General features: G+C 43.7%; 1 protein-coding gene across 1 annotated transcript; it reads right to left on the reverse strand.

Annotated features, from left to right (window-relative positions):
* Positions 1-13,971: 13,971 nt before the first annotated feature.
* On the reverse strand, positions 13,972-34,722 carry PHLDA1 (pleckstrin homology like domain family A member 1). Its single transcript, XM_073559999.1, has 3 exons — positions 34,562-34,722; positions 32,358-32,908; positions 13,972-18,130 (listed from the first exon to the last, which is right to left on the reverse strand). Exon 2 carries the CDS (start codon positions 32,836-32,838, stop codon positions 32,386-32,388), a length of 453 nt encoding a protein of 150 aa, XP_073416100.1. The 5' UTR covers positions 32,839-32,908; positions 34,562-34,722; the 3' UTR covers positions 13,972-18,130; positions 32,358-32,385.
* Positions 34,723-72,089: the final 37,367 nt, after the last annotated feature.

Below are 72,089 nucleotides of genomic sequence, written 5' to 3' on the forward strand. Positions count from 1 at the left end.
GTATACTATCACAAACGCCACGGTCCCAGCTGCCACACTTCCGGTCCGCACGCCACACCCAAGACCAAAATGGCCGCGGTGACTTCCGGTCATGCGCAGTTCCATGATCACCACACTCAGCCGCCACACTTCCGGTCCGCCCATTATGCCCGGAACTAAGATGGCCGCTGGACTTCCGGTCAAGCGCAATTACATGGACATGAGACCGCTTTACAAATATCAGAGACAGTAACACTCCAGGCGTCAGTAAAAACCCACGCCTGCATATATAGCGCGGTGAGACATAATCCGTTCCTGCTATTATGCATATGTATCCATCATAATTACATACGGTAATGAATATGAGTAGGATCGTAACTCCATATTCATCCATTATGCGCAAACCTGCTGAACCAATAACAGTACGGCGGAATGGAGGGTGAAAAGTAGAGCAAATTGAAGTGGGAGGATTAAACCCTCGAACATAGAATATTTCGGTAGCCAAGCAAAAAGATTGAATGGGTATTTCACAGTATATACAAAGAAGATAAAATCACACAATTCACACATATATGTACATCCTAGATATAGCAACTATAGTTAAGTTGATCATTAAGCCCCCTAGGGGTCATAGTGTCTAAGCAAAAAATCCATTTTGTCTCCTTTTGTAGAACAATACGATCCCAATTACCGCCTCTAAGTGGTTTTTTAACTCTTTCAATGCCCAAAAACCGAATGGAGTTAATATTTCCACCCTGGCATTGATGAATATGACGCGAAATGGGGGTATCTCTATTATGGGTGATGTCCCCAATGTGTTCCCCCACCCTACGTTTGAACTCCCTGATAGTTTTACCCACATATTCCTTACCACACAAACAGGTGGCTTTATATATGACTCCTTTGCTGCTACAGTTAATAAACTCTCTGATTTCAAATTGCTGTCCTGTGACATTACTAACAAAGTCACTTCCAGAAACAATGTGGGGACAAACAACACAATGAACACATCTATAACAGCCTTTAACATTCGTAGACAGCCAGGTAGTATTAGTGGGTCTGGAAAAATGACTATTGACCAGACGGTCTTTCAATGAACGGCCTTTTCTATATGTAATTAAGGGTCGTGTAGACAATTCTCTTCCAATATCTTTATCCATCAGCAGGATAGGCCAATGCTTAGCGAGGATGGCCCGTACCTCCTCGGACCCGTTGTCAAAAGTAGTGATTAATCTCATTTCGCTTTTATTCTCAGTCAATGATCTAGATTTAAGAAGTTCTAGTCTATTTTTACCCTTCGCATTTTTATATGCTCGTTTCAAAACATCAAGTGGGTAACCTCTATTCAAAAATCTATCTCTCAGTTCCTTCGCCTGCCTCTCAAAAGATTCTTCTGTGGAACAGTTTCTACGAATTCTTAGATATTGACCCTTAGGTACACCACGTTTAAGATGCACCGGGTGACTACTGTCCCACTTCAAGAGAGCATTTGTAGCAGTAGGTTTCCTGTAAGTACATGTAGAGATAATGCCATCACTACCCCTCTCAATCAAAATGTCAAGAAAAGATAAAGAACACGAATCAATCACTGAAGTAAAGAAAAGATCGCAATCATTGTGGTTCAATAGACTAACGAATTCCAAAAATCTATCAGTGGAGCCCCTCCATAATATAAGGATGTCGTCTATATATCGAACCCATAGTTCAATGTAACCCGTGGCCTCAAGGCCACTCCTAAAGATCATAGTCTCCTCCCACCAGCCCAGGAACAAGTTTGCATATGCCGGGGCACACGGGCTCCCCATGGCGGTGCCCCTGAGCTGGTGGTAGATCTTCCGGTCAAATATAAAAAAATTCCTGGTAAGGCAAAATCGAAGTAATTTAATAACAAATTCAATATGGGTCCTATATTGACAACCTCTAGTATTTAAAAAATACATGACGGCTTCCAACCCCTTGTCATTAGGTATGGAGGTGTACAAGGCCTCGACATCAATACTAGCCAAATTAACCTCAGAGTCAATACACAGTCCCTCGATTCTCCGAAGAAGATCGGGGGTATCCTGTACAAAAGACTGCAAGGAAGCAACAAAAGGTTTTAGGACACGATCTAGATAAATGCCAATATTATGGCTTACACTGCCAATACCCGATACTATGGGCCTGCCTTTTAAAGGCGATAGGCCCTTGTGTAATTTTGGTAAGCAGTAAAAAGTAGCCATCGTTGTATCCTTTGGCATTAAGAAATCAAATTCAGATTTATCAATGACCTTCAGAGATAAACCTTGGTCCAGAATATCTCTGAGCTCCATCAGATATTCAGAGGTGGGATTATGAGCCAGAATTTCATAGCTCACTCTATCTTCAAGCAATGTTTCACACATTTTGGAAAACTGCACAGCATCAAGAATGACCACATTGCCACCCTTATCTGACTGTTTAATGACAATGTGGTCATCCTGTTCAAGCCTATTTATAACTCTCATCTCTGCCTTGGTACAATTGTACCTGGAAAACATCTTTTTTCCATTTAAGGATTTCAAGTCTTGCGTGACTAAGTTCTCAAAGATATCAATTGCAGAGATGTCTCCAGTAGGAGGAGGCATTTTAGTGCTTTTATTTTTTAGGTCTGTAAAAGGACCCCTTCCAATATCATTGGGATTAATATCCCCAATACTATTTAATAGGCGTACATCCAACAGTAACTCCAACGGAATCCCCATATCAACACAAGTACGATTATCCTGCTGAAGAAAAAACTTCCTCCAGCGTAACTTGCGTAAAAACAAGTTTAAATCTTTCACAGATCGAAACAGATCAAAATCTGTACTGGGGACAAAGCTGAGACCTTTTTTCAAGACATATAATTCCTCCCGACTAAAAGCCTTGGAGGACAGATTTACCACCTGTATATCATTAGGAGCCACAGTTTTAGAAACTTGGTTAGAAACACGATTAAGAGATATGATACTAGTAGAGCAGTTATCCTCGGGAATAATCGCTATTTCCGAACCTGATTTTGGCGATTCCTCAGAGGATAACTTTGATCTAAAAAATGTGCTCCTGTATTAGTATCAGTTCTATCAGAGGGACCACGATTACCACGACTCCTTCCTCTACCTCTAAATCTCCCCCTATAACTTCTCCCCCTCCCTTCAGTATCAGAAAAATCGGTATCAGTAGAGGATAATTCTGTCTCAACATCAATATTACTCGTGCGAGTGCCTATAACTAAATAGGCCTTATTATCCTTAAAATCTTGTGCATCCCTCAAATATTGACGGTGTTTGCGTTCCTTTAAATGATACTGAAAGCGCTCGAGGTAGGTTTCAAGTTTACTTTCTTTTAGAGAAAAGTCAGTCTCCGTGGAGAACTTTTTAGTTACCTCAATTTGATCTTTTAATCGATCATTCAAAAGGCTCAAGGTCTTTTTTTCTTCCTCTAGGAGAAGCTGCATGAGGTGGAGAGAGCTGCTTGTGGCCTCTTTTTCCCATTTAGTAATAAAACTAGGGTTCTTATGTCGTGTTCCTGCAGAGATATTAATCCTCAATCCTCGTGGCACAATACCGGCCTTCAGATAATTTTCTAGACTCTGTACTTCCCACCAGGATATGATCTGATCACGATAAATTTTTGTGAGTTCTTTAAAAGCTACACTATATGTTGGAAGATACTTTTTCTGCGTGAATGTGTGTTCAGAAAATACCTCCTTTGCTTCAGCTAGCCATTGGTCTGTATTCAGACCAGTTGACAGGAAACCTGCCATACCCTGAGTGTGGTGTTCATGGAACTGCGCATGACCGGAAGTCACCGTGGCCATTTTGGTCTTGGGTGTGGCATGCGGACCGGAAGTGTGGCAGCTGGGACCGTGGCGTTTGTGATAGTATACACGCCATGAGTGGAGTAGTTGCTCATGTAACCGCGCATGACCGGAAGTCCCCGCGGCCATTTTGGTTGCGGGTGTAGCGTGCAAACCGGAAGTATGGCAGCAGGGACCGCGGCGTCTGTGATAGTATACACGCCATGAGTGGAGCAGGTGTAGCACTCATGGCGTTTAATGTCAGTTATCACAGGTGGTATTTTAAGGTTCAGTGATTTCCTGTGGCGGATGTTTGAGTGAATTTTAGGTGGGTGTGTTCTATCCTGATTAACAGGCTATATTTAGCCCATTGTTACAAGCTGTCTCACTCCATTGTCACCTAGGAGGGAGCCTGGTTACTATGTGTTAAGTCCAGCACTTGCAGTTAGATCCCCTGAAGAGTCAGTAAATGACGAAACGCGGCGGGATGTATAGGGACATTGCAGGGATATTTTTGTGAGGGTCAGATGTGGACTGCCCTTGTTAGGGTGGGAGTTATGGGTGTCAGGTTTGTTAGCCCCTATAGGGTTTGATTAGGGTAATTCCCTGCTTCCTGACTCGTCTTAACTCCGATGGACATCTGATTATTGGCATCTTCCAGACATATGGGTGAGATCCTTCCTTTATTGAGCACATTTATGGACCACTGTTCTGGTTTTTGATGTCCCCTCTCTAGACATGAATGAGTTATTTTTCTGTTCTAGTTAAGTATGATAGGGGCTATACATGCCTCTGGTCAAGTAACCATTCATGATAAGACTGTGGTTCTTATTCACATTGTCTCTTATCTAGTTGTATTAGTCTGTCCAGGTTATGTTACTTTTGGACATGGAATTAGCCACATGTATGTACTTTGGGTGATCTGGGGTGCTAATACAAACAGACACTCCACTGTATAGTCTGTGGCAACTGATTTAGTGGTTCATTTTTAATTGCACTTTATCCTTTGGTAGCTTTTATACAATATTAAAAGTTATGTTTTATAATTTGTTCTCTTTTTGCTGATTTGCCATTTAGGTTATGAGAAATTGTGGATTTGTATTCCACTAGGTGCTGTATTTTCTATTTATAACAATTTGGGTATGGCAGGTTTTCTGTCAACTGGTCTGAATACAGACCAATGGCTAGCTGAAGCAAAGGAGGTATTTTCTGAATACACATTCACACAGAAAAAGTATCTTCCAACATATAGTGTAGCTTTTAAAGAACTCACAAAAATTTATCGTGATCAGATCATATCCTGGTGGGAAGTACAGAGTCTAGAAAATTATCTGAAGGCCGGTATTGTGCCACGAGGATTGAGGATTAATATCTCTGCAGGAACACGACATAAGAACCCTAGTTTTATTACTAAATGGGAAAAAGAGGCCACAAGCAGCTCTCTCCACCTCATGCAGCTTCTCCTAGAGGAAGAAAAAAAGACCTTGAGCCTTTTGAATGATCGATTAAAAGATCAAATTGAGGTAACTAAAAAGTTCTCCACGGAGACTGACTTTTCTCTAAAAGAAAGTAAACTTGAAACCTACCTCGAGCGCTTTCAGTATCATTTAAAGGAACGCAAACACCGTCAATATTTGAGGGATGCACAAGATTTTAAGGATAATAAGGCCTATTTAGTTATAGGCACTCGCACGAGTAATATTGATGTTGAGACAGAATTATCCTCTACTGATACCGATTTTTCTGATACTGAAGGGAGGGGGAGAAGTTATAGGGGGAGATTTAGAGGTAGAGGAAGGAGTCGTGGTAATCGTGGTCCCTCTGATAGAACTGATACTAATACAGGAGCACATTTTTTAGATCAAAGTTATCCTCAGAGGAATCGCCGAAATCAGGTTCGGAAATAGCGATTATTCCCGAGGATAACTGCTCTACTAGTATCATATCTCTTAATCGTGTTTCTAACCAAGTTTCTAAAACTGTGGCTCCTAATGATATACAGGTGGTAAATCTGTCCTCCAAGGCTTTTAGTCGGGAGGAATTATATGTCTTGAAAAAAGGTCTCAGCTTTGTCCCCAGTACAGATTTTGATCTGTTTCGATCTGTGAAAGATTTAAACTTGTTTTTACGCAAGTTATGCTGGAGGAAGTTTTTTCTTCAGCAGGATAATCGTACTTGTGTTGATATGGGGATTCCGTTGGAGTTACTGTCGCATGTACGCCTATTAAATAGTATTGGGGATATTAATCCCAATGATATTGGAAGGGGTCCTTTTACAGACCTAAAAAATAAAAGCACTTAAATGCCTCCTCCTACTGGAGACATCTCTGCAATTGATATCTTTGAGAACTTAGTCACGCAAGACTTGAAATCCTTAAATGGAAAAAAGATGTTTTCCAGGTACAATTGTACCAAGGCAGAGATGAGAGTTATAAATAGGCTTGAACAGGATGACCACATTGTCATTAAACAGTCAGATAAGGGTGGCAATGTGGTCATTCTTGATGCTGTGCAGTATTCCAAAATGTGTGAAACATTGCTTGAAGATAGAGTGAGCTATGAAATTCTGGCTCATAATCCCACCTCTTAATATCTGATGGAGCTCAGAGATATTCTGGACCAAGATATTCTCTGAAGGTCATTGATAAATCTGAATTTGATTTCTTAATGCCAAAGGATACAACGATGGCTACTTTTTACTGCTTACCAAAATTACACAAGGGCCTATCGCCTTTAAAAGGCAGGCCCATAGTATCGGGTATTGGCAGTGTAAGCCATAATATTGGCATTTATCTAGATCGCGTCCTAAAACCTTTTGTTGCTTCCTTGCAGTCTTTTGTACAGGATACCCCCGATCTTCTTCGGAGAATCGAGGGACTGTGTATTGACTCTGAGGTTAATTTGGCTAGTATTGATGTCGAGGCCTTGTACACCTCCATACCTCATGACAAGGGGTTGGAAGCCGTCATGTATTTTTTAAATACTAGAGGTTGTCAATATCGGACCCATAGTGAATTTGTTATTAAATTACTTCGATTTTGCCTTACCAGGAATTTTTTCATATTTGACCGGAAGATCTACCACCAGCTCAGGGGCACCGCCATGGGGAGCCCGTGTGCCCCGGCATATGCAAACTTGTTCCTGGGCTGGTGGGAGGAGACTATGATCTTTAGGAGTGGCCTTGAGGCCACGGGTTACATTGAACTATGGGATCGATATATAGACGACATCCTTATATTATGGAGGGGCTCCACTGATAGTTTTTTGGAATTCGTTAGTCTATTGAACCACAATGATTGCGATCTTTTCTTTACTTCAGTGATTGATTCGTGTTCTTTATCTTTTCTTGACATTTTGATTGAGAGGGGTAGTGATGGCATTATCTCTACATGTACTTACAGGAAACCTACTGCTACAAATGCTCTCTTGAAGTGGGACAGTAGTCACCCGGTGCATCTTAAACATGGTGTACCTAAGGGTCAATATCTAAGAATTCGTAGAAACTGTTCCACAGAAGAATCTTTTGAGAGGCAGGCGAAGGAACTGAGAGATAGATTTTTGAATAGAGGTTACCCACTTGATGTTTTGAAACGAGCATACAAAAATGCGAAGGGTAAAAATAGACTAGAACTTCTTAAATCTAGATCATTGACTGAGAATAAAGGCGAAATGAGATTAATCACTACTTTTGACAACGGGTCCGGGGAGGTACGGGCCATCCTCGCTAAGCATTGGCCTATCCTGCTGATGGATAAAGATATTGGAAGAGAATTGTCTACACGACCCTTAATTACATATAGAAAAGGCCGTTCATTGAAAGACCGTCTGGTCAATAGTCATTTTTCCAGACCCACTAATACTACCTGGCTGTCTACGAATGTTAAAGGCTGTTATAGATGTGTTCATTGTGTTGTTTGTCCCCACATTGTTTCTGGCAGTGACTTTGTTAGTAATGTCACAGGACAGCAATTTGAAATCAGAGAGTTTATTAACTGTAGCAGCAAAGGAGTCATATATAAAGCCACCTGTTTGTGTGGTAAGGAATATGTGGGTAAAACTATCAGGGAGTTCAAACGTAGGGTGGGGGAACACATTGGGGACATCACCCATAATAGAGATACCCCCATTTCGCGTCATATTCATCAATGCCAGGGTGGAAATATTAACTCCATTCGGTTTTTGGGCATTGAAAGAGTTAAAAAACCACTTAGAGGCGGTAATTGGGATCGTATTGTTCTACAAAAGGAGACAAAATGGATTTTTTGCTTAGACACTATGACCCCTAGGGGGCTTAATGATCAACTTAACTATAGTTGCTATATCTAGGATGTACATATATGTGTGAATTGTGTGATTTTATCTTCTTTGTATATACTGTGAAATACCCATTCAATCTTTTTGCTTGGCTACCGAAATATTCTATGTTCGAGGGTTTAATCCTCCCACTTCAATTTGCTCTACTTTTCACCCTCCATTCCGCCGTACTGTTATTGGTTCAGCAGGTTTGCGCATAACGGATGAATATGGAGTTACGATCCTACTCATATTCATTACCGTATGTAATTATGATGGATGCATAATAGCAGGAACGGATTATGTCTGACCGCGCTATATATGCAGGCGTGGGTTTTTACTGATGCCTGGAGTGTTAGGGTGTGTGCACACGCTGCGGATTTTGCTGCGGTTCCGCAGCGGTTTTGGCCGCTGCGGACCCGCAGCAGTTTCTGCTGCGGTGTACAGTACCATGATTCCCTATGGGAATCAAAAACCGCAGTGCAGACGGTGCGGAATTTTCCGCGCGGATTATCTGCGGTTTTCAATCCGCAGAAAGAATTGACATGTCAATTCTTTCTGCGGATTCTCCTGCGGTTTGCCATCTCCTCTATTGAGGAGATGAAAAACCGCAGGACAAAACCGCAGAGCAATCCGCAGGTAAAACCGCAGGTCTTTTGACCTGCGGTTTCACCTGCGGATTTTACAAAATCCGCGCGGATGAATCCGCACCTAATCCGCAGCGTGTGCACACAGCCTTACTGTCTCTGATATTTGTAAAGCGGTCTCATGTCCATGTAATTGCGCATGACCGGAAGTCCAGCGGCCATCTTAGTTCCGGGCATAATGGGCAGACCAGAAGTGTGGCGGCTGAGTGTGGTGATCATGGAACTGCGCATGACCGGAAGTCACCGCGGCCATTTTGGTCTTGGGTGTGGCGTGCGGACCAGAAGTGTGGCAGCTGGGACCGTGGCATTTGTGATAGTATACACGCCATGAGTTGAGTAGTTGCTCATGTAACCGCGCATGACCGGAAGTCCCCGCGGCCATTTTGGTTGCGGGTGTAGCGTGCAAACCGGAAGTATGGCAGCGGGGACCGCGGCGTCTGTGATAGTATACACGCCATGAGTGAGCAGGTGTAGCACTCATGGCGTTTAATGTCAGTTATCACAGGTGGTATTTTAAGGTTCAGTGATTTCCTGTGGCGGATGTTTGAGTGAATTTTAGGTGGGTGTGTTCTATCCTGATTAACAGGCTATATTTAGCCCATTGTTACAAGCTGTCTCACTCCATTGTCACCTAGGAGGGAGCCTGGTTACTATGTGTTAAGTCCAGCACTTGCAGTTAGATCCCCTGAAGAGTCAGTAAATGCCGAAACGCGGCGGGATGTATAGGGACATTGCAGGGCTATTTTAGTGAGGGTCAGATGTGGACTGCCCTTGTTAGGGCGGGAGTTATGGGTGTCAGGTTTGTTAGCCCCTATAGGGTTTGATTAGGGTAATTCCCTGCTTCCTGACTCGTCTTAACTCCGATGGACATCTGATTATTGGCATCTTACAGACATATGGGTGAGATCCTTCCTTTATTGAGCACATTTATGGTCCACTGTTCTGGTTTTTGATGTCTCCTCTCTAGACATGAATGAGTTATTTTTCTGTTCTAGTTAAGTATGATAGGGGCTATACATGCCTCTGGTCAAGTAACCATTCATGATAAGACTGTGGTTGTTATTCACATTGTCTCTTATCTAGTTGTATTAGTCTGTCCAGGTTATGTTACTTTTGGACATGGAATTAGCCACATGTATGTACTTTGGGTGATCTGGGGTGCTAATACAAACAGACACTCCACTGTATAGTCTGTGGCAACTGATTTAGTGGTTCATTTTTAATTGCACTTTATCCTTTGGTAGCTTTTATACAATATTAAAAGCTATATTTTTATAATTTTTTCTCTTTTTGCTGATTTGCCTGTACTGAATGCAGGGAAGCAGCGCCAATTTGGCAGTTGAGTATTGATTTTTTTCATCTCTCTGGACCCATTTTAAGGGGTTGCCCAGTAGTGGAAAAACCTCTTTACATATTACTTTAGGACTCTAATCCTGATCCAGCTGTATACATGCCACATACAATGCGTTGCAAAAGTATTCCTCCTTCTTGACCTGTCCTCTGCCTTTGACACAGTTGACCACTGCCTACTGCTACAGATTCTTTCTTCCGTTGGCATCAAAGACCTTGCCCTGTCCTGGATTTCCTCATACCTTTCTGACCGCACATTCAGCGTTTCCCACTCCCACACTACCTCCTCATCCCGCCCCCTTTCTGTTGGAGTCCCCCAAGGCTCTGTCCTGGGGCCTCTACTTTTTTCCATCTATACTCTTGGCCTAGGACAACTCATAAAGTCCCATGGCTTCCAGTACCACCTGTATGCAGATGACACTCAGATCTACCTCTCTAGCCCAGATGTCACCTCTCTGCTGTCCAGAATCCCAGAGTGTCTATCAGCCATATCCTCCTTTTTCATCTCTCGCTTCCTAAAACTCAACGTAGACAAAACTGAACTCATTATCTTTCCTCCATCTTACGTATCTTCCCTATCCGATCTATCTATTATGGTAAACTGGATCACGCTCTCTCCAGCATGTGAAATCCGCTGCCTTGGAGTAACTCTCGACTCTGCCCTGTCCTTCAAACCACACGTCCAATCTCTTGCCACCTCCTGTCGCCTCAAACTCAAAAATATTTCCAGAATCCGTCCCTTCCTCAGTCTTCAATCTACTAAAACTCTTGTACATGACCTCATCATCTCCCGCCTTGACTACTGCAACACTCTCCACTGTGGCCTCCCTGCAAACTCTCTTGCACCACTCCAGTCTGTCCTCAATTCTGCTGCCCGACTAATCCACCTCTCTCCTCACTACTCCCCTGCCTCCCCCCTCTGTAAATCCCTCCATTTGCTCCCAATTCCCCAACGAATCCAGTTCAAACTACTAACACTGACCTACAAAGCCATCCACAACCTTTCCCCTACCTATATCTGTGAACTAATCTCCCAATATCTTCCCTCAAGTAATCTTCGATCCTCCCAAGACCTCCTACTCTCCTCCACACTTATTCGTTCCTCACAGAACCGCCTCCAAGATTTCTCCCGAATATCCCCTATCCTCTGGAATGCCATGCCTCAACACGTCCGATTATCCACCACCCTTGGATCCTTCAAACGAAACCTGAAAACCCATCTTTTCAGGAAAGCTTACAGCCTGCAATGACCATTCTGCTGCCTCACCACCAGAGCTGCTGTACCCCCGACCTTCTGTCTCTTCCAAACTATCCCGTAGAATGTAAGTCCGCAAGGACAGGGTCCCCTCCCCTCTGTACCAGTCTGTCAATGTAAATTTGTTTACTGTAAATTATATCTATAAATTTGTATGTAACCCCCCTTCTCATGTTCAGCACTATGGAATTAATGGCGCTATATAAATAAATAATAATAATATTCGGCTCCCTGGAACTTTTCAACCTTTTCCCACTTATCATGCTTCAAACATAAAGATACCAAATGTAAATTTTTAGTGAAGAATCAACAACAAGTGGGACACTATTGTGAAGTTGAACGAAATTTGTTGGTTATTTTAAATTTTTGAGGAAATTCAAAAACTGAAAAGTGGGGCGTGCAATATTATTCTGCCCCTTTACTTTCAGTGCAGCAAACTCACTCCAGAAGTTCATTGTGGATCTCTGAATGATCCAGTGTTGGCCTAAATGACTAATGATGATAAATATAATCCACCTGTGTGTAATCAAATCTACGTATAAATGCACCTGCTCTGTGATAGTCTCAGGGTTCTGTTTGATGCACACAGAGCATCAAGAAGACCAAGGAACACAACAGGCAGGTCTGTGATACTGTTGTGGAAAATTTTAAAGCCGGGATTGGATACAAAATGATTTCCCAAACTTTAAACATTCCAAGGAGCACTGTGCAAGCGATCATATTGAAATGGAAGGAGTATCATACCACTGCAAATCTACCAAGACCCGGCCTTCCCTGTAAACTTTCATCTCAAACAAGGAGAAGACTGATCAGAGATGCAGCCAAGAGGCTCATGATCACTCTGGATGAACTGCAGAGATGTACAGCTGAGGTGGGACAGTCTGTCCATAGGACAACAATCAGTCATACACTGCACAAATCTCTCTTTATGGAAGAGTGGCAAGATGAAAGCCATTTCTCAAAGATATCCATAAAAAGTGTTGTTTAAAGTTTGCAACAAGCCACCTGGGAGACACATCAAACATGTGGAAGAAGGTGCTGTGGTCAGATGAAACTAAATTCAAATTTTTTGGCAGCAATGCCAAACGATATGTTTGGCGTAAAGGCAACACAGCTCATCACCCTGAACACACCATCCCCACTGTCAAACATGGTGGTGGCAGCATCATGGTTTGGGCCTGCTTTTCTTCAGCAGGGACAGGGAAGATGGTTAAAATTGATGGGAAGATGGATGGAGCCAAATACAGGACCATTCTTGAAGAAAACCTGTTGGAGTCTGCAAAAGACCTAAGACTGGGACGAAGATTTGTCTTCCAACAAGACAATGATCCCAAACATAAAGCTAAATCTACAATGGAATGGTTCACAAATAAACATATCCAGATGATAGAATGGCCAAATCAAAGTCCAGACCTGAATCCAATCGAGAATCTGTGGAAAGAGCCAAAGACTGCTGTTCACAAACGATCTCCATCAAACCTCACTGAGCTCTGAGCTGTTTGCCAAGGAAGAATGGGCAAGAATTTCAGTCTCTCGATGTACAAAACTGATAGAGACATACCCCAAGCAACTTGCAGCTGTAATCGCAGCAAAAGGTGGCGCAACAAAGTATTAAGTTAAAGGGGCCAAATAATATTGCACGCCCCACTTTTCAGTTTTTGAATTTCCAATAAATTTCGTTCAACTTCCCAATTGTGTCCCACTTGTTGTTGATTCTTCACCAAAAATTCACATTTGGTACATTTATGTTTGAAGCATGATATGTGATAAAAGGTTGAAAAGTTCCAGGGAGTCGAATACTTTCGCAAAGCACTGTACTAGACCCCACTGTATGTAGACCCCCAAACCAGACACTCCATTTATACATATGACACACCAGGCCATTCTGGATACAGACCTAAGTCCACGCATCTTTAGCCATTTTTGTTATCCTTTTCACTCCTGATTGCGACCACAGACAACGTCCGGATGCCTTTCAATGTCAGGATATTACTAAAGCAGTTCTGTGTAGAGGAGAGGCTTATGAACAATGCGAGATGTATTAATTAAAGATGCTGGCGCACCCAGGAGATTTGCCTACTCCCAGACATTCTACATAGTAGATTTATTTTTGCACTATGCTGATGTATACCAGATGCTCCTTTGGCTTATATAACCCTATGCATAGATTGAGCATGAAGGTTTGTGATGTACACTAAACATGCAATGCAACTATGATGTGAACACACACATTATTAGTGTGTGGACATCATGTACTCCTATAGTCCTACTTTTTAACAGGATGATAATATATAAAAAAGTATAAGACATAAAAAGGGGCAGAAATGAGTCTATGCTTCTAGGAATCAAGAACATAGGATATGCGGGTGAATAGGAAACTGAACATGCAGCTTCTATGGGGTCATGAAACTATCTGGGGACCACCCCGATCTCTTTTGCTCCCGATTGCGTGACCTAAAGAAAGTTTCTGCTCTGGACAAATACAGAAATGTTACCAACAAGGAGGAGACCGCCAAAGGTTTTTATGCCACCATTTTTACCGGAGTGTCCGCCAGCACATCATTTTATACAGCCAGTAATCCAGATTTCTCTGTATATTCTCTGCAGTTCCATTTTGAAATAATCAGCCATTAGTCGAAATAAAAAGATAATTTCCATTGGTAGTTTATTGAAATGGAATGTCATTTAAAAAATAAATCACATCTCTCAGATATTTACACATACGCGCACAGCGGCAACGATCATGGCGACATGATGAAACATTTGGCAGATGATTGCAGCTTTATGTGTCTCTCATTTGCATATCCCCTAATTTGCATAATATAAAAAGAACGGCACAGGGTCTCACACAGTCAGAATACCTAATCGTACCAGGCCGTCAGCCGACATGCATTTATTGGAGATCACTGTTCGCAATCAGTAATTGTGCTTCTGTCCGAGTTCTTCCTGCACTTAGAATATGTCATGTTGTGTATGATTTCATATATTATGTCTTCCACTGTGTGATCATTTTCCTTATGATTCCCATATATTTGGTAGATGCGGATACATGGTATATTGCACAGGCCTGGGAAAGACCTACGAGTGAGTCAGTCATCTACCTCCCTACATATCTACTGGCCTTCAGTCAGTGAGCTAGGACGTCCAAGACACACGACGGAGCCCAAATACACAGACGAGAGGAAGTCGGAGTCATACTTGGTGCCATTGATGTGCTGATCTGGTGACATCAGGATGGAACAAGTGTATGACCCCATTCTTCACAACACAGCACCGAGCCAGCACAGGACGCGGCACCGGAAAATGTGTGCTGTCCAGATTTCTGCCCTTTGCCCACCGAGAGACTGTAAATGGCTCAGTGTTCCACGGTTACTGGCACTTCTCATAATCCTTCTGGTAATATTAGTTGCTGTAGCTGATAAAATAATCCCTATATTGAGGACCTACATGCTTCCGTAAGCCCCACCATGTACAAGTCGTAACTGGATTCCTAGTTTTGTATGGTGGATTGTATCTCCCAATGTCTGCCGTCCTAAGAACTTATTCATTGCAGCCAGGTTATGAATTTAGCGTGTTTTTCCCAAAATTGTAGCAAAAGTGTAGCTTTTTGGCTACATATTTGGAAAATTCTGACAAAAAAAAAACAGAACAAGTCTGATTATACCACAGGGAAAACAAAATATATGACCAGGCATCCACATTCCTACAAAAAGACAACTCAGAAAAAAACCCTATATACAAGGACATTATTCAGATCCCAACGCCTTAATGCAGCAAATACAAAGGCAACAAATGGACATTTACACTTCATTTTAAACGGAGAAATATTATTTAGGTGATTTACAAAATTTGCACCCAAAAGGTTTCTCCAAATAGGATCTCTCACGGGACAATCCAATGTCAGGTCGTCTCTTGGGAGAGGGACATACAAGAAATGATCAGAAGGCAGTACAAGTATAATACAAGCCGAGACTGTACAAAGATAGCCAATGAGGGTGAACACAACCCCGACACCGAACCAGGACTGGCTAAAAGGTGTCCCCATAGGGAAACCTTGCAGCTTAACAACACAACCCCGACAACGAACCAGGACTGGCTAAAAGGTGTCCCCACAGGGAAACCTTGCAGCTTAACAATTGAAAGAGGTTGCCCAGGACTTTAATGACTTCTCCTTAGGATAGATCATCAGTGGGGGTCCAATAGTCAGCGCCCGCACCGATCAGCCGCTGCCAGGTCCTACAGGCGCCAGATGTAAAGCATGGATGGAGTTGGTACACCATAGCGTCATACATGGTGTAATGGCCATTCTCAGGTACTGCAGCTCGCTTACCACTGAAGCACAACACAGTCTACAAAGGCGTGCTGTCCCGGCTCCATATGCCATTTCTTCTGGCCGCTGTGAGATCTACAAACAGCTGATGTGCTAAAATAGCGTACACTATGAAATCACAAGTTTGAACAGCTCCTTAAAGAACTTATGAAATATAGAAACAGGGAACTGGATCAGATCTAAAACAACTAGAAGAAGCCCTTAGCCCCTCCCCACAAAGAAAAAAGGGGAGATTGTCAGCAGTACTCCCCCAGTTGTAAAAATCATACGTTATTGGTTTTTTCCCCACGTAACTCTGGAAATCTTAAGCAGCTTTTTCTGTGCGTGTCATCAAATCTAGACTTGAACAGCTTAAAGGGAGCCTGTCACGCCAATCTTACTACTGTAATTACTGATAATAGATGGATTTTGCCATCTAATATGAGAGCAGCATAATGTAGAGACAGAGACCCCGATTACAGCAATGTCTCACTTACTGGACTGCTTGCTGTAGATTTACTAAAACCACTGTTTTATCAGCAGGAGATTATCATTAGAGGACTAGTATACCTGTTGCCATGAAGTCCTCCATATTCATGAGCGCTGTGTAACCCCGCCCCCACCACTGATTGGCAGCTTCCTGTTTACACAGGAAAAAGCTGCCAATCAGTGATGTGGGCGGAGTTACACAGAGTTCAGCATTAAAAGAACTGGCAGATCTGTATCCGATGAAATCACTTATGAAAACTGAAGCAAGCAGCCCTGTAAATGATACATCACTGGAATCAGGCTCTCTGCCTCTACATCACGCTGCTCTCAGATAGGGTAGCAAAAACCTAGTGACAGATTCCCTGTAAAGCCATATGAAAATGAATCAGAAATGGCAATGGGGTGTGTCACTGACATCGGATTACTACAAAACACTGGAAAACCATGCACTGGTTCCAGTTGTAAAATAGTCTTGACAGATTCCCTTTAACACTATTTGTTGCATTTTCCTATAGTAGATCTCTTCAACAACCAGGCTCATTATTCTAATTCAATGCGCTCTAACTTATAAAAGGGTATGTATGAAGAGGTTCATTATGAGTTTTTCCTGAAACTCTAGATTTTACTTTATGAGGATTTTATTCTAGAGAGGGGTTGTCTAGTTTCATTAAAAAACTTTTCACTGTGCTGCTTTTAGGGTGTGTGCACATGCTGCAGATTCTGCTGCGGATCCGCAGCGGTTTTGGTTACTGCTGCGGTGTGCAGTACCATTACAATCAATGAAAACAAAAAACGCTGTGCACATGCTGCGGATTTGCTGCGGTTTCTAATCCGCAGCATGTCATTTCTTTTTGCGGAATTCGCAGCGGTTTTACACCTGTTCCATTGTACAGGTGTCAAACTGCAGGGCAAAACCGCAGGCTAATCCACAGATAAACTGCAGGTCTTTTGACCTGCGGATTTACCTGCGAATTTTGCAAAATCAGGGTGGAAAAATCCGCAGCACAATCCGCAACGTGTGCACTTACCCTTACAGGCTCTGTTTTCCCTGCACCTTTAACTTTGATGGGGTCATAAAACAGCTGAGAAAAGGGGGAAAAAAAGGCATAAAAGGGTTAGAAGCTCTCCCATTGGACTGTCAAAATGAGTTCAATGATGGATTCTCAGTTAACTCATTCTGCAGCCAGCAATAGATTGAGTAACACAGTAGGCCGTAGAAGGTAAACGGTGCAAAACTTTAATGAAACCCAGTTGAATGTATGGATTTTGGGCTAAGAAAAAAATGCCCCAAAAGATGGACAACCCTTTTAAAAATGGAGTTTACCCAAGCTGTGGATGAACACACTCATCTGTGATGTGCTTTCATCCATTACTTGGCTAATAGAAGCTGCACATGGCTACAAATATACAGCGGCTAGAAGATGAAAATCCAGTTGACAGCACAAAGACAGAAAAGATCAGATGGGAATTATCAGCCTGACCTAACAGAACCATTAGATCCCTTTGTTTGATTTTCATCTTCCGCTGTCTCTCAGGGTCATTCGGCTGGAAAAATAAATATTTCATATGGTTCAATCCTAGGTATAGATCTTGGTAGGAAATGTCTGTGTCCTCCATAGTACAGAAAGCAAAAGAAATGCAACCTATCCGGTGCTTAGGGGAAGCGTTGATACCGGTGCTTAGGGGAAGCGTTGATACGGTAACACTTTCAGAATGGAGAAGCCAAGCGACACGTTGGTTCGGGTTAGACATCAGTACACTGAGCTGATCGCCTTATACAGTCAGGTTTGGCACATAGCAAGAAAGGAAGAAATAAATAGAATACAGTAAATGAATGTACATCGTGTCCCCACATCTCTCCCTGTGGTCCGTGGAGAATTGCAGACATTCCCGCATGTCTTCAGCTGCAGCATGTCCGTAGTCCAGCATAGTCATATCCAAATTACTGAATGTATTAAGAGTTGAGCAAAAGACTTCTTGTACCCAGTAAAGTGCGTCTTTAATTCAACCTGCAAAACAGCAATACAGGTAAGTCAGTGACACAGGCAGACTATGTAATATCCATACATGTAGCATTGATGCACTGTCTTTGTAATTATGGCTCTCGGTTACATATTTAGAAATAGCACTGATTGTAATCACTCCCACCACTGATTGCGGGAACTATAAAGAGAACCTGGTAGATCATTCATGCTGCCCGATCCACAAGCAGCACGTATCAGGCACGGGCTGTATGGACCTACTTACTTCTCCTTTTGGCTTGAGATATCCCAAGTTGGTTTGGAGACAATGGCCAGCTTTGAAAAACATATGTTTATGAATGAAAACAACTGACAAGAGTAAATAAGATTTTTTTCCCCCAAAGCGGACCATCTTTCACCCTGCATCTCAGGATATCAACTTCACTAATGATTAAATTAAAGTAGTTATCTGCTTTTACATATGTGGTGCCCAAACCATGCATAAATGGAAAATAACAAATATAGACCGCACTTGTGAAGAATATTGGAGAAATAATTTAATGTAAATAATTTCTATCCTATCTGGGATAGGATTATAAAACCCCCTTCCCATGTGCAGCTATAACAGGACACCTAGCTAGGTCAGATCTCACACCCCGAGCCAGCTAAGATCAGAACCAAAGTTTACTTGAAAAGTAGATACCTTGAGTCAGCTATGATTTCATAAGGAGAATATTGACTTATCATACATCCTGGTCACACACCGGTTACAATTTCAAGATCTCTGGACCAGACCGAACACCTTCCAGGTTCTCGATCCATTTTGGGTTCTCGATCCATTCTAGCACCACAGGGTAGATACTTATAATGGCTAGTGGGAGCCAGTTAACAAAGCTGTGTTTAGTCTCAATGCGTAGCACTGGCCCAGCCGGATCCGATGGCGCCAAAACAGCCTCCCTAGGACAATCCATTAAAAAGTTATGACATCTTAGGTTTTGGAGTTTTTATCTGCTAGAGGCAAGGGGAAGAGATTTAGCTTCAGCCCAGAGAGCAGAAGGGGAGTGAACCAAAGTGTAAAGCCATGTGGGCTCTCTCTGTTATGCTTCCGGTTCACTTCGAAGGTGGTGACTGTTATGATTGAGTCACCGTAGGAGGCAAAAACAGAAATGCTAGCTAAGTCCAGAAAACCAGAGAAGTTGGCAGCTATCGGATTGCAGACCCCTGAACTTATCAACACAACTAGCAGTAGCCGTGGGGGGTTCCTACGATGCCCTAGACCCCTCGATCACAGCCGGAGAAATAAATAGGCCTAAAGAAAGAAAGGGGAAATCTAAACTGCCCTAGAGCAGACCCCAAAGCAATAGGCAGCCCCCCACAAATAATGACGGTGAAGCAAGATGAAAACACTAACACAGACAGAAAGATAGGCTGAGCAAAGACGGGGCCCAAACTAACTACATAGGAAAGGACAGGAAGGCTGCTGTCTGCAATCCGTGAAAAACCCTATGAAAATAAGAGCCAACAGACTGACAGTGAAAAATGCCCTGAAGACGCTAGGCTTCAAAAAGCTATGTCAGTACTCAGGCATATACTGAAGACAGAGCTATAGGCACAAGGGGAAACAGCTCACCCCAGCAGGGAATGGCAGAATCCAGAAAAGCAAGGAAAACAAAAACAAAACACAAATGCAACAGGCAAAGCAAAAAACTTAGCATTAGGGGAGCAGGAATCAGACTGGTGTCCTAGAAGTCCACAGAGAAAGCACCCGCAGGGCAGAAGGGCGTCGTCCGCCTTATATCCAGTCAGAGACTCCACTCAGCCAGTCATCACCATTAGTCTCAGATGCCTGATAATCAGGCTCACTACCCTTCCTTACCAGAAGAGGGAGTTCCTCGGGCCTCAGTGTTGAAGGGAAAAATGAACTCACAACAGGTGACCATGTCGAGTAACATGCTGAGAAGAACCTAAAAAATCAGCTAGCAGCCCATCCCCCCCTGCGGCCCAACACACAAATGGTCAAACATCAACCGGGCAACTGACATGATCCATCTGCATTTATCTTTTGTACTACCACTATTTCTATTTGCATATCTGACCACTGTATATGTATAACCATCATGTATATAGTGTATTGTCTAATGTTCAATTAAGGCGATTAAATATATAAAATTCAACCTTGGGCTGCTCTTTTATCTCAAGCCACAAGTCTGTTTCTCGGCTTAACATTCCATACTACCAGGGCTGGTTTCTGGACCGATAAAATCTCGTTAATGGACTGGGCTAGTATCTAACGAGGAACTGGTGGTCGTCCTACCGGTCTTATCAGGCATTGTTTCACTGGTGCTAGTGAAAGGCGCCTCTCAGCCTGTCAGGGTTGTGATGGAGTGTGGTGCCACGTCAGTGACTGCATGGGCCACATCCCCTCACTCCCTGTGCCACCCTGGATCCATGTGGACAGGGAGTGTGTGTGTCTAAAACTGCACCAAGCTGACCTTATGGGTCCCCAGGGGGTGCGGAACATCGCATTGATGAAAGGAGGGGGACTGCATTACATGATCCTTTTGACATAATAGCTATATCAGGAGGGTTGGTGAGATGCAGGTTCATCACAGTACTCCATTCATCAGCTCCAATGAAGGCTCTCTGATGCTGCTATACTCTGTGTTTTGACAGCAGCGGTGACATCACAATTATATAACACAGTAATGATGTGCAAAGTGATTAGCTGCAGTGTTGATGCGTTCTGTAGTCGTAACATCACTGCTGCATTCCATTCATTGAGCTTAGTGGCTCTGCTGATGTAGACCGCTTGCATCACTGAGCTCAGTGATTGGCTGCAGAGGTGATGTGCGTAGTAATCATGACAATAGACTGTGATTGAAGCGGCGGTGGAAACTACCAACTGTGTTTGTCATTACACAGATATGCCATCATTTGGGCACTACTTTTGTTGAAGTGATAAATAATTTTAAGGGTTTTTAAAACATAAATTTTGTAAAAACTAATTGGTGCTAAGGTGGCGCCATCTTGCTAGAGAAGAAAAATTAATAGTCTCCAGTAAGATAGAGCTGGCTGCACCTGTGCAGTAAGATATATCGGCAATCCGATATATTTTACTGCACAGGTGCTGACGGCGCCATCTTGGAGGAGGGAATTTTTTTTTTCTAGCAAGATGGCAGCACCTGTGCAGTAAAATCTATTGGATCATCGATAGCTACTACTGCGCAGGCGCGGCTGGCGCCAGTTTCAGACTGATTTTTTTTTATTTATTTATAGTCAAAAACAATAATTAAATACACATTACACACTCATGCTGCAGCTCAGGCACCTGACTGCTTGTACATTACACACTCATGCTGCAGCTCAGGCACCTGACTGCTTGTACATTACACACTCATGCTGCAGCTCAGGCACCTGACTGCTTGTACATTACACACTCATGCTGCAGCTCAGGCACCTGACTGCTTGTACATTACACACTCATGCTGCAGCTTAGGCACCTGCTTGCAGAAAGGAATTATTTTTTAAAATATATATAAAATTAATTATGTAAAACAGGGAACAAGTCTTTGAGAGGTTAGTGACCTGTCAGAAGCCATACATATCAATAGCTAAGCAGAGCACCACATGAAGACCCCCCCCACAGGCCGCCCTGGATCATGAGCATATCATTAACTCAAAACTGAAAAATCATTAACTCAAAACTGAAAATACAGATTAAACAAGAACCACAAGACGGATTTTATTAACCAAGGTATCATTGTAATCAGTATAACGGTGCTGACCTGACACTGTCTGTAGGTTACTGAGCACAATCCTGCTGACAGGTTCCCTTTAAGTAAAACATATCTTTAGTCATAATATTTTTTGACGATTTTCTATGTTTTATCTTATAGACCTCAAAATTCTCTGCTTTCATTCACAGAGTCATAGACTTAAGATATTTTGGCAGCTTGCTGCCACCTCTGGTTGATTTATAAAGCTTTTCATATTCAATATTAAAAGGAGTATTCCTATCTTAGACAGTTATCCCAAAGGATAAGCCACAAATGACTGATACATGCAAGTCTCCCAAAGCAACTGGGTGATTTCTGGAGCTCCCAACTCCCTAGTAAACGGAGATAGCCACAAAGGCATAACCACTGATTAATTCACAGCGGGTCACAGAGTTAGCACCCACATCTATCAGACATTTACGTCCTATGGATACAGTATAAAATGCTTCAGATGGAAATAATCCTTGTAGGGGAATCAACTTAAAGGGAAACCATAATAATCTGGTCTGTTGGCAGGATGTTAGAGAGCAGAGGAGCTGATCGGATAGACTGTATGCAGAGATCACAGTCAATCACTGAGCAGGACCACCCTCTGGACTTACGGTGTCAATCAATGAGTAGGACCACCTTCTGGACTCACGGTGTCGACCACCAAGTAGGACCACCTTGTGGACTCATCAGCATATCAACAACAAATATTTCAATAAATAAAATTCTGACTCTTTTTCAACAAACCTACATATCATTCTGCTTACCGCTTGTACATGCTACAGGTTCCCTTTAAGATTTCCCAAAACAGAATAAATGGCCATGTAAGGCATAAAAACAGTTAATTAATACCTGTATGACCCCAAAGCGCTACTCAAGTGCTGTAAAATACCATTTTGAAAGTGTATACCAAAAAGGGATTGAAAGATGAACAGCAAATACCAGTCTTCATTACTCCTTTCCCGACATTACCTTCTATTTGGCTAGCTGAGAGTTGAGTTGTTAAACACCTAATGCCGTAATGTGTTGAGCTGTCAATCAAGGAGAGTAGGGGGGGGGAAATAATGATGCACTTCTTCATATTCCAGCCTCATTAGCATATATGAAGGGGGGAATAGAGCAGGATTACCAGGGCTGTAGCAGCACTTTGGGGCCATTCAGGTATATATTATCTTGTATTGTCAAGAAATTCCTTGGCTACGTATTCTATTGGGCGGGTTCCATTTATCTCTCCAATTAACTTAGCTACTGTGCTCCCCCTAGTGGTGAGTTAACTCCATGATTAGGTGAAAAGAATGTGTTGGGACTCTGAGAAACAGCGAAGTGACCCTGATAGAGAGATGTCATGAAACTAATAGGCACTGAATTTTTAAGAAAATGTAGATAATAAATGAGTTAAACACTAAACAATTTGGAGTAGGATTGTGACAACATTTGCATCTTTATATAATACAGAAACCACAATTCTGTTACATCTAGTTTCCCTCTAATACCACACACAGTATCTCACCAGAACATTTAATGGCTGGCACTTTGCAGGGACACTGCTGGTCACGCATAAGCATAAATCTACATTTGACCTTACTATGCCCTAGGTCAGAATACAAATTGCTGAAGTCAGTAAAAAAAAAAAAAAAAAAGAATTCTGACAATTGGGATAATTTATTGTCAGTCTTCAAAGTCTCAAACAAAATAGCATTGTGAAATAGAAGAATATAGAAATAAGTTATTTTAGCAATTTTGCATGCCTGGGCTAGAAGAAAAACAGTACCAAGTATCAGTGTATCAAATTAATTATATTTAGAAGAATGATTCCCCTTTCTATGGATGATACAAGCTTGTGCACGCCATGTGAGTGTCTATAGTTCAGGTTTTCACTGGATTAATCTACAACTTAAAAAAGTAAAAAAGGGCACCAGAAATTCATCTATGCCTTGAGAGTCCAAAAACTATATGGATTTATGACAAAGCGCAAAAACAATGAAAGCATTATGTGCCGTTATCTACATGTCCCACGACCTAAACCCTAGGATTACATCACCTTGAATAGCATCTATGCATAAAGTATTGATATGAATATTGATGTATATTCGACATATATGCTTTGATAACTGAGTAACCAGTAGCATAACTAGACACTGATGGGTCCTGTGCAATATTTGGACCTCCCCCCTACATCCTCCCATGCTGAATAAAATTATATTATATTATACTATATATTATAGCATATTATATGATAATAATATTATTATATTATACACACACACTGCCAAAAGTGTTGCCACCCTTTAAACTGTTCCAGAAAATGAAGCATTTCTCTCAGGAAATTATCACAATTACACAAGTTTTGTCATACACATGTTTATTTCCTTTGTGTGTATTGAACAACACAAAAAAAAGATTAAAAAAGGCATATTGGACACAGATTCACACAAAACACCAAAATTGGGCCAGATGAAATTGTTGGCATCTTTCCAAAATCGTGGATAAACAACTTTGTTTCAAGCATGTGATGTTCGTTCAAACTACCCGTGGCAAGTAACAGGTGTGGGCAACATGAAAATCGCACCTGAAACCAGATAAAAATGGGAGAAGTTGATTGTGCCACACTAAGCATAGAGAACAGAAAAAAGCAAATAGAACTGCCTGAGTACTTGAGAACCAGAAAATGTTGAAAAATATCAATTATCTCAAGGTTACAAGTCCATCTCCAGAGATCTTGATGTCCTTTGTCCACAATGCGCAACATAATCAAGTAATCAAGAAATTTACAACCCATAGGACTGTTGACATTTGAATGAAATTAGACACTATGGAAGGAGACCCAGAAGGACCCCACTGCTGACACAGAGACATAAAAAACCTAGACTGCCAGTTTGCCAAAATATACACGAGTACGCCAAAATCCTTCTGGGAAAGCATCTTGTGGACAGATGAGACCACCATAGAGCTTTTTTTAAAGCACATCATTTTACTATTTACCGAAAATGGAAGGAGAAAAGAACAAATATGGTGGAGTTTTAAAGTTAGTTTGGGATTGTTTTGCTGCCTTTGGTACTGGTTGGCTTGACTGTTTGCAAGACATCATAAAATCTGAACATTACCAAAGGATTTTGGGTGGCAATGTAGTGCCCAGTGTCAGAAAGCTCAGTTTGCATCAAATGTCATGGGTCTTCCAGCAGGACAATCACCCCAAACATACTTCAAGAAGTACCCAGAAATGGGTCTGCATCTAAATCCCTTTGAACACCTGTGGAGAGATCTTTAAATTGCTTCTAGGAGAAGGCATCCAAGCATGAGAGAACTGGAGCAGTTTGCAAAAGAAGAGTGGTCCAACATTCCAGTTGAAAGGTGTAAGAAGCTTCTTGATGGTTATAGGAAGTGATTGATTGAAGTTATTTATCCCAAAGGGTGGGCAACCAAACATCAAGTTGAGGGTTCCAATTATTTTGTTTGGCTCATTTTGGAGGGGTTGTGTGTAAAATTATGTTCAATTTGCCTTTTTTTATCTGTTATTTTGTGTTGCTCTAATACATACACACAAATTAAATAAACATGTGTATAACAAAACATGTGTAAGGCTGGCTTCACACTTGCGTTTTTTTGCGCTGTGTTTTTGCTCATGCGTTTTTTCCCTATACTTAACATGGGTGCGCATTGGCATGCGTTTGTACGCGCATGCGTTTTTTTGTAGTGTGCGCCCGGGCGCACAAAATGCATCCTGTTGCATTTTTTGTGCATCCGACCTGTCTCAAAAAAACGCATGCGCACGCAATGCGCAAAAAATTCACCCAAAAACACATTAAAGTCTATGGGAGCGCTGACATGCGCATTGTCATGCACACGTCAGCACAAAAAAAGCATGCTTTTTTTAAAAAAAACATGCGCAAAAAAACAAGAAAACGCATAAAAAATGCATGATGTATTTTTTATGCGCGTTTGCGCTGCGCAGCAGCGCAAAAAACGCAAGTGTGAAAGTAGCCTAAATGCTAATTTTCTGGGAGAAATACTTCATTTTACATAATAATTTCAAGGCAGTTGATTTCAAAGTGCGTCATCCATATACTGTAGTATAATGCATGCATAGCACAAAGTCATCCATATAGTATAATTCACAGCACAGTCATCCATAAAGTATAATGCACAGCGAAATCGGCAACTGACTTCAACGTGCAACAGGAGCACATGACATCACTGCCATGTGCTCCTGGTCATGTGCACACCGATGTCAACTGCTGGCCTCTGATTGGCCGGCAGCATGTATTGTGGAGTGGCACTACCGCTGTGTGAAAACTTTCTCATGCAGCGGTGCCGTAAGTGAGAGAACCGGAGCAGATGAACTTCGGTGAACTCTTACGGCGGCTCAGTGATACACTGCGGGAGCGATTACCTCCTGTCAGTGTATCGCTGGCCGCCGGGTGACATCGACTTGGGACACTCGGTATTAAATGGACTACGGCAGACAGGGAGTATATGTTGGTTTATTATTTTTGATTGTTTGCAGGAGATGCGGGCATCAGGGATTAGGTGTTCGGTGAGTATGTACTTTCCAGACATTTGTTGGGAATCTCTCTCAGGCAAAACAAACAGGTCAAGAAAATTCTTATCCTCTCTTGCTGACAACTTTATCTTCCAAAAGGTAGGGGAGAAAACAAGGGGAACTGCTTCCTTGGATCTAATCCTTATAAACAGGGAGGAAATGGTTGAGGAGGTAAAAGTGGCTGGGACCCTAGGAGGTAGCGACCATGCTGTTTTAGAATTTTGGATAACTAGAGGAGGAAGACCTGTGAAGACTCAGATGTCAAGGTTAGATTTCAGAAAGGCAGATTTTAAGGGATTCAGAAAGAGAATTGGAGGGATCCAATGGCTGGATATCCTTAAAGACAAAAATGTCCAGGAAGGATGGGAAATCTTGAAAAATGAAATTCTCAAAGCATAATTGTTAACAGTTCTGAAAAGAGGGAAGAATAGGAAGCATTTAAGGAAACCAGGATGGATGAACACAGAACTTAAGCACATACTAAAAAGGAAGAAAAAAATGTTTATAAAATGGAAAGAGGGAGGCATATCTAAAGAAGAATATAATGCTGTCTGCAGAACCTGCAGGGCACAAATCAGATTATTAAAGCTGACAATGAATTAAGGCTTGCAAGAGATGTCAAAAGAAATAATAAAGGATTTTGGGGATATGTCAAAAGTAAAAAAGAAAAGTCAAAGATGCTATAGGATTTTTACAGTAAGAAAATGATGAAATGGTAAGACAGGATGTTGAGAAGGCCGAACTTTTAAATTCCTATTTTGCATCTGTTTTCTCTTAGAAAGGAAATGTAACATCAACTGTTCTTCACTGTCCTATTAAGGGAATAGAAGAATCCAGGATATCTATAAACAGAAAGATAGTGAGGAAACACTTAGCTAACCTAAATGAATTCAAGTCTCCAGGTCCAGATGAATTACACCCCAGAGTACTGAAGGAGATAGCAGAAGAAATTTTTGAACCCCTCTCCATAATCTTTGAAAATTCTTGGAGAACAGGAGAAGTCCCAGAAGACTGGAGAAGAGCAAATGTTGTTCCTATCTTCAAAAAGGGGAAGAAGGTGGACCCAGGCAACTATAGGCCGGTGAGTCTGACTTCTATACCAGGAAAGATCTTTGAACAAATTATTAAACAACATGTATGTCAGTACCTGGATAAGAATGAAGTGATTAAACAGAGTCAGCATGGGTTTTTAACTAATAAATCATGTCAGACTTAATTTCCTTCTATGACGGAATCACTGATTGGGTGGATCAAGGAAATGCTGTAGACATAGTATATCTTGACTTCAGCAAAGCATTAGACAAAGTATCTCATACAATCCTTATTGAAAAAATGACTAAGTATGGAATGGACAAGGCAACTGTTAGGTGGATTCATAACTGGCTTAGTGATCGGACCCAAAGAGTGGTCGTAAATGGCTGCACATCCAGTTGGAAGAATGTCTCAAGTGGGGTACCACAGGGCTCTGACCTGGGCCCTGTATTGTTCAACATCTTTATCAACGATTTAGATGAAGGAATTGAGGGTAAACTGATTAAATTTGCTGATGACACAAAGCTAGGGGGGATAGCTAATACTAGAGAAGAGAGAGAGAGGATTCAAAAAGATATAAATAAACTGGAGCAGAGGGCAGCAACTAACAGAATGGTTTTTAACAGGGAAAAATGCAAAGTACTACATCTGGGCAATAAAAAAAGCATATACAGAATGGGAGAAATAGGGCTAAGCAACAGCACATGTGAAAAAGACTTGGGTATACTAATAGATCACAGACTGAATATGAGTCAACAGTGTGATGCAGCAGCAAAAAAGGCAAATGCAATTCTTGGATGTATTAACAGAAGCATACAGTCTAGATCACGTGAAGTCATTATTTCCCTCTACTCCTCTTTGGTCAGACCTCATCTGGAATATGGTGTCCAGTTTTGGGCACCACATTTTAAAAAAGACATCAACAAACTGGAGCAAGTTCAGAAAAGAGCAACCAGAATGGTGACCGGTCTGCAAATCCTGTCTTATGAGGAAAGGTTGCAGGATTTGGGAATGTTTCGTTTGCAAAAGAGAAGACTGAGAGACTTAATAGCTGTCTACAAATATCTAAAGGGCTGTCACATTGTAGAAGGATCATCTTTATTCTCATTTGCACACTGAATGGGAGGAGACACAGATTAGATATTAGAAAAACTTTTTGACAGTGATCAATGAGTGGAACAGGCTGCCACGAGAAGTGGTGAGTTCTCCTTCAATGGAAGTCTTCAAACAGAGGCTGGACAGACATCTGACTGGGATGATTTAGCGAATCCTGCTTTGAGCAGGGGGTTGGACCAGATGGCCCAGGAGGTCCCTTCCAACTCTACGATTCTATTCTATGATTCTATGTGAATATGAACACAGGCGCCTGACGATGAGACTCTTCTCCCATCATCGGCTCATGCAATCTCTGTTATATGTGACGACATAGCCGGATGGGAGTAGCAGTCCCATCAGACGATGCCTAAGTACAATCACTATGGGCTGTTTGTTGCATGGGTACACACACCCGCAGGCAGACACTCGCAGACAAGCACAGACAGGCATGCACATATTCTCCGTCCTCACACTCTTCTTCCTTCTGACATCATTTCCTTTGACAATTCTGCAGCGTTTTTGGCAGAAAATCTGCACAAATCTGCAAACCTTCTTACACCTACATTTTTGCTGCAGATTTGACTGACTCAATGGAAGTCAATGGGTGAAAAACGCTGCAGATCCACAAAAAGAAATGACATGCTGCAAAAAATAAAACGCTGCAAATAAGGATGAAATTTTGCGCAGCATGTGCACAACAATTCAGGAATGCCATTGATTACAGTAACATTGCTTAAGTAATCCATTGCATTTTTGGAGCATTTCCACGCAGATAAAACACTGCGGAAACGCAACGAATCCGCAACGTGTGCACATAGCCTTAAAGAGGTTGTCCCCTACTCGATGTGAATGTTTGTACCCATGAAAATAAACAAACTAAGCTTGGCTCTCAGAATATGATGGAAAAAATTTTTTAAAAAATCATTGTTTTCATTAAAAAGTTATTTTCTTGCGCAACAGTAGTAAAACATTGAATAAAAAAAATATTTAAATTAAGTATCACTGTACCCGTATCAATTCATACTAGATGATTATTTATGCTGTATGGTGAATGATGTAAAAAAAAGAAAAGAAAAGAAAAAAAAAGCTCCACCTAGAAAAGGCTTATTGGAAGTGTAGTTTGTAAGACAAGAAACACATCATCAGGATGTGAACAAACAAAGGTTAGCGCTGTGCTTACCTGCAAATAACGTTCTGGTGTATAAATGATCACACCTGAACTGCTTATGAATCCGACAGGCATTTTAGATTTTGACGTGGGTTTCTAAAACCCCCTTTAATCTAAGGTGCATGGCTGCCTATAGGTCACAGCACAAAGCATAGCATAAACTTAGATGAAAAGAACTGATAGCGTTATCTGCAGAATCCATCGATGATGTCATCATTACATCGTTATACGAGATCGTTATATGACCTGTAGCTTATCTGCAGCTTTGAAGTTAAAAGCTAATATTTAACAAACAGCCCGAACGTGGATACAAATAACATGCAATCCAGCATTGTTTACCAGTGGGAAGGAAAGTATCCAGTGATTCATTCAGACACAATTCCAGCATTGTTGTAGCGACACTGATCACACACACCAGCATTTCTAACACATGCTCTCACATTAAAACCTCATAATGCATATGTACAGTATAGAAGGAAATTATGATACATGTCATATCGCAAGCCCCCAGAATGCCAACCATCAAGGTTTCCTAGAAATTCAGAGTCATCAAGTTAAAAGCCTGAAGTTCTTTATGGAAGCTTTATACAATCCATGTAGGAGAATAGAAGCAAAGTGTAGATGCCACCCGGAGGAGCACAGATCTCGGAGACGTCAGCAGTTCTGGAAACAAGGACCTTCATAGACCTCAATGCATCCAAATGGAAAAGTCAGGCCCCAGCGCTATTCTAGACAAAATAGTTTTCTGGCTTTGGGGATTTGTTCGTAAAAATTGTAGAGATAGAAAAGGTCACACTTCAAAAATCATTTCTCCTATTATGCTATTACTAAATAATAAAAAAGGTACAATAGTACGTGAAAGTTTGTTAACCCTTCTGAATTTTCTTAAAACTAGAAAAAGAGACCAAAGTCCAAAATATTAGACCTAGGTCATAGCCCTCATTAAAAATCATCCAATAGCACATATATATCTGTGCGTGGCAGAAGTATATGAGGATTGCAGATTATTGGAAGGTAAAATTAGAGTCTGGTGTTTTCAGTCAATGGGATGACAATCAGGCGTGAGTGGGTGACTTGTGTTCTTTATATGACAGATCTATCAGCCTGATCTTTACATCACGCTTGTCAAAGTGTATCATGGCACTAAGGCCAGGGTCACACTTGCGAGTGCAATGCGAGAAACTCACCTCAGTACCCGGCACTGCCGCCGGCACTCAGGACCAGAGCATTCAGCTGTATAGAAATAACATGCAGCCACACACTTCGGTCTCGAGTGCCGGCGGCAGTGCCGGGTACTGAGGTGAGTTTCTCGCATTGCACTCGCAAGTCTGACCCCGGCCTAACGAAGGAGATTTCTGAGGACCTAAGAAGAAGAGACGTTCTCTAATTTTTGGACTTGTGAGATGGAGTTTTAGGTCAAATTAATGTAGCAATATTAAAAATTCACAAACTTTCAAGCACTCCTGTATTATCATGTCCCCTTTGAACGCTAAATCTGCTTAAAAAGGTTCTGTAGGTGATGTGTAAGACGTGACAAAGGTAGATTTCTCAAGAAGACACCCTCAGAAGTCCTCTAGCACAGATCCTACCTCTATTAGCTGAATTAGACCTGTTTCACACATCCGTTTTTTGGCATCCGCCAAAGTGTGAAAAACGGATCCGTTTCTGTTTTGCCACAAACGAATGCTACCAGATCCGTTTTTTGGACAGATCTGCTTTAGCCACTAATGCAAGTCTCTGGTTAAAAAAAACGGATCCGCCAAAAAAAATGGCGGATCCGTTTTTTTTTTGCTAAACGGCGGATTTTGACGGACTTCTAAAAACGGATGTGTGATCCACCTCTTAGAGAGCAGGGAGAGCACATTTTTGTATATTCTTCCTATTTGATGTAACTACACGTTTTCTACGTTCTCTCCTTCATGTTTCTATAGGATTTGGAAGGATCCCCACCTCTATGCAGTGAGGCAGAATAGTCTATGCTGCAGGCTGTGAAGATTGTTGGCACCTGAGCCGCATATCCAATAGTGGCAGTGAAATGAGGCATGGGCTTCCCCGCTATGGCAGTGTTATTCTTAGTGCTGTGCAGATGTGCGCCTCCCCTGCAGGCAGGACCAGATGATTGTAGTGTAGTCTGTGACAGGGCTAGCAAAGCAAGAGTATCAATTAAGCCGAACAAAGCACAGCAGCATTCTCCTCCAGGTGCAGCAGCCAAAAGTCTAGCGCAGGCGGCCACCCCATTGTAGGAGAATAGTGGGATGTGTGGAGAAAAATCCCTGCTACCTTCACTAAAGGAATGCCCTAATACTGCAGAGCTGCACCGCTATAACCTCCATGATCCCATGCATGTGGACTTTCCTATAGCATTAGCACGCTGGTAGTAGTCCTAGTCCAGACCTAATAATAGGACCTTCCCAAAATGTCTGAGGGACAAGTCAGAACATGTTAGAGTGTCAGGAAAAAAAGAGGACATAAAACATTCGGTCCCTCCTATAAGGCCATGCATTTCCTATAAGAATCAGGACAAAATATCTAGACAGTAGTTCTAAAATATCATCTTTTGGTGGATCTTTACAGGCTGAAGGTCCAGAACTTTTACATTGTATCTACAGCAGCCCCAGACAATAGGGTGTCTCTAAATTCTCTAGGTGTCCATTAGTGACAGCCAACCATGATTACCTGGAGTCTGATGAAGCTCCTCAGATGCTCATGCCGAGTTGGAGGCGCTCCTGATGCGGTGGCCATGCTGCTGGACCAGGTGCTGCTGCTTCTGCCTGGTGGACTTCACGGCCAGGATGGCTTGTCTGTTCTTGTACTGCACCATCTGCAATGTGATCTCTGCATTCCAGCCCTCGTCCTGGGGACACCGAAAATCTATCTCCCGGCCCTCAGCCATGACCACTGTGAAGTAGACATACTTGCCCTTCCTCTCCACACAGTCCACAGTCTTCATGTTGGAGAAATGCAGCTCCTTGATCCTGGCAGGTTCCGTCGGGGAGCTGGGCTGAGGCTGCTGGGGGGGATCCAGCTGTTTGGGTGGGATGAGCAGAAGACCTTCCTCGGTCAGGAGGCACCTCTTCTTCTTCCAGAGCTGCAGCAAGCCATCGCTCCTCTTCTCCAGAAGTCCTTCCTTCACCACCTTACAGCTGCTCTCCAACATACTAGTCACTGATGGAGCCAAGGAGGGTGGACGAGGACTTGGGCAGGGAGATCCAAGGCGAGATCAGACCCTGAAAAGGAATCATGGACAGTGAGGCAGTGGCAATGATGTGTGCCAGGCAGGCAGCAGCACTGGGCAGTGTGACGGCAGCAGCTGCAGCCTGCTCTGACTCAGTGCTGCTGCTGCTGGAGATTTCCCAGAACATGGCGCCACCTGCTGGCGAACGTGCAACTTATTCTTTACAAGGAATAAAATATCTGGATCTATTTTTTTTGCCTTAAATTATGCAACTTGTAAAAAGCTTTCATTATACCGACACTTCGGGGACATTTTTTCCTTTTTTTTTAAGAATGTATTTATTGCTAAAAATAATTTTTGTAATTGGGTTTCATTAAAAACTTTGCAACTTTTTTCTTTCTATAGAGTGTGTGTTGTGCTCTCTCTCTCTGGCTGCAGAATGAGTTAACTAAGAATCCATTAGCTCTCTCTCTCTAATAGGAGAGTTTGCAATATTCTTTCAATGTCTTTTTTTTTTCTTTTTAAAGCGTCTGCACGGAGTTTGTATGTTCTCCCCGTATCTGCGTGGGTTTCCTCCGGGTACGCCGCTTTCCACCCACACTCCAAAGACATACTGATAGGGAATCTAGACTGAGCCCCAATGGACAGAGATGATAATGCATATATAGCGCTGTGGAATATGATGGAGTTATAGAAGTAAAGGATAATAAATATAATAATTAAAAAAAAAGTTGCGCTAAGATGATTTATGACCACAGATCACAACAAAGTTGAATGTGAAGGGAAACAAAGAACCTGTAAAAGCCAAACAGTGCTGAATTTTGAAATGAATCCAAACTACAAAATTGGCTTTTAGTCCTAAATATTTGCATTTAATTAAAACTAAATTCCCATAGATGGACAATCCTGTTCTGAGAACTAGAGATCTGCGTGATAAATATTGATCAGACGGGTAGTACACTGAATTCTGTCCCCTCCGACCTGAAACTGCAGCGACCATTAGACTGCATTCACTGTGCAGGAACGTAGGAAAGAAGAGTAGCCGGGTATCTGCATTATATACAATCCTCACACGTAGAGGTCATTGTTTCCGACCAGCTGGTATACGATACACCATGGCACAGATATATACATGCAATGATGGATGGGTGATTACATAGTCACAGTAAACCTCCAAGTGCTCTTAGATCTCAAAATATTCAATATTTTTCTATCTACTGGCTAACACGGTACAAAGATATACATCTTTCCCGTACTTAGATCGCAATGTGCTAATCTCTATAAATCCTGCACATTAAGTTTGACATACAGGATTTCTACATCCTTTTTACAGGTCTACTTTATAGCTGCTGCCACATAGCCAGACCATTACTATTTCATGCCAAGATAGTAAATGTGATTACTGCATGTTAGAATCTGATGCAGAATAACGATGCTACGTCTATGGCTTTGCATAGGACTGCCGGGAACCCCTTAGTTGGCACAAGTAATAAAGTAACAGGTTCTGCTCCGATACATTCGCTAAACATTGGGGTAAATAGTAAGCGCCATAAAGCCCATTTAGCCCTATCGATATTATTACAGACTGCCCTGCACTGGATTCATATAGCATAGCAGTAAATGATGCCTATGGCTTGTACATGGCGTTTATGGGAAGGATGTTATGCTATTAAATAACGTCCCCGACAATGGCGATGATACTTACTTGGCGAGCAGCGGAGTAACGTGTTGTGTTCCACCAGGCGGATATATAGATATAGAAAATAAATCCTCCAGTAAATAATAGACAGGCTTGTGCTAGGGAGCACAACTCTCCTGTGTGACTGCAACAGCTGCAGCCTTGGCTTTCCCTGGAAAATCTTCCCCTCTCCTCTGGCTTTTGAGGCAATTCCCGCCCACAGGCAGCAGCAATCCAGAGACATGAGAGCTTGGGATTTTGCAAGAAGGGCTGAGCCCCAAGCCTGGAAATGCAGAGGAAGCGGTGGTGTGGGGAGTCAATAGTAGCAGCGCACAGTTCATCATTTCTGCACATGGCTGAATTATTACATTTCGACAATGTGATAGATGGATGGATGAAATCAAGCTCCGGTTGGGAAAGCGGCCATCAGTAAGGTGGCAAATTTATGAATGGCTGACCCCATTCCGGCAATATCTCTTTGCTGCTAGAAAAAGCCCATGGTAATAGTCTAAGTCTACGTTCCCATGATGAGTTTTTTACTCTGTGTATTTTCGAAAGAATGCAAGTAGAGTATTTTAATTAATAGGTGCAGAAAATCTGCAACTAAAAATCTCAATAAAAGCTCCTTGTGGGAACGCAGCCTAAGTACTGCAGTCCAGTGCTTCTCAAAGGCCGGGGTCACACTTGCGAGTGCAATGCGAGAAACTCGCGCGAGTCTTTCGCCTCAATACCGGGCACTGCCACCGGCGGTTCGGACCGGAGTGTTCAGCTGCATAGAAAGACATGCAGCCACACGCTCTGGTCCTGAGCGCCAGCAGCAGTGCCCGGTATTTAGGCGAGTTTCTCGCATTGCACTCGCAAGTGTGACACCAGCCAAACTATGATGCACTAGCATTCTGATCAAGGTATGGTCCTATTTTCTCGGTTGAGAAAAGAGAAAAAAAAATTCTCCATCTTCTCCATTATGTCAGTCCGTGGAAATCCAATTGCACTCACATGTCATCCGAATGTGGTCCGATTTTTTCCAAGGACTCATTGACCTACATGTCCAAGAATATCAGATGCAAACCGTGCACACAGACCAACACAAGTCAATGGGGTTGTTCAAATGATTGTTTTTACACATGGACTGATGTTCTGCATGTAGAAAATCACAGTATGCACTACTCTGATCTGATTTTTGGATCTTAATGTCCCATTAAACTTAATGGGTGCATTAAAGAATTGATGCAGTAAGAACACCATCCATATACCATCCAAATTTTACAGACACAATGCAATTATTAACATAGAAAACTGTATTTGGCTACTATTATTTTTCGATACATAAAAAGGATGTCATAAAGATGTAAAAAGCGGACAAATAGATCACATAAGGATGAAATGTAACTGTGTAACTGTCATAGAGAAAAATTAAAATCAATAAAGACATCTCCTGAGAGGGGACATATCACTTATGGGAACATAAGGGATTCATTATCACTCGGGAAGTGAGAAAGAGCTGACACTTCAACCTCCATTAATTTGGGGACCTCCTGCAATGACCAGATAATTACAACAGAAGTTATGCTCTGAGAACCAACCACCAAGATGCGGATTTTGCTTACTCAGAGGCAGAGAAGTACACTTCCAAGGTAAGAGCTTCCTCTGTTCAAAGCACTGATCAAACTTTTTGGAACTAGTGGTAGGTGATGAATATTAATGTTTACATCATCTGATATTTATGGGACATATATTTTCGGCGTCATAACAAAGGGACAAACAGAATGCATTCACTCACATCACCATAAGGCTATTCTAACCCCTTCAACTACATATCGTTAGATGGATGATACTATCCATGCCATGTTCCTGTTAGAATCTGTTCAGTTTGTGACTATCCGCCATTTTCTTGCAGTGTTCTGGCTGCTGGTCTTTTTCCCCTGGTGCTGGGTTTGTCTTGGGTCAGGTGATTGTATCACCCTTTATTAACCTGCACCTGTCCCCCATTCCTTGCTGGACAACAGCGTTAATCCGCTTGAAGTCTGGCTTGGAGCCTTGCTTTGCCTTCTGTGTGTTTAATTAGTGCAGTTCTGGGACCTCTGGTTCTACTAGTCTTAGTTTCTGTTTTCAATTTGTTTCTGCAGCCTTTGTTTTGTATTAGGAGGTTACCCGTTTTTGTACCCAGTCCTTAAATCTTTCAGGGACCCCCTTCCCCCTATCCATAGGTCTTCACTTGAGATTAACCTAGGATCGTCAGTGGGTCTATTCACTAGGAATGGGTCGCCCACTCCATCGTCGCAGTGCAGGGTCAGTTTTCCCCCCTCCTACCCTAGTCCTGTGCTGCCGAACTGTAACAGTTTGTCCAGGATGAGAAAGTAAAAAATAAATAAATTTTAAAAAAAACTTCCCGGATTTCTGCAATATGTGCAATATGAACAGCGTTCAGGATCTTGGTTAATGCCTGCAACGGTTAACATTGGAAGTTGCCAGCTTACAACAGCATGTGAATAATTGCCCAGGGGTCCACCCTGAAGAGCCTAAAGGTACAGTCACACTAAGCGATATCTCTAGCAATATCGCTATAACTTGTGACGTTATAGCGATATTGCTAGCGATATCGCTGTGTGTGATACTTACCTCCGACCGGCTCCCCCGCTGGTTATCGCTGATCGCGCGAGAACGTCCAGGACTGTTTCTCGTCGTCAGCTTCCTGCGGAGCTTCCTGTGGAGAGACGAGCGATGAGCGTGGAGCCGGGCGGGAGGACGCAGAATCGCCTGGTGTGACAGGTAAGTAGCGACCCCCGTCCCCAGCGATGTCCATAGTGAGATCTGACTAGCGACCACTTAGCGATGTACCAGCGATCCTGACCGCGTCATATCGCTGGTCGGGATCGCTGGTACATCGCTAAGTGGGACAGTACCTTAAGGTGAGTTTGCCTGACTGTTTTCCTGGTAAACAGCAGGAATTTTTTTTGTTCAAAAATGCATGTTTACTTTATTTTCGGCTTAGACCCAGGTCTTCAGGGGCTGAATTACAGTGTGTGGGGATTATATTGTCCTTATTGCGAGGGGAGCCGCAAGTTTCGGGCATTTTCATTGCGTCCAGATGACCCTTGTTTGATGTCAGTAGAAGCATTTTTTTCTGCTATGGGGTTAATATATGATGATCCAGATCGGGTCACTACAGCCGAGGCGAAACTCAGACGGTGACGGCTGAAACAGGGTTCTGGTGATGCTGAGGGATATTGTACCCAGTTCAGACGATGGTCTGCAGAAGTCAGCTGGAATGATTCAGCACTCAAAAGTCAGTTTTTAGCAGGTTTGAATGACAGGGTTAAAGATTAACTCATTGCATACCCTGCACCTGCTACACTTGAGGCTGCAATGCAGTTAGCCATCAGGGTGGATAGAAGATTGAGAGACAGGCAAAATGAGGAGAAGGCTTCAATTCTGCTGGGTCCTGTCTCTCAAGAGACCCCCGTGGACTATGGGGAACCGATGCAACTTGGCGCAATGTCCTCTTGTTCCCAGGAAAGGGAGAGAAGGTTCTCTGAGGGGCTATGCCTTTATTGTGGTAAGACTGGCCATTTTATCAAGCAATGTGAAGATCCCATAAATCAAGAAAAGAAAAAAAAGGGGTCAGAGTAACCCCCCATGTTCGTATTGCATTTTTACGGTCCGCAGAAGTTTCTTTTTCTGGTAGTTCTATCTGTCATTGTCATACTATGGATTTTCAAGTGATGGTGGACTGTGGGTCTGCACTGAATTTGATCGATCAACAATTTGTAGAAAAGTATAAGATTGAGTCTGTACCTTTATCATCCCCTTTTCCGGTAGTGGCAATTGATAACACTCCGATCGAGCATGGGTGCATTTCCCGAAAGGTCACCGGGTTTCCACTCACTGTGAATATGGATCACCAGGAATCTTTAGATTTGTTTGTACTGGGTACCATCCGCACATTGAGCGCTGCACCGGTCATCTCCCGGCTGCGTCGCTGCTGACCTCCGTCGGGAGATCAGTGGCTAGCGACGCAGATCTCCCGACAGTAGCGGTGGCGTGTGTCGCTCGAATGCCGCGCCAATTCACGGCCGGACTGCGCCGGTCGCTGATTGGTCGCGCCCAGCCAATCAGCAACGTGGGACTTCCGTTACAGACAGACAGAATTAGACGATTACAGTGGCATGCAAAAGTTTAGGCACCCCTGGTCAAAATTACTGTTATTTTGAACAGTTAAGCAAGTTGAAGATAAAATGATCTCTAAAAGGCCTAAAGTTAAAGATGACACATTTGTTTTGTATTTTAGGCTAGAAAGTAATACACATTGTCATTTTTTCACATTTTAAAAATTACAAAAAGAAAAATGGTCCGATGCTAAAGTTTGGGCACCTTTGGAGATTTGTGTGCTCAGATAACTATGACCAAGGTTTCAGACCTTAATTAGCCTGTAAGGGTTATGGCTTGTTCACCCTCAATGTTAGGAAAGGCCAGCTGATGCAGATTCCACAGGTTTAGAAACACATAGCCTCCTCTAACCTTGTGCGAAAAAACAGCCACCATGGGTTCTTTTAAGCAGCTGCCTAGCACTCTGAAAATGAAAATGGTGGAGGCCCACAAAGCAGGAGAAGGCTATAAGAAGATAGCAAAGCGTTTTCAAGTTGTCCTTTCCTCAGTTCAATATGTAATTCAGAAATAGCAGTTTACAGGAACAGTGGAGGTCAAGATAAGGTCTGGAAGGCCAAGCAAAATTTCAGAGAGAGCTGCTTGTAGGATTGCTAGAAAGGCATATCAGAACCCCCACTGCAAAAGACCTTCAGAAAGATTTAGCAGATTCTGGAGTTGTGGTAATTGTTCTACTGTTCAGAGACACCTTATCAAATATGGCCTTCATGGAAGAGTCATCAGAAGAAAACCTCTCCTGCACCCTCACCATAAAATTCAACATCAGAGGTATGCAAAAGAACATCTAAACAAGCCCAATGCATTTTAGAAACAAGTCCTGTGAATCGTTGAAGTTAAAATAAAACTCTTTGGTCGCAATGTTCAAAGGTATGTGCAGAGAAAAAATTGCATAGAATTTCAGGAAAAGAACATCTCTCCAACCATTAAGCATGGGGATGGATCAATCATGCTTTGGAGTTGTGTTGCAGACAATGGCACAGGGAACATTTCACAGGTAGAGGGAAGAATGGATTCAATGAAATTTCAACAAATTCTTGATGCAAACATAACACCATGTGTAAAAAAGCTGAATTTGAAAACAGGATGGCTTCTACAAATGGATAATGATCACACACATCAAAATCCACAATAGACTACCTCAAAAGGCGATAGCTAAAGGTTTTTCAATGGCCCTCACAGTCCCCCGATTCGATCATCATTGAAAATCTGTGGCTAGCCCTCAAAATAGCAGTGCATGCAAGATGACCCAGGAATCTCACAGAAATGGAAGAATTTTCCAAGGAAGAATGGATGAAAATCCATCAAACAAGAATTGAAAGACTCTTGGCTGACTACTAAAAGGGTTTACAAGCTGTGATATTTTTAAAAGGGAGTGCTACTAGTTACTAACTATGCAGGGTGCCCAAACTTTTGCATTGGCCTATTTTCCTTATTGTAATTTTTAAAATGACAATATATAATTTTTTTGGCCTAAAATACAGAGAAAATGTGTCATCTTTAACTTTAGCCCTTTTAGAGATCATTCCATCTTCAACTTGCTTAACTGGTCACAATAACAGTAATTTTGACCAGAGGTGCCCAAACTTTTACAAGCCACTGTATACAGTAGATATATATTCCATGCATTGAAATCAGAGGTATATATACCATATGCTCACTGTGAGTTGCACCTACGTGACAAACTAGTGTCAGTTGTGGAATTTGCATGATTCCCCCTGCTGCGTCTCCCTGAAAAACTGGTGGAAGCGATGGGATCTGTGCTATTCCACCTGCTGTTATCCGTGATAGTAACTCTGGAAATATTGTCCATTTTTCTGTGTCAAAATAGATGGTATTACATCCACTCATCTCATCCTGGCATCACTGGTAGATCGCTAACAGGTCCCAAGTCCCAACGAGATCACCTTAGTTCAACAATGAGAAGGCTTCAATCTAAAGTATTCAAGTATGTATAAAACAATGCATGTTTATTTTTGGATAAAAACCAGCACAATTAGCATTAGGGCACGTTCCAACGATCTTATTATACTGATGTGCACCACAAACTGCACACGGAGAGCACACACCCACTATAGCCAATATGCCAGTGCACAAAGTCAGACCAATGATCTGTATGGAAAAATAGCAGCATGCACTTCTTTGGGCTGATTTATAGACCAAACCATTGCATGTAAGTGGCAGACAGCTCCTGCAGTGCAGATGAGTTTTTGTATGGGCATCTGAACGTACCTTTAGAGATAATAAAATATAACAATAAAAAAACTTAGTTTCCTTAGATGTAACTATTCAGCACAAACAACTAGACTGGCCTTTGCTTCATGCATCAGAGGTCTCAATCGCCAAGTTACATAGTGAGCTTTGTAACATCGTACTTACTCATCATTGAACTTAGTAAAGTAGGTTCTAAGATTACTTTAGGGCATGTGCACACGTTAAGTATTTTCTGCAGATATTTCTGCATCAAAAATTGTCTCTTGACAGATAAAATGCTGCATTAAAAAAAACAAGTTTTTGTGTGCTTTTTTTAGTCTTTTCTTATGTTTTTTCTTAGTCATTAAAATGGGTGATAAATACTGAAAGAATTGACAAGCTGCAGATTTGAAACTGCTTCAAATCTGCACGGAAACAATAAGAAACATGTGCATGAGATTTCAGAAATCTTGTTCCTTTTGCTGGGACAGTAAAATGCTGCTTTAAAAAAAAATAGGAAAATTGCAGCCAAAACGTGATGTGTGAACATACCCTTAGGCTATTTTCACATGTTGCTTTTTTTCTGCAGCCAAAAGCTGATCTATTGGCAGTGAAAAAGCTGTAGATAAACAGAAGGCTTTGATGCCTTTCTTGTTGCACGTTTCTTGCTGTTTTTTATACATACTCATTGCTTTCTATGGGTGAAAAAAAACCCTGCAAAAATGCTGAAAGAAGTGACATGCTTGCATTTTTCAAAAATCAGCAGTTTTCATATTCAGTCAGAAAAAAAAACAAGTGTGTGCATGGGATTTCTAAAATATCACAGCTTTTGCTGGTACCGTAAAAAGCAGCAGTAGAGGCTAAACAGACAGCTGTGAGCTGTTATTAATATGGTGGGAACCTTTACTGATATTGACCCATTCCCAGAATAATAAAAACAGCTGTGTCGGGGTAACTGCAAGGGAGAGGAGCCAGAAGACCACAGTGTCTGATAGCCTCTACTCCTGCGCTGAAAAGAAGCGATTCACCTTTTTAAATGGTGTTTATTTATTTTGGCAGAACAGGGGTTAATGGCCATGTTGGGAGCTCTGGGGGTCTGAGCTCTCTGCTGAGCTTGGTTAGCCACTCCTATCCCCTATATAATCTGGGCTCTGATTGAAACACATCATCAGATCTAGCTTATGCTGCATGGCTTGGAGGAGAGGTGTTTTTGGTGCTCATATGAAAAAGAGTTTGGAGTTATCTGTGACTGTTGTGTACTTTTGTAAGTGTGATAATTTCATTTTCTCCTCTTATTTTGGCTTTTCCTCATCCTCCACTCCCCGGTGCATTTCTGTGTTATATGTGAGTGAATATCTGTGCTTGGTATTTTCAATTGCCCTTGTTCGTCGGGTTGGTGTACGGCGGTGCATGGCAGCTCCCCTCTTCCCTGGGTGGGGAAAGGGAACAGACAGAGGGCTGATTCAGGAGATAAAGCAAGAGTGGAGGCTCCGACATCTTCATCTTCAGAAGTAAGTATCCCAGGGGATAGGGTGAGATAGAGTGCCCCTTAGTGTAAGGAACAGGGAAGGAGCCCCTGGTCCAGGGTCACCCGACAGCTGAGTCATGACATCAGCTGACAGCTTGCAAAACACAAGCTGCGGAGACACCATCACATGTTTCTCAACGCAAGCAATGACTAGCCAGGTCTTTCCCCGGGAAGGAACAACCACGGGAAGGGCAGTCTCCAATGAAGGAAACCACCTATGCCAAAACATGGTATCCATCCACAGACACTGATGAGGGGCAATACCTCGAAACAGCTGTCTGTGGATGGATACAGCAGGCGCCTGTATCAGCGGAGCAGTGGGGAGATTCTCCCAGTGCCCTGCGCCAGTCACTCATCCTGATCCCGGCTGCACATTAGCTCCATCAGCGCGCTGGTAAGTAACGAACACAGCGACACCGCGCTCTCAGCGTCGCTGGTCCTGATCTCTGGTGAAGCTGTCTGTTGATATTGTTGTCGGGATCGCTGGTGAGTCGCTATGTGTGACGGGGCCTTTACATCATTCTATTTATTCTATCCAGTCTGTTGGGTAAACTAATTAACTCAATCTTTACTGATTAATTTAAAAGATTTAAGTCATTTTTCTATCCACATTTGTTTGCAGGGCAATTGTCCTATTCTTACCTCCATATTGCAATCAAATGGCCTTTACTACCCCCATTTTACAGCCATTTTACAGGACCCAAGTACCTTTGATTTTGATTAAGTTCGGGGTCAAGTTCGGACTTTTAACTCAAGTTTGACTTTTAGCTGAACGTGCTGAACCTGAACCTCCACGGGTTCGTTCAACACTAATCATGAGTGAAAGCTGAGCTGTGTATCTAATCATATTATGTATGATACTGTCTGTAAATCTAATCCTGTCATGTGTGATGCAGTCGCAAAACCATGTATCTAATCCTATTATGTGTATTCAGTTTGCCGAGCCATGTATCAAAATATATCCTGTGACAGTCCACTGCAGGCCCGGATTTATGGGGGGGCCCAAGGGGCCCGGGCCCTGGGCCACCCACCAAGAGGGGGCCTCCCACCAATATAGGGATAAATATCTCAAAACATGTAAAATACACGTCTCTTTTCTGTGAACCGCATGCGGCAGCCTTCTCCGATCCAAACAGAAGCTTCTAGGCACAACCTATTCATCTATATGATCGCTCCCTTGGATTAGATCAAATGAAAGTTTGTTCAGCTACCTTCGAGGAAGGAGGCAGAGCCACAATGTCGGCGCAAGAAGAGGATTCTCCACCGCAGAGCGCAGCAGGACTTCACTCTGGAATGGATCTTCAGTCACTGAAGATCCAGAGGTGAAGTGGTTCAGTCTTCACAGTGTCGCAGTGGGTGAGTATGATCTCTGTCTGTGTGTGCCTGTGTCTGTCTGTGTGTGTCTGTGTATCTTTCTTGCAGCTCCTGTCCTACACAGTACCATACTGTATATACAGGTCCACACTGTATCCTGCATTACAGTGTGTCTGTGTATACTGTATGTATATAGTGTGGATCTGTTTACAATATAGTGCTGTGTATACACTTTATACAGCCCATCAGCCTCTATTCTATATACAGCCAGCACAGCAACAGCCTCTGATATATACAGGTAAACAGCCTCTGATATATACAGCCCGGCAGCAGCCCCTCATATATATATATACAGCCCAGCAGCAGCTTCTAATATATACAGCCCAGCAGCAGCCCCTTATATATATATTCAGCCCAGCAGAAGTCTGTCATACATATTCAGCCCAGCAGAAGCCTCTCATACATATACAGCCCAGCAGCCTCTGAAATATAGAGCCCAGCAGTAGTCTTTGATATAGACAGCCCAATTTTCTACAATATACATACATATGTACATATTTTAATCTTTAATTCCCTTTCAGGACTTCAAGGGATGACAAGGTCATTTTGTTACTTTTAGATGACCATCATGGACAATCATGAAGGAGATAGGCACAGACATTTCACAAGAATTTGGGAGTCTGGGGCTTCTAAAGGGGGTTTTACACATAGCGATATCGCTAAAACATCACCGGTTTTGTGACGTTATAGCGATATCGCTAGAGATATCGCTATGATATCGCTATGTGTGATACTTACCTCCGACCGGCTCCCCCGCTGTCCATTGCTGATCGCGCGAGATTGGGCGGCTCCATTTCTCGTCGGGGGCTTCCTGCTGTGTGAGACGAGCGACACGTGGAGGCGGGCGGGAGGACGACAGGATCGCTGTGTGTGAAAGGTGAGTATCGTCCGCTGCATCGCTGTGAGATCTTTCTGTGTGAAAGCTCAATAGCGATCATTTAGCGATGCACCAGCGATCCTGACCGGGTCGGATCGCCGGTCGGATCGCTGGTGCATCGCTAAATGTAAAAGGGCCTTAAAAGACATAAGGCCAAAGAAGCAACAATGAAATCAACAGAAGAGATAGTGAAGACAAGAAAATTGGATGAGTTCTTCACTGTTCATTCAAGGCAAGTGTCAGAAAGGAGTAATGACCTTGTAGAATCTGATCAACCTGACAATGCTTCAGTGGAAATGGTTGTTGATCCTGGCAAAGAAAAGGCTGAAGTAGTAACATATACAACTGAAGAACACAAAGAAAAGGAGACTGATAGTGGCACATTTTATGAAGAAGGTGAAGTTGAGGGCCCACCAGGGGGCAATGACATTGGACTTTGGCCATCCATTATTTTGGAACAGATGCGAGATTACTTGCTGAAAAGGGGTGTATCAACAATCCAGCACTGTGATGAAAGTTTGTTCATTGCACACTCGGTTCAGCAACCTAGAAAGGACCGCAATATTCCAAGAATGTGCACACTTGGGCTTTTCCATCATCTAAATCATAATGGAGAAGTCATAACAAGGAATTGGTTATGCTTCTCTCCTTCTAAAGGATGCATTTACTGCTTCATGTGCAGATTGATTATGTGCTTTATTACAGCATCTGAGTGTTCTCAGCTTTCGTCTAATGGATTCTTTGATTGGAAACATTCACAAGAACATATAAAAAGTCATGAGCAGTCAGCAGAACATGTGAACTCTACAATTGCTTTCAATGAGGTTAAAAGCGATTGGGCGAATTGATACGGAGCTAACACAACAGGTAGAGGCTCAGAAGCATTATTGGAGGTCAGTATTGAAACGAGTAGCAAATGTTATTCAGTTTATTGCCAAGCGTGGCTTAGCATTTAGAGGAGATAACGAATTGGTTGGATCACCTAGAAATGGAAACTTTCTGGGCATTCTTGAACTCATCGCCCAGTACGACGACTTTCTTGCACAGCATATCAAAACGCAAGCCAATCTCGGCAAGGGTCATACAAACTACCTGTCATCTACAATTATGGAAGAAATTATCAATGTAATGGGCGAACAAGTTCTCAGAGAAATTATTTCTCGAGTTAACAAATCAAAATACTCCTCCATCTCTTTGGACTCCACACCCGATGCAACTCACGTTGACCTAATAACCCTTGTATTGAGGTATATGGAGAAAGATTGCTCTGTGGAACGCTTTGTAGCATTCATGGCAAACAAAGGCCATGGCGCTCAAGACATGCTCAATGCCTTGTTGGAATTTTTGAAGAGACATGGCATAGACCTGGGAAATTGCCGCTGTCAAAGTTATGACAGTGCATCTGCAATGAGTGGCAAATACAACAGCCTGCAAGCCAAAGTGAGAGAGAAGAAGAATCTTGCATCCTGGATTTCTTGTACGGCACATTCTTTAAATATGGTTGCTAAAAATGCTGTAGAAAGCTGCTCGAGTGCTGTACACTTTTTTTGACTTCCTTGCAAAGCTGTTCCTCTTCTTCACAGTTTCAATGCATTGGCATCAACTCCTGACTGAGGCTTTGAAAAATATTGACTCAGCAACAGCATTGACTCTCAAACATGTCACAACAACGTGTTGGTCCTGCAGAGCTAACGCTACTAAGGCCCTTAAGCATGACTATCAGCAGATTAAAGATGTACTTAAACAGATTGCTGATGACTTTGAAGAAAAAAGCTGTGTACGGTGTGAAGCAGAATGACTGTTAAGACAAATGAATCAGCTTGAAATTGGTATTAACACCACCTTCTGGAATGATATCCTGCAAAGAACAGATGCTACTAGTAAAAGTCTACAACAAGCAAAACTTGATCTAAACACTGCTGTGGCGTCACTAACCAGCTTAAAAAACTATGTCGCAACAAAGCATGACTCCTTAAAAATTTATGAGAAGCAAGGCAAAGAGCTGTCTGGTTCATCTGAGTATGTTCAGACGATAACTCAACACAGGTGCCGAAACGTGTGTCTCAATCCATTGGGTTATGGCCATACGGAATAAGTAAAACTCAGAACTTCTGAAAAATACAGAACAGAAACTTTCTTGCCTATCATTGATCAGTTTATCGCTTCTCTTGACCAACGTCTTCAAGCATATAAAGATATAGCAAGCAAATTTAGCTTTTTTAGCCATCTGAAAGAACTGTCTTCAGATGAGCTTAAGGCCACAGCAGAGCAACTCGTCAGGTCTAATTCAGATGACTTGGACATTACATTTATTGATGAATTGCGACAGTTTGTAACATTTGCCAATTTATTCACAGACAAGGAGCCAAAAGTTATCAGCACTGAAGTTTTCATGTGCAAGCTTATCATGGAAAAGGGTGTGCAGGACACTTTCCCAAATATTGAGATAGCTCTAAGGATATATCTAATTTTGATGGTAACAAACTGCAGTGGTGAGCGTTCCTTCTCAAAACTCAAATTAGTTGATAACCGATTAAGGACATCCATGAAGCAGGAACGACTTGTAAAGTTGGCTTTCATGAGCATTGACTCAGATATACTGCATGAATTGGACTTTAGTGACATCATTAGTGATTTTGCAGCACGAAAATCAAGAAAAGTGCCTGGATTGTAAAAAATGAATGATTTTACCTGAATTACCCTGTGTAAATGATTTTTGTAAATAAACTTGCATTTGTTTCATTTTGTGTTTTTGCCTTACATATTGCAACACCTTGAAAAATGGGCCTCCCTCCAAAATGGTCCCCGGGCCACCCACCTCATAAATCTGGCCCTGGTCCACTGAGTCATGTATTTAATCCTATTGTCTGTGATTCAATCCGCTAAGCCATGTATCCAACATTATCATGTGAGATACAGTCTGAAAAGCTGAGTACCTAATCTTATCATGTTTGATACTGACTGCAGAACTGTGTAATCACATTGCAGTCACCAACAAAATGGATCCTCACTGTGAGCCTAAACTTCAACCTCTCATTGTTTTACAAACACCCAGAAGGGGAGGAGAGGAGTGACGTCACACACATGTGAGCAGATCCCGCCCACATTTACTCCAGTCGTAATGGCAAATATCATGGCAAATATCTGCAGCTGCTCCCCCTTGTGCTTAAAAGTTTAAAATATCAAAACTCTTTAAATTATTTTTCAGATTTTTCTACCATAAAACAATAAGTACTGTATTTTGCGGATTATAAGACGAACCGGATTATAAGACGCACCCCAAATTTTGAGGAGAAAAATAGGGGAAAAAAAACTTTTTTATTAATAAAATGATGGTGCCTCTTATAATCCATGCATCTTATTGCTTACCGGGGGTGGTGGCTGTGGTGAAGTGGGGTCCCAGGGTCGCTGCTGGAGGAGGCAAAAGTGGCGCGTTGCTGCAGGTCGCAGGCTGGGATGACGAGGTGTTCCGATATGCGCCGCTGGGGGTGAAAATGACTGCGGTGCTCTGTGGTGCAGGGGGCTACGCCGGCATTTTGTGAAAGCACGGAGCCCTCCGCATATCCATTACTGCGATGCGGTGGCCTCTGGGAAAATGGCCGATGCGGCGGTTCATGCTCAGATTGAGATCTCAGCAACTAGCTCTCAGGTGCCGAGATCTCGTCTCCTGGGATCTCAGGACGAGATCTTATTGCTGAGTTCACAATCTGAGCATACGCCGCCTCCGGCGGCCATTTTGCCGGAGGCCAGCGATTCGCAGTAATGGATATGCGAGGGGCTTCTGGAAAATGGCAGTCGGGGGCGGCGCATGCTCAGATTGAGATCTCGGCAACGAGATTTCAGGTGCCGAGATTTCGTCTACCGAGATCTTGGGTGCCGAGATCTCATTGCCAAGATCTCAATCTGCGCATACGCTGCCCTGGCAGGCCATTTTCCCGGAGGCCACCGCATCGCAGTAATATGCGTAGGGCTCCAGGCTTTCACAAAATGCGGCGGAGCCCCCTGCATCACACAGCACCGCAGCAATTTTCACCCACAGCGGCGAACATCGGAACACCCCCTTATCCCAGCCTGCAGCAATGCGCCTCTCTTTCCTCCTCCAGCAGCGACCCTGGGACCCTGCTCCACCACGGCCAGTAAGGTATAGTAAGGTAAGGTATATCCGCATTATAAGACGCACCCCCATTTTCCCCACAAATTTAGGGAGGAAAAGTGCGTCTTATAATCCTAAAAATATGGTATATAAAAACTAAACATTAATACTTTACATTTTTTCAATTGTTGAAAAAGCACAACTTTTTTTATGGCATATTTCCTTTAACTTAGTGCAGAATATAGCTCCATAATGTTTTGAGTTTGTCTTCACTACAGAAAGCTGAAAAATATTCCCTATGTGTTTACAGACATAATACAGTGAGAAGGAAAGATAAACCTACTTAGCCTCTGCCTTCACCTTCTGCATTTTTATTGAATTTGTGTTCTTAGTCATGAAAGGTGTCATTAGTGTTACAATTGCATCAACAAGATTATCCTGTGGCTCACACAGTGCAATGAATGATATCCTTGTTTGCCTGATAATTATAGCTGGATATTATTATATATAAAATGTCAAGTCATCTTCTCATCATTATATTCCCAGACATGTTTCATTTATTAAGGTAGCAATTTGCTGGTAGGCGTGGTTCATCCATGGGAAAATTCATAGTAGCCAAATGATTGTAGTTGCAATCAGAGAGTATTTTCTAAGGCCTCATTCACACATCAATATTTTTGATCAGCAGTATTTGTATGCCAAAACTAGGATCGTCTCCAAAATACAGAGCATGTGTCAATCTTTCAAAATGAGGTTTTCTTTGTAAGTTCCACTCGTGACTTTGGCATACAGATACTGATGCAAAATACTGACCCAATACTGATATGTTAATGAGACCTAAGTGTTCATAATGACAGGAGGACCTGTGGATCTTTCAGTGAACCATTAATTCAGTCTACAAATCATGCAATATACTGTTATTGGATCACAACCTATTTCTGGTGCCGAGACTGGGGCGATTTTTGATTCTCATAGAATCAAGAAGGAGAAAAAAAAACCTTTTTGCCTCTTATTATTGTGAAGTACAGTAAAGGCCCATTTTTTTCTTTAGGTTCTGTATTTGGGACCCACCTCATATTTTCCTATCTACATGCGAGAGGTCCTAATATTGTAATTCAGTAATTGGTCCACTCATCTGAGCAAGGTTGCTTAAATTAGCAAAAACCTAATTGGACCATTTTCACCCGAGACTCGGGTCCTGAGTATGTTCTTGTTCAGCATTTTGCATAAATATCTGTAACCCAAAATTATCAGTGTCCAGAACATGAAAAAAGAACAAATTTTACATTTTTTTGTGGTCTACAAATACTGACCTAAACACTGCTGTGCAAAAGTAGCTATAGGCCAGATTCACACATCGAATTTTGCTAGTTTTAATAATTTTGTTGCATTTTATCCAAGATAGAAGAGGATAAAGTGGCCATGGCGTACAGGGAGTCTGGATAAGGTTATCTTAAGCCAAATGGGGAGCTATGGGAGACACCAAATGAGGGGCTGTGATGGGACATTATAAGACGGAGGACAACATAGTATATGAGGTGCTGTGGTGACCAGACTGTATATGGGGCTGTGGGGGAATTATACTGTACATAATGGTCTGTGTGTACTGTATTGGGAACTGGAGAGCCAATATACTTTATGGGGTGCTGTGCGGGCCATCATACTATATATGGGGGGGGGGCAAAATATTGACACATATTTTTATGCAGAGAGCATTTTAATGACACTGTTATTTTTAAAGCCCCTGTGTTTGGATGTGCTGCAGAAGGTTAGAGAAGAGGGAAGTCTGCAGAGATGAGATGTGGCTATGAAAAGTCATCATGGCATCTAGACAAGATGGAAATGACAAGAAAGAGGAGACTACTATCAAAAAAAGTCAACGATAAGGCATCTGGATGTAAATGTTTATTTGTGACTAGATGGAGGCCCGATGCTATCACATTGGGAGGGCGGTAATGTCACGATGGGGGCCGGCTTTGCAGCATTGAGAATCTCTCCCCCTATGTGCTCACCCACCTATCCACTCACTCTTTCCCCATGTGCTGACTTCTCCCGTCTGTGCTCTATTCTTTGACCTGTCTACCCCATGTGCTATCCCCCTTGTCTGCTGTCTCTCTCCTTCCTGCGCTGTGTTCTCCCCTCATGTGCTGTCCTGTTTGAGCTGTCTCCCCCTGTGCTCTGTCTCTCTCACCCCTGTGTGCTTTCTCTCTCCCCCATCTGCTGTCTTCTCCTCTCATTGTCTGTGTCTGACCATGTACAGAACATACCACAGCTCCTGGGCAGGGAGGAAAGCAGAAGACAATACTGACATTACAGCAGGAGATCGCAGAGGATACATTTTGTGAGGTAAAATATTGTTTAAAAACAGTCAGTGAAATATTTTACCTCACAAAATGAATCCTCTGTGATCCCCTGCTGTAATGTCAGTATTGTTGGCTGGTAACACCAGCAGTTTCCATATGAAGACACCCATCACTTGGGTGTCCCAATATGGTGGTCGGTGAAATTCTGCCGCTAGGAATTCTGGGATCCGGACACATCTGGACGGAACAGGATGTGAAGACATTACAAGGAAATTATATATATCCAAAAATCTGCCATTAATCATGCAGGACAAAGAAGGCCTAGGCAAATAGATAAATTCATAAAATATTTTATTTATTATACACACATAAAAATTGTATAAACAAGGAAATTTCCAAAAATTGCCAGGATAAAATAAATACACCAAAATTCGGAATAACACAGTAATGCATTCCCTACAAAAAGCATTTATTAATTCCACCAAAATTCTGGACAGAAAATAATTTTTTTCCTTTTTAAAGCACTTGATGTAAAAAAAAAACGCTCACAAACAGTATGTAATAATATAGTTCAATGCAATTCTCCTATCAAAAAAGTGCAATATATGCAAAGTGCATTGTGCCAACATCAACCATCAGAAACAGAACATATATCATCATTTGCTTACTGCACTCTTAAATGATCCTGTAATCTGACTTAAATGACCGGCATTATAAAAAGAGAATCATTATATTCAGGGGCTGGCTGGCACTTTTCAGCCTGGGGGGCAATCACAAGGCAGTGGCCCACGAATTGTGGTGGCCCACCTCTGCCCAACTTATCTTTGGCCGCTGCATTAAAGCAGCAGAGATGACAAGTAAAGTTGAGCGACTTTTGGTTTTTTAGGGTCGAGTTTCGTTTTGTGAAACCCGACTTTTCCAAAAGTCGGGTCGAGCAAGATCGGCCGATTATAGGGAAAAGTCGGGGTCGTCCCGAAACACGAAACCCAATGTAAGTCAATGGGGAATAAAAGTCGGCAGTGAGAGGAGGACAGGAAACTTACCTACAGTGCTCATTTGAATGCCAAAAGCATCAATTCTTCTTACTTAAGCTTGTCAACCTTAATTAACTTCATAATACAAGTTACGCACTGAAAAATGGGGGTTATTTGGCTAAAGTTGTGGGGGGGTAGGGCTGGCTCCAGGTTTTCATGTGCCCTGGGCAAAAGAGCGCCCCTTTAACACATACCACAACTCATCATGCTCCGATACGGCAGAGAAATAGCGGTATAGTACAATGAAAAATACTTCACTTTTTACATCTCATGACGAGGCCCATCTATTTCTCCATACAGAATCATTGGTCCCATATAATGTTTGAAACAGTATATGATGAGCTCCACATAATGCTACAGTATATGTTGGTCCCCATGGATGAAGCTCCACTGTCTTATGGGCCCAAATAATGCTCCAAACATAATGGGCCCCATTTCTAATGCTCTAGTGTATAATGGGCCCTGTAAATGCTGCTCCAGTGTCTGATGTCCACCTTTGGAATGTTCCAGTGTATGGTGGGCCCCATCTATCATTCTCCAGAGTATAGTGCTCCCCAAAAATTGCTGTCCCAACATTGAAAACAATCAAATAAGTCTCCTCGCTAGGGAATCCCTGTACTAGTCTGGACTCCTCGTCGTCCCCATCTTCCATCTCACTGCACAGTATTTCAACCTTGCAAGTGCTGTGATCCTGAGCAAGCAGGGGGGGGCCCATTCGTTGGCAACGGCACTGGCACAGGGCCCCTGATAGTACGGTGGTGTGTCTGATGGCGGGTGGGCCGAACCTGCACTTTCATCTGCAGCTTCCTCTTTGTCACCGTGTAAGATGGAACTGTATATGGGAAGGGTAACCTGAGTTTCATCAGGGTCAGATTCAGGCCGTGTAGCGTGCGAGGGGAATGTAGTGGTCTGGGTCGATGTACCAGCAGATTCATCGAGCAGTGGCTGGGCATCAGTGCACTTGTGTCGCCCCCCAGGAGTACGGTCGCCACAGTGGCATTACCTTCCTCCTAGGGAGTGTGATGTCATGCTTGGGAGCAACAAAGGATCTCTCTAGCAGGTTAACTGATTGGGCGGCGTTATTCCCATGAGTCATGACCCTCCAAACAGCGTTCATGAAGGCAAAGTGTTTGTTTTACGTGGGCAGTATGGTTGCAAAGCTGAACCTTAAAGGAATGTCCAGAAGGGCACCACCAGGAGTGGAGCCTACGGTTAAATTCGACTCCACCTGGGAAACCTCCACTATGCCAGCTACAGAACAGATGCACACATTGCAAGCTTAATTCCGTTAACGAATGAGACTCCGTCATGCCCCGCGGTCCGAGTCCGGCTTACTAGAGGGACACGTGAGGCTCTGGCACATGAGATTGGCCAATAACTGGTGTGTCATGCCCTTACATGTCCGTGGCTGCATGTGCGCTACACTGAAAAGGCCAGCGTTTGTCGCTTACAGGTGCAGATAACCCGCTGAACAACGTTAGTGATGGGGATCACTGATTACAATTATTACCCGCGAACGATGATTTCCCAGTAAGTGCAGGTCAACCGCAGTTCCGGAATTAGGCCTAACCGTCATTCCTGAAAAAATGAAAAACTTACGTTTGCAAACCACAGGTGCTGTAGCTTGCTTAACAGCTCTCCAGCCGTTCTCACGCCCAGTATGGATTACACGTGATTGCACAAAGGTGAGAAAGGGTACCGTATCCCCGGATAACATGTATGGATAGCGTACACATTCAAAATATATGTCTATACATCAGGAGGCATGCTCAGACGGTGTTAGGCCCAGTATGGATTGCACGTGATTGCACAAAGGTGAGAGAGGGTACCGTATCCCAGGATAACATGTATGGATAGCGTACACATTCAAAATATATGTCTATACATCAGGAGGCAGGCTCAGACGGTGTTAGGCCCAGTATGGATTGCACGTGATTGCACAAAGGTGAGAAAGGGTACCGTATCCCCGGATAACATATATGGATAGCGTACACATTCAAAATATATGTCTATACATCAGGAGGCAGGCTCAGATGGTGTTAGGCCCAGTATGGCTTGCACGTGATTGCACAAAGGTGAGAAAGGGTACCGTATCCCCGGATAACATGTATGGATAGCGTACACATTCAAAATATATGTCTATACATCAGGAGGCAGGCTCAGACGGTGTTAGGCCCAGTATGAATTGCACGTGATTGCACAAAGGTGAGAAAGGGTACCGTATCCCCGGATAACATGTATGGATAGCGTACACATTAAAAATATATGTCTATACATCAGGAGGCAGGCTCAGACGGTGTTAGGCCCAGTATGGATTGCACGTGATTGCACAAAGGTGAGAAAGGGTACCGTATCCCCGGATAACATGTATGGATAGCGGACACATTCAAAATATATGTCTATACATCAGGAGGCAGGCTCAGACGGTGTCAGGCACAGTGTGGATTTGACGGCCCAGACTACACAGTGGAGGAGCAGGGAGAGGTAAAGATTGCAAATGCTGGGGCCCTGCCCAAGCAAGGGGGGCCCACTCGTGGGCGTCAGTACTGGCACTGGGCCCCTCATAGTACGGCGGTGTGTCTGACGGCGGGTGTGCACCACCACCGTCAGAGACACTTGATTGCACTATGAGGGACCCTGTGCCAGTGCCCACGCCCAAGAGTCGGCCTACCCACCTGTCCAGGGCAACGGCACTCGCACGGTGTCGTGCGCTAGGTGGTGACCCCGGTCATGGGTGGGAGGCAGCACAGTTAGGGAGTTTTAGAAAGTGGCATATGTTGATGTTGGACATTCAGCTGATGCAAAAGGCGAAATAGGTCAAGTCCCAGGAAGAGGTGGACCAAAGCAAGCCATTTTTCTGTCACCCTATGTGTCATCAGGGGAAGGTGGGACAAAATCCTTGGAAACCCATGCATGGTTCATTTTAATGAAGGTTAGATCATCCACATTTTGGGTTGACAGACGGGTCCTTTTTTCTGTCAGGATTGATCCAGCTGCACTGAAGACTCTTTCCGATAGCACACTTGCAGCTGGGCAAGCGAGCTCCTGTAAGGCATATTGTGCCAATTCAGGCCAGGTGTCCAGTTTAGCGGCCCAATAGTCAAAGGGGAATGACCTGTGTGGGAGAACATCGATATGGGAGGAAAAGTAGTTTGTAACTATAGTTGACAACTGCTGTCTCCTGTCACTTTCCATCGATGCAGTATTACCAGTTGTGTGAGCGGTACTTGAAAAATCAGTCCACAACATTGTCATGAAACCCCTGTCTCCAACGCCACTTCTGCTGTGTGCACCATGAACACCTCTGCCAAGCTGCCCCCGGCCCGTACGGCTCGTGTGAGAACCATCACCGCTGCTGTGTGCTGGGAATGCCTCAAGCAACCGATTTACCAGAGTTGCTTGTTTATTAGCCAATATTAGGTCAAGGTTCTCCTGTGGCATGATGTTTTGTAATTTGCCTTTATAGCGTGGATCCAGGATGCTGGCCAACCAGTAGTCGTCATCGTTCATCATTTTGGCAATGCAGGGGTCCCTTTTTAGGATCTGCAAGGCATAATCTGACATGTGGGCCAATGTTCCCGGTGTCAATGATGCACTGCGAGTGCTGGTTGGAGGAGCACTTTCTGGCAAATCCACATCCCTCCAGTCACGCACAAACCCTGTACCAGACCTTGCCACGCCAACATTTTCACTTGCCCCACGAGATGCATCCTCCTCCCCTAAGTAATCATCCCCATCATCATCCTCCTCCTCCTCTTCTTCCTCCACCTCGTCCAGGAGAGGTCCCTGAGCAGACAATGGCTGAATGTCATCAAGGATTCCCTCCTCCTCTTCCTCCTCATCAACATTGGCTGCAGACGCCTGCTACTTAAGGTGCGTCAAAGTTTGCATGAGCAGACGCATAAGTGGGATGCTCATGCTTAGGATGGCGTCGTCTGCGCTTACCAGCCGTGTGCATTCCTCAAAACACTGAAGGACTTTACAGAGGTCTTTCAGCTTTGACCACTGCACACCTGTCAACTCCATGTCTGCTCTCAAAGTGCCTGGCCGTGTATCCTCCCACAAATGCATTATGGCCTGCCTCTGCTCGCACAGCCGCTCCACCATGTGCAGGGTGGAGTTCCACCTTGTTGCAATGTCGATAATGAGGCGGTGGTTGGGAAGGTGGAGCAATCGCTGCAGCTTCTGCATACAAACGGAGTGTACAGGCGACCGGCGGATGTGCGCGCACAGTCTTCGCACCTTCTGGAGCAGGGCTGTTAACTCCGGATAATTTTTGAGGAAGCACTGCACCACCAGGTTCAAGGTGTGAGCCAAGCAAGGTATGTGGCTGAGTTTTGAAAGGGCTATGGCTGCCACAAAATTACGGCCGTTATCACTAACTACCTTGCCTGCCTCAAGATGTACACTGCCCAGCCATGACTCAGTTTGTCGCTTCAAGTACTCGGCCAGCACCTCGGCGGTGTGTCTGTCGCCCAAACACATCATATGCAACACAGCCTGCTGACGCTTTCCACTAGCTGCTCGATAGGGGGACACCTCGTGTGCAACAGTGGCAGCTGCAGATGGAGTGCTCGTACGACTGCGCTCTGTGGACGAGCTTTCGCTTCTGGAGGAGGAGGAGGAGGGTCGAACGCCTACAGCCAACTGTTTCCTATACCGTGGGCTAGGCAGCACTGTCCCACCACCGCTGTCCCCTGTGGACCCTGCATCCACCACATTAACCCAGTGCGCAGTGATGGACACGTAACGGCCCTGGCATGCCGACTGGACCATGCATCAGTTGTGAGGTGCACCTTTCCACTCACTGACTGCTTGAGTGCATGGACAATGCAGTCTTTTACATGATGGTGGAGGGCTGGGATGGCTTTGCGAGAGAAGAAGTGGCGACTGGGTAGGTCATAGCCTGGTACTGCATAGGCCATGAGTTCGCGGAAAGCTGCGCTTTCCACCAACCGATAGGGCATCATCTCAAACGAGATTAGTTTGGCAATGTGGGCGTTCAAACCCAGTGTACGCGGATGAGAGACTGAGTACTTTCTTGACCTACTCATAGTGTCTGGGAGGGTGAGCTGGACTTGAGAGCTGCATATGGTGGAAGTAGCGGTGGACAGGGCGGACTGAGAGAGGGTTGATGATGGTGATGGAGTTGGTGTTCTTTCTGATGGCCTAGATTCAGTATTTCGTTGATATAACAGTGGGATTCCCTGACTGCTGTGGCCTTGCAACGACACCTCAACATTTGCTTCTGTGCTAACCGGTGGGCTTACAGTGGGGGAAACAATGTAGCGTTGCTGACTACCTTCTTTGTGATCAGTTGCACATGTGGCACTTGAGGTTTGGTGTTGTGTCCACGCTTGCAAGTGCATGCTGGTTAAATGTCTAAGCATGCAACTGGTATTCAAATTTTTCAGATTTTTCGCTCGGCTAAAGGTCTTTGCGCACTTCTTACAGATAACCTTGGCATGATCATGAGGATTTTGTTCAAAAAAGTGCCACACTGCACTCTTCCTACTTTGGCAGACATTTTGCGGCCTAGCACGCTGTGATCTTTTGACCCTCTGGACAAGCTGTCCAGCAACTCTTTTGATTTTTGGAACCTGTCTTTGGAGTGCTCCGGGCCTGCCAGATAACAGCTGTTGCGATGTCGATGTCTGCTGTGGATGCTCCTCATCTGAGCTATTGGAAGCAGCACCCTCTTCCCCCAATGCATGCCAATCTGGGTCAACAACTGGGTCATCCATCACCTCCTCCTCAATGTCATGTGCACCTTCCTCTGTGTCACCGTGTATGGTGGTATAGTGTGCGGGAAGGGGCACCTGAGTCTCATCAGGGTCAGAATCTGGCTCTGTACACTGCGAGGACAATGTAGTGCTCTGAGTGAATGTACCAGCAGAATCATCTATCAGCGGCTGTGCATCAGTGCACTCCATGTCAGATTCATCTTGGCCTGGGTAATTCACCATTTCACGTGATAATCCAGGCATGGTATGTGAAAACAGCTCCATGGAGTAATCAGTAGTATGGCCTGCGTCATCCTTCAATCTTGGTTGGGGTGAAGGACACAAGGAAAGGTGTGGTTCATGAACATGAGCCTCCAATGACGACTCAGTGCTTTTATTTTTTACAACTTCAGAAGAGGAGGCGATAGAGCTGGATGCTGAGTCAGCAATGTAAGACAAAACTTTTTCCTGAAGCTCTGGCTTTAAAAGCGGTTTGCCAACTCCTAGAAAACTAAGCCTTCGAGGCCTTGTGGAGCCAGACGATGACGCAGGCTCAACACCTCCTGCATTCGGTCCTATTTTGCTTTTGCCACTACCATCAGATCCACCACCAACACCATCATTACCAGCTGCCAACCCCCGCCCAATTCCACGGCCTCTTCCACCAGCCTTCCTCATTTTTGGTAGAAATGTAGACAAAATCCAACAAACTATATAGTAATGTAAAACAAGGTACAAGGTGTCTATAGGACAGGAGAGATTTTGAATTTCTGCAGACACTTGTGGACACTGGACACTTTTGGATTGTGTGAGGCCCACTGAATATCACAGCGCTATGTCACTGGCTCGATGTCGCAGGTGTGAAAAATGTCACTAGAGGATAACGGAGATTTTGAATTTCTGCACACACTAGTGGACACTGGACACTTTTGGATTGTGTGAGGCCCACTGAATATCAGAGCGCTATGTCACAGGCTCGATGGCACAGGTGTGAAAAAAGTGACTACAGGATAAGGGAGATTTTGAATTTCTGCACACACTAGTGGACACTGGACACTTTTGGATTGTGTGAGGCCCACTGAATATCAGAGCGCTATGTCACAGGCTCGATGGCACAGGTGTGAAAAAAGTGACTACAGGATAAGGGAGATTTTGAATTTCTGCACACACTAGTGGACACTGGACACTTTTTTGGATTGTGTGAGGCCCACTGAATATCAGAGCGCTATGTCACAGGCTCGATGGCACAGGTGTGAAAAAAGTGACTACAGTATAAGGGAGATTTTGAATTTCTGCACACACTAGTGGACACTGGACACTTTTGGATTGTGTGAGGCCCACTGAATATCAGAGTGCTATGTCACAGGCTCGATGGCACAGGTGTGAAAAAAGTGACTACAGGATAAGGGAGATTTTGAATTTCTGCACACACTAGTGGACACTGGACACTTTTGGATTGTGTGAGGCCCACTAAATATCAGAGCGCTATGTCACAGGCTCGATGGCACAGGTGTGAAAAAAGTGACTACAGTATAAGGGAGATTTTGAATTTCTGCACACACTAGTGGACACTGGACACTTTTGGATTGTGTGAGGCCCACTGAATATCAGAGCGCTATGTCACAGGCTCGATGGCACAGGTGTGAAAAAAGTGACTACAGGATAAGGGAGATTTTGAATTTCTGCACACACTAGTGGACACTGGACACTTTTGGATTGTGTGAGGCCCACTGAATATCAGAGCGCTATGTCACAGGCTCGATGGCACAGGTGTGAAAAAAGTGACTACAGGATAAGGGAGATTTTGAATTTCTGCACACACTAGTGGACACTGGACACTTTTGGATTGTGTGAGGCCCACTGAATATCAGAGCGCTATGTCACAGGCTCGATGGCACAGGTGTGAAAAAAGTGACTACAGGATAAGGGAGATTTTGAATTTCTGCACACACTAGTGGACACTGGACACTTTTGGATTGTGTGAGGCCCACTGAATATCAGAGCGCTATGTCACAGGCAGAAATTGGCTAGTGTATCACAAACTACAAGGTGTATGTAGAATTGGGCAGAATAGGAATCTCCCTAGAGTGTAGGTCTGTAAGAACGGAACAAGTCCTCCACTTATCCTTCCACAGTGACACACAGATAGCTTCACTGTGGCTATGATAACAGCCGTTACACGGTACTGTGTGAGGAGCGTACACCGCTGTATGGTGTGAAAAAATGCACGCTCAGTACCTCAGCAGGACAAAAAAAAAAATTGGGATTGCTTTTAAAAAAGCAGTTTGCAGAGCAGTGGGTAAACAGCAATGTAGCTGTCAGGAAGCCTTAGAAGGCAGCCTAACAACCAACACCGCTGATCCACCACAATATAGCCTCCCCTTGCACTGCACACACAGTGACTGGTGTGTTGTACAGGCAAAATCGCTAGCAGCAGAAGCAGTTTTTTTTCTTCTTCCCTGCCTAACGCTCTCCCTACAGAATCAGCAACCGCTCCCTATGCTAAGATCGGCAGAAGTAAGATGGCGGTCGGCGTGCACGCCCTTTTATAACCCCTGTGATGCCCACCAAAGCAAGCGAATCACTTGCATGCCCTTCTGAAAGATGGTGGTGACCCCTGCCTATGTCATCACGTTGCCCACAGTGTCCGTGGATCCTGATTGGCTGAAAAAGAGCGCAAAACAAACTTTTGAAACGCGACTTTGGCGCGTAAGTCGCCGACCTCGTGGCCGACCTCATCCTAGGGTCGGGTTTCGTTTCATGAAACCCGACTTTGCCAAAAGTCGGCGACTTTTGAAATTTTTCGACCCGTTTCGCTCAACTCTAATGACAAGCTTTAAAGACAGGCTGGTACATAGATATGGGAACAGAACAAAGCTTGCTGCATAGATATGGGAGCAGAACCAAGATTACTGCCTACATGGATACTGTAAGGCTGAGTTCACACGTCACGTTTTTTTTGCGTTGGTTTTAAACGCGCGAATTTGCCAGGAAAACGCAAAAAATAAGCATCCCATGCAATCCTATGGGATTCCGCAATGCTGTGCTAATGCTGCGTTTTTTTCCGCAGCGGAATCGCTTTGCGGTAAAAAATGCAGCATACTCATTAATTTAGTGGAATTGCGGCGATTCCGCCCACATAGGAATGCATTGTTCTGCTTACTTTCCACATGTGGCTGTGCCCACCATGCCAAAAGTAAGCAGAACATTTGCGGATGGTACCCACGGCCCGGAGGAGAGGAGACTGTCCTCCGGGCTCTGGGTACCATATCCCAGTAAAAAATAGAATTAAAATAAAAAATATTGTTATTCTCCCCTTCCGGCGTCCCGCGCAGCCTTCCAGCCTCTCTCCACGCTCCCGGTCCCAGTAATCCTTTGTGAGAATGACCGCGATGACGTCGCAATCTCGCAGGAGCACGACGTCTCGCGGTCATTCGCGATGCCGTCGCTGGAGCGCGATGTCTCGCAGTCATTCTCGCAAAGGATTACTGGGACCGGGAGCGTGGAGAGAGGCGGGAAGGCTGCGCGGGACGCCGGAAGGTGAGAATAACAATTTTTTTTTATTGTTTTTTATCTTTTACTACCGATGCTGTATAGGCAGCCTCAATAGTAAAAAGTTGGTCACACTAGTCAAACACTATGTTTGACAAGTGTGACCAACCTGTCAATCAGTTCTCAAAGAGATGCTCCAGATCGCTTGGAAAACGCTAGCATTCTGCCAGCTAATTATGCTGGCAAATCGCTAGTTTTTCCACGGGAAAATCGTGGGAATTTAAAATGCGGTAACTTCCACGAGAGTTCCACTACGTGTGCACATAGCCTAACAGAAGCAAGCTAACTACATAGACACGAGAACGGAACCAATATTATTATGTAGATAAGGGAACTGAAAGAAGTTTACTACAGAGATGTGGGAGGAGAGCAGAGCTTACTACAGAGATATGGGAGCAGACCCGAGCTTACTACAGAGATATGGGAACAGAACCGAGCTTACTACAGTGATATGGGAGCAGAACAGCGCTTACTACAGAGATATGGGAGCAAAAATGAGCTTACTACAGAGACATGGGAGCAGAACAGAGCTTACTACGGAGATATGGGAGAAGAACCGAGGTTAGTACAGAAACATAGGAACTGAAAGGACCTTACTACAGAGATATGAGGGCAGAACAGAGCTTACTACAGAGATAAAGGAGCTGAACCGAGTTTACTAAGTCTACTACATAAATACGGGAACAATACCAAGCTTATGGCATACATATGGTACCAGAATCTAGATTACTACATCGATACAGTACCAGAACCAAGCTTACTGTTTAGATATGATACCATAACTGAGCTTACCTTCAAACATACTGTATATACAACTCCATAAACACGAACATGTAAACACACAGTACGCAGGGGCGTTGCTAGGGTCCTAAAACTTCAGGGGTCCAAGCCCCAAAGTGCATGTTTCCCCATATGACCCCCCCTATAGCCATATAAAATAGCATTTGTGGAAAAGTAATTAGCAGTTTTAAGTGCAGCTAAGGACTCTTCAATTCTAGGTAATGGGTAGGCATCTTTATGTGTAATGCTGTTAATTTTCCTGTAATCAACACACATTCTCATGGTACCATCCTTTTTCTTTACAAAAACTATTGGAGCTGCCCAGGGGCTACAACTGTCTCTGATGACCCCTGCCTCCTTCATCTCCCTCAACATACTCTTAGCACACTGGTATTGTGTTGGGGGTATAGGTCTGTACCTCTCCTTTATGGGTGGATGGTCTCCCGTGGGGATATGATGTTGAACCTCTTTTGCCTGCCCAAAATCTAGTGGGTGTTTGCTGAATACCCGCTTATACTCTTGTGTCACTCTGTAAACCCCATTTTTCTGGTATGAAGGTGTAGAGTCAGTTCCCACCTGCAGTTGCTGACATCACTCCTCTGGCTGCTTCACAGAGCCATTGTCCGCCACCTGATTGGATGAGACCAAGGGTTCTGCTGCCTGCAAATAGTTGTTATTAACGGTGAGCAGCTTAGCAACTGTGGCATACCGAGGTATTGTGGCTTCCTCTTCCCCACAATTCAAAAGGCGTACAAGTACTCTCCCTTTTCGTACGTCAACCACCCCTCTGGCTGTCAGGACAGTGGGCCTGCTCTCGGAGTATACTGGTTCTACCAACGCCTGGTAATCTCTCCCTCTAAGACCTATAGCTACCCGACACCAAACCAACATTTCACATATGGGGGGTATTGCAATGGGAAAAGCATCACTCACTCTGACGCTGCCAATCTCTCCGCCAGAGAGTTCTACCTGTTGCCTTTGCATCAGGGCTCGGATCTCCTTCTGCAGGACTCGTTCTCCGGAACCAGCAGTCATAGCCACCTGTTGCAACAAGACAATAACCTTGGACAATAACCTCGGACAGACAGTTTTCAATTACATTTGTACCAAGAGTCATCATGAGATTACATTCACGTCGATCAATATCAACAACTATTAAACCTTGAGACTTTAGCTCTACCCGCCCCACTTTGACAGTAATTTCTTTACATCCTATCTGCGGTAAAGACTGACCATTACTAGCAACTACTGTCAGTTCATCAGTTGGGCCACGGGTAAGCTCTGAATCAGCCCAACATCTCTTGTACAGAATGTACGGCATAGTGGTCACCTGGGAGCCAGTGTCCAGCAAAGCGTTCATGGGGATGCCGTCAATCACCACAGGAAGGATTGGTCTCCCTCCCACATACTTGGCTCTCCAGTTCTTTGGGCCTGGGGATCCTATTCCTGGGGGTTGGCCCTCTGCCCCAGGGGTTGCTCGTTTAAAGGACAATATCTTGCAAGATGACCGGCCTTGTAGCAGCTACGACAGATGCGACGTCCGTCCTGGTCATAGCGATGGTTATTCCTCCCTCAAAGTGGCGGGGCTCTCCTCCTCCGGAGCCACGGGACATCCTCTGGACTGGAAGCAAGCTAGATCTTGTCTTTGGAGGACACTTGCAGGGACTGCACGGTTTTGGTAAGTGCAGCCATCCCTTTGGTCAGCTCCTGGACTTGAAGACGCAGCTCCTCAGTTGGATCTTTATCCAGAGTCTATGCATCAGCCTCCACAGGGATGGAAGGAAAAGATGTTGCTTCCTGATGGTAGGTGATCGCTGGGCGCCTAGGGGGCGCTGGACGGCTGTCAGTGGACTCCTGCAGTACCCGAATAGCCCTGTCCTTAAAATCAGCAAAGTTCTGATCAGGGTTTTGCAGGGTTATAATACGAAGCTGTCCGCTGTAGGTACTGGATTGGAGTCCTTCAATGAACTGCTCCTTTAACAGTTTATCTTCCTCCTTTACACTGTCAGGATCAACTTGCTTAACTGCTCGCAGTGCCTCCTGCAGGTTGAGAGCATAATCCCTGATACTGTCCTGCGCCTTCTGTTTACAGCCAAAGAACCTCATCTTGATTTCAGCTGCAGTGCAGGTGTCAAAGGTGCTTCTCAGCTTGGCCAGGATCTTTGCAACAGTCTCTTTATCAGTGCCCTGCCAGGCTTTCACCTCTCTCTGTGCTGCACCCATTAGCTGTCCAATCAGGATATTCACTTTCTGGCTTTCAGACAGAGGGTATATTTTAAACAAACTGCACAGTCTCTCTTTAAATTCACTCAGGGTATGCGACTCACCCGAGTACTGCGGTAGCCAGGCCGCTCCCGGTATGTAGGGCATGGACAGCGGCATTATGGAGACCGCTGTGGCAGGCGCTCCTCCTGGTGGTGCTGCGGGGTTGGCACTGGCACCTGCCGCTGCATCGCCGTTTGGCACGGACATCCTCTCCCCCCTAGTTAATGTTAGCCAGGGCCGGGGGTTCTGGGAGCTCACTGGCGGCTGCTTCACAGGCCCGACGCTCCGGGCTGTAGGCCTCAGCTCCTCCTCTCGCACGCTGTCCTCTTCCCGCACGACACTTTGCTTCTTTGCGCTCTGCGGCAGGCTCCGCCCATGAAGGCCTGCCTCTTTCTTCCCGCGCGCGCCAAGCAGCGCGGTAATGGCGGCTATTGGCGCCAATTATACACAGTCTTTTTGCACAAACACAGTCTATGGCACACAGGACCCGGGGGATACCGGGCTCCATAATCCTGTTCATGACGCCAAATTGGGTCACCCTCCCAGGGCTGTGGGGTACTCGGTACCGGGCCGGTGTCAGGGGAATGTGTCACAGCAGCGGTGACCCGGTCCGTGGCCCTGAATAAATACAGGTGAGTGGGCACCATCCAGCTATACCTGAACAGTATACTAATGCAGGGATCACCACATGCAAGTAAATTAGATCAATAGACAAAAGAAGAAGAAAGACTCTGCATATATGTGGGATCACCACGCATGAAACAATTATCTGAAAATATAAATTTTTATTGATTGCACAAAAGCAACAAAAAACACCACACATTAAAAACAATTAAAAACAGACTGGGCGCCCAAGTAATGGGGGGATGTAGTTAATGGAATGGAATAGTTTGTGATGCCACCTGTGGTGCTCGGCAAGGGAGATGTTAAGCCGACGCTGCATGCAGATCCGCTGGGACTGATGATAGGGTGCAGCAAGGATGTAAAAGCTCCCCACAGGTGAAGCTATGGTCCCAGGGCAGTATAGAGGTGGTTGGCACGGGGATGTAGCAGTGCCGTAAGGGTAGGAAGCAGACAAGACACAGTGGGGTGCAATTTCTGTACCTTTACTTGATAACTGCAGTCCAGGGTCCTGATTACAGATGGTAATGGAGCAGGCTAGCCTGGAAGGAACTCAGGGATTCTCTCTCAGCAGATGGGCTGTGCGGTCTCCTTCCTAACGCTGGTTCGAATGAAGCACTCCAGTACTAAGTTACTCTGAAGTTCCTCCTGTCAGATGTTCCCAAGAATCTTACTTGCATGGCAGACAGCTGTAGCCTCTCTCGGGGACTCCTCGTTCTGAGTCCTGGCTCACTATCCAAGCTGCTGTTGTGCCTCAAGTCTTAGATGGGAGTAGGGCATTTACAGCCTCCTACTCCTCTGGTATCTGCTGTAGGACCGTTAGTCTCCATACAGCCGTGGAGACCAGGCTCCAGTTCATGCGCTCTCAAGCTGAGGGAGCTCTCCTTCCTAGCTCAACCTCCAGCTTCTCCCTACACGTCTGCACACTTCACCCTCCGCAGACTAACTAACTACTCCTTCCTCCTGGCCCTCAGAGAGCACTCCTCCCCTTAATCCCGGTTCAGAGTTCCCCCTGCTGGCCTGGAGTGGAACTGTGTTGCATGTATGGATTGACTGCGAGAGAGACCCATCATTGCCTCCAAGCCTGGCATTACCCTCCCCTGGAGGAAGGCAAAGCCACTGTGGCGGCCATACTCCTGGGGGCTCCACATATTCATATACTTATGGTTTTTGTGTTGACATATTTATTAACTGATGGATAATTAATTATGCTTCCATATTCATGTACTATTGATGGCTCTGGTGTTCTATTTATGTACTGATGATGATTTTGGTTTCGTATTCATGTACTGATGAAGTTTCTGCTGAATACATCACCGGAACAATCATCACAACATGACTGTCAGCAGAACTGGAATACGCCACCATAGCCACCTTCAATACATGAATACATCACCAGTACCACCACAAGTATGTGAATACGTCACCAGAACCAACATCAATACATGAATACAGCAGCAAAACCATATCAGGACTTGAATTTATCATCAGAACCTCCATCAGTACATGAATACATCACCACAACCACTATTAGTTTTGTGCAAGCTGCTTTTGTCGCATGATGGATGCAAAAACCAACATACATATCACTTTGTCTATAATGGGGATATGTTTAGTTTCCACTGGTTTTCTGCCATATGCGGAACAACTTATTTGAAACCAAACAGTCAAATTATAGTTAAGCTATGTTAGTTTCCCTGATTATTCTTGGGTCTGACATTTAAAATATAGGACATCAGGGTTGAATATCGCTTTTTGTCCCTTTTTGTAAATGGTACACAAACACTGAATGATTTTATATCTAATTTGAAACTGCACTCCCTGTTAAGTCACCTCTAAAGTAGAAAATGATGATGATTATAGGCTGGTCTTCTGCTACTGCTGTGTTCCAGCTGCATTGCCAAGAAATGTCTAATAAAAAAAATCATAATCTCCTTATTTTTTAATTCACAGTAAAAATTGAATTTGTGGACATTGTGTAAGGAGGTGACGGGGACCTTCACGTGCCTCCTCTCCACTGGACGTTGTTCACATGATTGCATGCGGCACCTCATTGTTTGTTAATGTGAAATTAAATGTTTATGCACAGTAATTTCATGTATCTGTCAGGTACTGTGTATAGGCTCAGGGCTAGTATAGGATCTTAGATAGTATAGGACCATAGGGGGTTAGAATAGAGGGGGGCACATTAGAGAGAGCATATAATGGATAGGGGTTTGGCAGCTGGGAGGAGTTACAGGGCAGTGCAGAGCCAGGGATATAAGAAAGGGACTTCCTGGATAGGCAGCAGAGCCCGGGCAGACTTGCCCAGGGCAAGGTGTAAGCAGCAGATGAAGTGGACGGCCGGCCGTCGGGATAAAGCTGTTATGGCAGTAAGGGGCCCCAGGCGCAGAACAGTGCATTCGGGCACCAGCTCATCAGGACCATCCCCAGGAAGGATCCGGGGTCTACGACTGGGGCGGAAGATGCTAACATGGCGGTTCCGGCACCTTTCCCAATTGGAACTGGACAAAGGGCTGACAGGGAGCTGGTGACACTGGAAGCACGGATTAGACACGGATTGTCCAAAGAGTCTGCCCGGATGGCAGGGAAAATGGAGATGGGACTGCTAAGAAGGATCGAGGCTGCCCAGATGGCAGGGAGAGATAGGAAGAAGATGTCTTTGTGTATAACCTGCGCTGCCAGTGTAATGAATGCCCTTTTGCTTAGTAAAGTTCATCTGTTGGAAAAGAACTGACTCTGCGGTGTTTTGCGGAACTTGGAAATGTGGAGCCGGAGAGACAGAACTGGAATGGACTCTGACAGTGACCGTAAATGTTCTGCTGTGTATGCTGTACATGCAGCAAAAAGGGCATTGTGTTTTATCTGTGGGGCACCAGGGTGTGGGAACCACACATCCTGTTGCCATGATTACCACCCTGGCTGCCTTACAATTGCATATGTGTCTCTCTCTCTCTCTTTGGCTAGGGCCGAATATAGGAAACTAGAATTTCTGTAGTTTTATCTTTTCCTATGACGTAGCAATAAAGGATGCAGTTTTCTAAATTAGACCTAACATTCAAGCTGATGTGGCTATTTACACATGACTCCCGATTTCTTTTTATCTACAGGTAGTAGTGCTAAAGAAATAACTGCAGGCTATCAAATATCATTCTAATTAAAGTGATTGCTTATTTCTGCTTGATTAATGAGCATTATATGTACAATGACATTTTTTCAGGTATTCTGACTCTTCTAGTAAATGACACTTCCCATATCACTGGGTAAAGTCTGTACAGTTCTGTTCCCTCTTGCAGGTAAGTTGCATAGTCAACTACTCATATGACGCATTTGTTTATTTTTGCATTGACCGTTGACTTCATTTCTACCCCTGTTCTTTCTCTGAATAAAGTTTCCTATAAAGCTGCAGACATGTTCCATATCGCTAACACCTGCTCAGCCTGCTCTCATTGTGTATTGTTTGCCAGTAATTAGAATAATAGTAAAGATAAGATCCCTTATGACTAATCTAATGCAAATAATTCGGAGCATATTACTACATGTGGTAATGAATGAGTTTTGCAGACATTACGGCATATTCAGTCAGATATTTGAATTTTCAGACAAAAGTGCAGCCGAAAATTTCTCCACATGGTGCCCTATTTATAGGAAGTCTGTGACCTCCATAAAGCCAATCAATCTGCCTAAACATTTTTACAATACCATGGCCCTTATAAAAATGATACCAGGCAGATATAGTTTAATTTAATATTTGCCGAAACAACTACTTTAAATATGTAAATGAGGGTGCATGCTCCAGGTGTCAATGTGGGCGTGTACACAATTTGGCTGAGGGCGCGCGCTGATGCCTGGCTTCTGCTTGTCTGCATCCACTGCTTGATGCACCTGGAAGTGTAGCAAGCGAGCGACTTCAGTAAGGAGTGGGCGTTGTGACGAGTTCTTTCTGTCTGCTCACTTTCAATGCCCACTCTTCCTCCCTGAAGACATTCGATCGGGGGCCAAAAAACAGGCAGGAAGCAGGTGTCTGAAGTGGCCCGCAGGAAAGCTCTATGTATGCGCACTTGTGACGTTATAGCGATATTGCTAGCGATATCGCTGTGTGTGATACTTACCTACAACCCGCTCCCCCGCTGGTTATCGCTGATCGCGCGAGAACAGGCTGGACTGTTTCTTGTCGTCAGCTTCCTGCTGTGACGACGAGTGACGCGTGGACGCGGGTGGGATGACGTCAGGATCGCCTCGTCTGACAGGTAAGTAGCGACCCCCGTCCCCAGCGATGTCGCTGGTGAGATCTGCCTGTGTGGCAGCTCACTAGCGACCACTTAGTGATGCACCAGCGATCCTGACCGCGTCACATCGCTGGTCGGGATCGCTGGTGTATCGCTAAGTGTGACAGTACCTTAATACTCAGAGGGTGCTACTGTGCTTCTCTAGTATCAGTGCATTCACTCTTACCAGCCTAGCACTGTCAATTAAGATAAAGGACTGGCATTTGTATGCAAATAGATGGCCATAATGATGCACCAATGCAAAGACCTTCCCAAGGGGGCACCAAAGCAACATCTTTTGAATATTAAAAGTAGATTTTTCAGCAAATATTAAGTAAAATTGTATTTGCCTGTATGCCTATTATGATTTTATAGGGATTATGCAGTATAATTCACATTTTGGGGATGACAGATACCAGTGTGACACATTATGTGTCTTATGTTATTATATTATAACATTTCTCCTGTTTTCCCTTCTTGTATACTAATTCCAGCATAACTGCCATCAGTATACAAGATACTTTAAAATGGGTCATACTCACTTTTGTCCAGGAGCAAGACTATTTATCAGCTTAATGTGAATTTCTAGCTTGTTGACTTGAATTAACAATTAAGACAAGTTTAGACATTTTTGTTAAATAGCAAGCAAACTCACTAGTGCTAGCTTACCTGAGCTTCATCTATAGATAGTACTTGCTGCTGGCGAGTCACTGTTGTCAATCATCAGTGAGTGGAGGTGAGACCATGCAAAACCAGCAGGTGGAATGGTGCAACTTAGCATTTTGGTCACACCAAGGTTGCGTCAAGCACCCCACTTGGCACATGTGATTATCAGGTTCTTTAAAATGCAGGCAGTGATTAGAACACAAAAGTCATACATTTTTATAGATTTATATTTCCTACAAGGCTTTGGCCCCGATTCATCAAGAACCACATTTTTCACGCCAGTTTTGAAGAGCGGACGTGAGGAGCAAAATAGCATCTACCTCGGGGAGTGGAGTAAGATTTGTGGAGTAATGTAAGCCACCGTTCATCATGAATTTGACAATGGGGCCCACCACGCCTCATCGTGCCCCCACCCCCCCCAAAGCTCTGCTCTGTTGTCACAGTTGGTAAAAATAATATGAAAAGGCCAAAAGTCGCAAACATTTTGCAACTTTCAAAGCTTTCTAGGCCAGTTTTATGTCATAAAAACGTTGATGATTTTGAGCCTATGTGATCTAGCTTGGGATGAGAGACTTCTTTAAACTACATTTGTGCCCTATGGCAGCAGCAATTAAGCGCTGGCTGTGATGCAACATACTGGGATTATTTTTTTTTTTAGATTTGTTCAAATTATAAGCTACAAGATAAGCAAAATAGAAGATGAAATGGGACAGTTCATCGAAAGAGATTAGCTATTTTGGTAGGAAGAACCTTTATTGCTGACGTGTTGGATCACTAGGTGTCCAGCATCACATGTCTACAGTAAGGTATGCTAGTACATGTCTGCCACTGGTGAGCTGCTCCTTTGGCGCAGCTCCACTTTATTTTTAGTTGGGGTGGTTCCATTTAATTTTTATGGTACTATGTGTACTGTGCAGAATGCTGAAGAAGTTTATATCTTCTTCAAAGTGATTTACATTGCCCAGCAGCTTAATTTGACTGTTATATGTACTGTATTTGCATAGATTTGTTTTATCTGTATTACTTGTATGATATTTTTTTTCCTTTAAAGCGAGTCTTTCAGCAGGATTTTGCTAAGTAAACTACAAACATTGTCAGGTTTCCTCTTTTAGGCCGGGGTCACACTAACTGGCGCAAAATACGGTCCGTAGTTTACAGGCGTAATACGGATGAATGACCCCTAAATAGTGCTCCGTAGGTCATCCGTAAGAAAGGTGCGGTCGCGTATTTTGCGCATGTGAGCATCCGTATGTAATCCGTATGGCATCCGTATGCAATCCGTATGGCGAGATTTTCTCGCAGCCTTGCAAAATGGACATTTAACGGTTTTGAGGCCTGCTAACTATTTAAATCGTTAGCCTGCACTCTATTTATTGGCTCAGGAACAGGTGGAAGCCTCCATTCTGTCCATTTGTCACCTTGCCTTCACTAGGTGTGTTAGTGCAACATGGCAAACACTCTGACTTTCAACACAACTGAGCAGGTTCTCTTGAACTGGCTTTTGTCACGCCGCTTTGGCCAACCATACCAAGTGATAGTGGATCCGCGGAGGAGGAGACGCATGTGGGTACATCCACTTTTGAGGCAACGACTCACAATAGTTAATTTTCACCGCCTCTATTCTTCTCTGCGGGAGCATCCTGTCAAATTCTACCAATACTGTCGCATGTGCCTTGCAACATTTGATCGACTCTTGGAGACAGTGTGCCCTGGGATAACCTTTCAGGATACAAGGATGTGCAAAGCTATATCTGCAGAGGAGTGACTTCTACTCACAATACGGTATGTACTACACAACCATATTCTCTATGTTCATGATGTGTTGGGCAAAGTTTGAATTTTTGCCTTCTTGGAGTAAGTTTTAGGCCCTCATCTTAGTCCACATATGTTTCAACTTACAGACCCGAATGTTATGTGGAATATGTACTGAATATCACTTACTCATTGTGCAAAGCAAGATGTGTGTGTTATTTGCTCTGAAATCTTACCAAGTTTGGTATGTATGGACCTGTTTGTTTTGTACACTGTGTTCCAAATTATTATGCAAAAAATATTTCCTCATATTTTCTCTAAATTACCTATATGAATTGCAGTCATTGTTATTTTCCAGTCATCTA

The sequence above is a fragment of the Dendrobates tinctorius genome, unplaced genomic scaffold (genome assembly GCF_039654945.1).
Source record: "Dendrobates tinctorius isolate UK_male_01 unplaced genomic scaffold, ASM3965494v1 ptg000290l, whole genome shotgun sequence".
Taxonomy (NCBI): Eukaryota; Metazoa; Chordata; class Amphibia; order Anura; family Dendrobatidae; genus Dendrobates; species Dendrobates tinctorius.

Bases quoted from the DNA above. Each gene is read 5' to 3' on its own strand.
- PHLDA1 (XM_073559999.1), bottom strand. From the start codon at position 32,838: ATGTTGGAGAGCAGCTGTAAGGTGGTGAAGGAAGGACTTCTGGAGAAG.